General features: G+C 40.8%; 3 protein-coding genes and 1 long non-coding RNA gene across 11 annotated transcripts; 2 read left to right on the forward strand and 2 right to left on the reverse strand.

The window, feature by feature from the left end:
• Window positions 1–19,021: 19,021 nt before the first annotated feature.
• LOC116202621 lies at window positions 19,022–20,026 on the reverse strand. Its single transcript, XR_004156102.1, has 2 exons — window positions 19,653–20,026; window positions 19,022–19,577 (listed from the first exon to the last, which is right to left on the reverse strand). It is a non-coding gene; the product is annotated as an uncharacterized LOC116202621 (long non-coding RNA).
• On the forward strand, window positions 19,867–21,021 carry LOC116202620. Its single transcript, XM_031534219.1, has 2 exons — window positions 19,867–20,288; window positions 20,591–21,021. The coding sequence occupies exons 1-2, from the start codon at window positions 19,904–19,906 to the stop codon at window positions 20,623–20,625; spliced, it is 420 nt and encodes a 139-aa protein (XP_031390079.1). The 5' UTR covers window positions 19,867–19,903; the 3' UTR covers window positions 20,626–21,021.
• A 17,120-nt stretch (window positions 21,022–38,141) lies between these two features.
• LOC116202267 ((3S,6E)-nerolidol synthase 1-like) lies at window positions 38,142–44,982 on the reverse strand. 3 transcript variants are annotated; one of them, XM_031533750.1, is made up of 7 exons: window positions 44,679–44,982; window positions 43,906–44,173; window positions 41,274–41,703; window positions 40,759–40,977; window positions 40,347–40,479; window positions 39,485–39,733; window positions 38,142–38,620 (listed from the first exon to the last, which is right to left on the reverse strand). In XM_031533750.1, the coding sequence occupies exons 1-7, from the start codon at window positions 44,772–44,774 to the stop codon at window positions 38,333–38,335; spliced, it is 1,683 nt and encodes a 560-aa protein (XP_031389610.1). In that variant the 5' UTR covers window positions 44,775–44,982; the 3' UTR covers window positions 38,142–38,332. The 3 variants fall into 3 exon arrangements, with proteins under 3 accessions (XP_031389610.1, XP_031389611.1, XP_031389612.1); XM_031533751.1 differs by having other exon boundaries at window positions 38,215–38,620; window positions 44,739–44,982; XM_031533752.1 differs by lacking the exon at window positions 44,679–44,982 and adding an exon at window positions 44,247–44,594 and having other exon boundaries at window positions 38,215–38,620.
• Window positions 44,983–48,616: 3,634 nt separating this feature from the next.
• Window positions 48,617–52,968, forward strand: LOC116204934 (protein ALP1-like). 6 transcript variants are annotated; one of them, XM_031537315.1, is made up of 5 exons: window positions 48,617–48,974; window positions 50,159–50,453; window positions 50,594–51,991; window positions 52,078–52,303; window positions 52,411–52,968. In XM_031537315.1, the coding sequence occupies exons 3-5, from the start codon at window positions 51,491–51,493 to the stop codon at window positions 52,692–52,694; spliced, it is 1,011 nt and encodes a 336-aa protein (XP_031393175.1). In that variant the 5' UTR covers window positions 48,617–48,974; window positions 50,159–50,453; window positions 50,594–51,490; the 3' UTR covers window positions 52,695–52,968. The 6 variants fall into 6 exon arrangements, with proteins under 6 accessions (XP_031393175.1, XP_031393174.1, XP_031393173.1 ...); XM_031537314.1 differs by having other exon boundaries at window positions 48,619–48,974; window positions 50,141–50,486; XM_031537313.1 differs by having other exon boundaries at window positions 48,622–48,974; window positions 50,159–50,486.
• Window positions 52,969–69,140: the final 16,172 nt, after the last annotated feature.

The following is a 69,140-nucleotide window of genomic DNA, read 5'->3' on the forward strand; positions in this document are numbered from 1 at the left end:
ACACTTCAAATGACTTCCGAACGACAAAACAAGCATACCCCTCTTCAGAAGAGCATAGCCGGAGAAGGGTCTGATGGAATTACGGCAAACGAAGTTCATACCGCATTGCCCAGAAAACTCTAGCAGACATTCACAATTGGGCAAAACAAACAGCAAAACCCCTCGCGGTTTCCCGAGTAACCTCCGAAGAGCGGAAATGACCATTTTTAGTGGAAATCCATATCCGGAGGTCCTCTTTGGGGAAACTTAACTCCGAATGCTTACGTTACACAATGCTAGCCTTCTCAAGGCTCAATGTGGAATCGTCGGAATAAATCACACAACTCATCTAGATCTCTCAAACAGTGCTTTAGAGGTCTCAGATACACTTTTCAAGTCCTTGGAGGTTTGATCTCGACAAACAGAGATTACAGTAATCTCCGGAGTGCCCAAGCAACTCAGAAATCATCCTGAGAAATCCAGTTTCGACCTCCTAGGACGTCTCCGGCCCCACGTTAGCATTACCGGCTTAAGGGATAATTGTTCACGTTGTCAGACAATTTATGTCAAAATGACCAACGTGAGATGCGGACACAAGATATGCTGTCAGAAGCGGACAACTTCGCCCTGGTCACTTGCAATGAGCAAAACCGGATTCCGAGCCTCGCACACATCCGGGACATTTCTCCATGAAAAATGTCAATCTCGGGCTCATTAACTCCGTTTTCTCGCGTATATCGACAATTCGACGTTCAATTCGAACCACGAACTTCGAATGCGCGACCAATCGAGACCCGAACTTTGGCCCGAACTTACCTCGCGACCCGTGGGACCCACGGCCAACTCATTGCCGCCTCACCCATGCCCATTGCCCTCCATGTCTCTTGTCATCTTCTTCTTCAAGCCAAGAAGACAACTTGCATTTGTCTTCCTTTTGCAAAATATCTAAGTGTTTCAATTCAACACTCCAACTTCCCATCCAAGCCATCAATGCTCTTATCTCTTCTCCATTAATGCAATGGATGAGGATTGAGCTTGATATTTCCTTAAGAAATTCGGATTCCACTAATCCATGGCCCTAATTGCACTTTTCTTCACTAATCTTGCATTTAAGCTTTTCTATATATTGTCCAAATGTCATTAACTTAAGGGGACCTTAAAAACACTCTCTCTCTAGCATTTCTCACTCTTCAAAAGCTCTCAAACTCCATAGCAAACCGCAGCAAGCTTCAGCCATTTCCAGCAAGCAAAACCAAGCAAAACCGGGCAAAGTCTTAAGTCGGAATCCATCCCGGCTTGAATCCAAACTTTACCAAACTTCATATCCCACATGTTTTCGAGCCCCTCTATCCATTTCTGAACTTAGATTTTAAGTTTGAAGCCTCTAAGCCATAGAACCAGCCTTGAACAAAATCTGGACAGATTTGGTCCTTCTCGGGTAAAAAATGTCAAACCGGGTTTCAAGCCTTTCCAAGTCGGTTTGAGCTACCAAAACCCATCAAACACCTCCCCACACAACCCTAGGGTGTCAAGAAGTCAAGAAATCCAAGAAAAACCCGTCGGTTTAACCCCAGGAAGAAGAAACAGCCCGACTGCCCAGTCGGGTCGAAATTTCTGACTGTTTGTGCGGTTTTCTTGCAGATCGGGTCGATCCGAGACTCTTTTCGGAAAACGACCACCACAGCCACCTCCAGAGGTGAGTTAGCAGTCGGGAGCCGTTGGCCTTGCTCAAAAATTCCATCGGGAACCTCCGTAGCAACGTCCGACCCGACTGGTGCCAGACGGGTCCGAATTTCCAGACGTACTCTGTTTTCCGTGATCTTTGCAGGGCTGTACGGGTCGACCCGATAACTCTGGGACCAAACGACCACCGCAGTCACCTCCGGGGGTCAGTTAGGAGTCAGGAGCCACTGACCTTGCCTCAAAATTCCATCGGGAGCCTCCGTGGCGACGTCCGACCCGACTTGTGCCAGTCGGGTCTGTCCAATATTTCAGCCGGGTCTGTTTGATGCCATTCGGGTCTGTTCAACGGAAAACAGCTCAAAACCGACCCATCAACGGTCCAACCCGACTCTTGAAGATCCCATCCCGCATCTCGGGACTAGTTGGAGCTCTCGGGTGACCAGCGTCCGTCACCGAGCGTCACCGAGCGTAGCCAGCGCCCGTCACCGAGCGTCACCGAGCGCAACCCTCGAGCGTCACCAGCGTCCGTCACCGAGCGTCACCGAGCGCAACCCTCGGGCGTCACCGAGCGTAGCCAGCGCCCGTCACCGAGCGTCACCGAGCGCAACCCTCGAGCGTCACCAGCGTCCGTCACCGAGCGTCACCGAGCGCAACCCTCGGGCGTCACCAACGTCCGTCACCGAGCGTCACCAGCGCCACCCGCACCCATCACCAGCACACCCGGGCCCGTCACCCGCGCACGCCCGTGCTCGTCATCCAGCGCCACCCGCGCCCATCACCAGCACACCCGCGCCCGTCACCCGCGCACGCCCGTGCTCGTCATCCAGCGCCACCCGCGCCCATCACCAGCACACCCGCGCCCGTCACCCGCGCACGCCCGTGCTCGTCATCCAGCGCCACCCGCGCCCATCACCAGCACACCCGCGCCCGTCACCCGCGCACGCCCGTGCTCGTCATCCAGCGCCACCCGCGCCCTTCACCAGCACACCCGTGCCCGTCACCAGCGCACGCCCGCGCCCGTCACCCGCGCACGTCCTTGCCCAACACCAGCGCTTGTCAGTGCCCACCAATGCCCGTGCACGTCCACCCTTGCGCCCGAATACCCTTTTAAGGGTTCCACCGAGTCACCCGACTCTCAAACACTTCCCCGACTCTTTCCTCGTATTCCGAGGCTAGGTAAAACACTTCTGACTTAGAGGAGTTAGGACTTTTTATATTTTTGCATGGCTATGGAGTATTATGGTGTTTCATGCATGTTTCATTTGCAAGATTTAATTTTTATGCAATTTTATGTTATATTATGCACGTACACTATCTTAGGACTTGCTACCATGTCGGAAAGGGGCTTGGATCATCATAAAGAAGACTATCCCGACCCTATTATGGCACATTAAGTCTCAGCCAATTCTCTAAAGGAGAGGGTTGAGATTTAAATTGCTCTTTTCGGGTTAAGATCGGTCTCCTTAGCCTATTCAAGTTAATTTCCGAGTTTGTTTATCATTATTGCATGCATGAAGCCGGTGTTATGTTATCCTTTTCCTTAATTAACACGTTTGTGAATGTTTGTATGTTTGAATAAGCTAAACAAATCGTGATAACGCCGGCTTTTGTTAAAAAAGGGTGCTATTTATCACGGTTGATGTTTGAGCATGCGAGAAATAATTAAACCACGATTAGGAAATCATTCGTGACTCGGATAGAGCCATGAGAACCTTCGGCCACCCTTCACAAGATGAAGCCGAGGGCTTCTTGGCTTTCCTTGGGTCAAGAATGAGTTCCTTATCTCAAGTTTAATTTGTTGATCGGATGATGTGAAGTTTTACTTCAATGTCTTTACGATTCCCATTAAAATATCATGTAAAGACTCTTTCAAACGAAGCATGCATGGATTCGAGTATCGATGACTCATTCGGGTCCATTTGGTTATGAGGATAGTTTCGGTCATTAGACCAAATTATCCTCGATCCTTATGGAATCGTCTTGGTCGTCGAGTCGCGAATCGTTTTCACAATTAATGCATTCGGCACAACCCTTAAGCATTAATGCCACAAACTGGTTAATCGGGACGCTCACACGATTAAACTCACTTCACACTGATAAAGTTTACCCGAATTGGACATTAATTGATAACTCGCGTCGACGAGTCGTCAAAGGACGTTGGTGCCCTTTTCAAACTTATCAATTTCAAAACCCGAAACGCGCGGTCCGATGTAGCATGGACGTCTGGAAAGGGCTTCTGTGTCTCAACTTGAGTTTTTACCTGATTCTAGGTAACTCAGGTCAAGATACAGAAGATCTTTCTAGATCACTTCCGGGCAGATCGACCGGTTCTTTGGCTTTTTGGGTTCTTGCACAACCCTGGATGATCCAGGGAATCGGTCGACACCGGCTACAGGTCGAGGTGGCCCGCACTGCGATCTTTCCCCTTTTCTGAAAACAATTTTCAAATAGAGGGCAAAATTGTCTTTTCACAATCCAGCGACATCCTTAGGGTTAGCATAACAGAAACACTACAGTACGGGATAAGAACGGGCTACCTGTTCAGGTGCAGGTTCATCTGCATAGCCTTTTCCTATCTAACTGATGAGTTTCTGTTATCCTAACATAGACTCGGGTAACTAGAACAGTTGATCCTTGTCAGAAAACCTGTGAAATGCTGATTAACCTTTCACTCGACCTAACCAAACACTAGATAATGGTTAGGAGGAATTCTAGATTCCAAATCTAGAGTCAAAACACGAGTTTGGTTAATTCAGTGGTAATTCAGTGTCACAATACAGAACAACTGTAAAAGCGATTCACACACCTGAGATTTGACTCTCTTTGTCAAGTTCTCAAAACAAAGCCGAATGCTGAAACATTGGCATATGTTTGATTGTTTAGCATATGGCATTTGCTTGCAAAAACACCCTTGGGTTAATAATCTGTTAATTCACGTAAACACGACAATAACAAACACTTTGTCTGTTATTAACATGTTGCGTGTTATCTTTCCGCACCTGTTTGCCATGCGGGTCGAGCCTGATCCCTAGGCCGAATAATATTAGGGTTCAACGCCCTAATCATCGAGCACAGGGTTCAACACCCTAATCAACACTCACAGGGTCCAACGCCCTATTCAGTAAGAGCGTCCATTGAATTTCAGTTCTTCGGTCTTTTCCCTAAACTCACGGTGAGTTAGAGTGGAATAATAACCGAACGCAAAACGACTGGAATTCGACCCTTTTGTAATTTGTATTTATTGTTTTCGAGAGCATTGTAAGGATTTTATTTTGTACATTTATTCTGTAAGAATTCCAGTCGGTGAGCGAACGGTCCGAGAGTCGAATCAATCGAATCGGTCTAATGCTTGCCCAGACACAAGTAAATCCAAGATATCGCGGTTCTGGTTCACGCAGGGATTCAACCTCCATGGTTCGATGAACTGTAATGCAAGATTGTGAACCAATTCCCCGACATATAGATTTACTTTTCTCCCGGCTTCTCAACCGACATCGTTTGGTTCATCGAATATCCGGTGTCAAAACGTGCGAGCCGAGTGCAGCTTAATTCACGCGGTAAATAATAAAACATGCAAGCCTAGCAAACCAGAGTACCGAAAGGGCGTGCGGGATATAGGCCCGCACGTAACATGAACCCCCGAACACGGATTTTCCGGTTCCGCACAGATCAATGCCTTAACAACAAACTAGGTGTTCCATACCCCTAGACCCAGGGTAACTTATCCGCCCTCGACCTTCGGGTCGTAAAATGATAAGTGGCGACTCCTTCTCTCACGCGTGTCCGACGCGCGTCCCCGCGGGAAGGTGGACGTTCCGACCAAGCCGCGCGATCCAAAAGCGCGCGATGCGGGCCCCGACGAGAGTCAACATTCGGGTCCGTACAGGACCATTACCCATTAAATCCATAATACCTATAATATAAGATCACCACCACCGAATAATTTCACAAATGGGAGAAACGGGACGTGTCATTCGATTAATTAAATCACTCGGACCAAATAATTGGATAAATTGATTATTAATTCGTAAACGCATCGATGGTTCACGGAACGGCGGAAATGCCCTTTTCTTTAAAAGCTCACAATTTCAAAGCACCGAGAAGTGTAACACGAATAGAATTGTGTCTAGCGAGTACTCACGTACTATGACATGAGTCCGAGCCCAATTTGAGGCCGCTCGAGTCGAGACGCGCGAGTCCTTTTTAGACCTCTTCGTGTCACGCGATCTTTAATTTATATGTGAACCGCACACGTTTTACCGATCAAGGGCATAATTGTCATTCCGCGATCCACCGATATCCTAGGCATTAGGGAGTCGGAAACACCTCGATCTATGGACGGAAAAAGGCGATCCGTTCGGGTGCGAGTTTCATTCGCACGGCCCATTCCGTCCACTTTCGGTGTTTCCATCTCCCTATTGTAGATTCGGTGGCGACCATTTTATTTCTGTTTCAAAACATGAAAAACCGGATTAATCACGCATTCGGCTTAATCAAACATTAGTTAATGGATAGGCGGAATCCTAGATTCCAATCTTGAGTCAAAATACGGGTTTGGCTAATTCGGTAAAACTATAGTGACACATCACTGAATAAAGTTTTAAAACAAATCCACGCATGTAATCGGCCTAGAACCACATCCCAACCCATTTCTTTGTTTGCCTAGGTTAGACGCATTGTTTGCTAATCAATCCCGGTCAATAACTGATTAAATCACGTACATTTGGCCCAATATACAACTTGTCTGTATTTACCTATATTTGTCAGTTATTGTCTGTTTTTCATCAGTTGTATCAGTTTTCTTCTGTTTTCCATTTACTTTTGCTAATTTGTTGCGGTTCGAGTCCGAGCCTATAGGTTACGTGTTGCACGGGGCCCAACGCTCCAAATCACCGAACACGAGGTTCAACGCCTCCCAACTCACTGAGCGCGTACAACCCGAGCGCGGAATGGGATCTAGCCTCGAGTCACCATCACACTCCAAATGTGGCCTATGTGGAAGGCAATTTGGATTGATGTGTAAAACGAGTTTAGATATCACCCGGGAGCTCGATCGGTCCAACGGTTATAGTGGGAACTAATCGGTTCTCCTGCAAACCGTCGGTTCGATCGGACCCGACCTCCGGCTCTTTGAGCCCACGTTGCCTTAATTTATTTATCGGTCATTCAAAACACACGGTGAGCCGGAGCGGAATATTGGCCCAATGCAAACCGATCGGGATCCATTTACTTTATTCAGTTGTATTCTGAAATTATTCGAGTGTACATTGTGAGGATCTTATTTGTACATCTATTCATTCATTTGTAAGGATCCCCGATCGGCAAGTAAGAGGTCCGAGTGTTGAACCGGTCAAGTTGGTCTATTAATGCCTAGAGACGAGTAAGCCCGAATACTCACGGTTTCGGTTCACGCAGGGAGTCGACCGCCGTGGTTTGACAAACTGTAAACGTTAGGATAGTGAACCGATTTCTCGACGCACGAGCCTACTCATCTTTTGGGTTCTTGGCCCAACTTGATCAATTCATCGACTTTACGGTGTCAAAAACGGGTGAGTCAAGTGCAACTCTAAATCACGCGGTAAATAAACAAAACGGCAAGCCTAGCAAACTAGAGTACCGAAAGGGCGTGCGGGATATAGGCCCACACGTAATAGAACCCCCGAATTCGGAACTTCGGGTTCCGTATGACCATTGCCTTAGCATTTAGGTGTACCCCGTACCCCTAGACCCGGGCGACTTAACAGCCCTCGACCTACGGGTCGTAAACAGTAAGTGGCGACTCCTTCTCACGCGTGTCCGTCGCGCATCCCCACGGGAAGGTGGACACTCCCGAGCCGCGTTGCATAGGCTTTGCGCATGCGTGCCCCGACGAGATTAAATTGGGGTTCGCACAGGGTCCGTCCCCTTCGGGTACGTCCCGACTACTTTTCTGCTCAGGGGTCATCCCCTTCGGGTACGTCCCGATTACTTTCTTGCTCAGGGGTCATCCCCTTCGGGTACGTCTCGACTACTCTTCTGTTTAGGGGTCCGTCCCCTTCGGGTCCGTCCTGACTTTAAACTTCTGTTTAGGGGTCCGTCCCTTCAGGTTCATCCTGACTTTTACATTTCTGCATCAGGTATAATATCCCCACATATCCAAAGTAGGAGGGAGAAGACTGTTATCGGAAGTTCCATATCGATCATTGCTATTAAATTGGGGTACTTCTGAAGTCTTTGGCTGCATCCTCTACTCGAGCATGCAATCAAAGAGGGGCAAGCTCTCAGCACCCCATTTTGGCTCACCTTTCCAAACAATAATATTAGCAATGGTCCAAGCCACAACTTGAGCAGAATACAGAAAAACGACTTAACAGAGCAGAAATCACTATTCATCCTCATGTCGGCAAAATTGAGCAGAAGACATGCACATATGACAGAAGGACTCAAGGAGTCACCAAAGGGTAACAGAGTGGCTAGAGAGCTCAACAACATCCAAAACCGGCATTTCCAGTGTACCACATGGACAGTTCTATTTTCTGATAGTTCGCTCGACCGTCGGAAGATAGCCAACATTGGACTTCAAAAATCCACATTGATGCCAAACAGATAAAAAGTGTCTTCAAACGCATTTCGCAAATCATCTGCTTTATATAGAACAACTTTCTGTATATAGACAACTTTTCAGTGGAAGTCCAAAAATGCCGGTTTCTCGGAGAAAAGTTAATTCCAAATATCAGATGCGGCCATGCCCCACAATCATACAGATCACGAGCAGTGCTTCAGATTGCCTTTTGGAAGCCATACAGACACCTTGAATGACTTTCGAGCGACAAAACGGGCATACCCCTCTTCGGAAGAGCATAACTGGAGACTGGTCTAATGGAATTACGGCAAACGAAGTTCATACTACATTGCCCTGAAAACTCCAACGGACATTCGCAATTGGGCAAAACAGACAGCAAAACCCTTCTCGGTTTCCCGAGTAACCTCCGAGGAGCACAAAAGACCATTTTCAGTGGAAATCCATATCCGGAGGTCTTCTTTGGGGAAACTTGACGCCGGATGCTTACGTTACACAATGCTAGCCTTCTCAAGGCTCGATGTGGAGTCGTCGGAATGAATCACACAACTCATCTAGACCCCTCGAACAGTGCTTTAAGGGTCTCAGATGCACTTTTCATATCCTTAGAGGCCCAATTTCAGCAAACAGAGATCACAGTGATCTCCGAATAGCCCAAGATACTCAGAAAGCAATCTGAGAAATCCAGTTTCGGCCTCTTAGGACATCTCCGGCTCCATATTTGCATTTACCGGCTTAAGGGTCAGGTGCCCATGTAATTTGACAATTTATGTCAAAATGACCGACGTGGGATTCGGATACAAGATATGCTGTCAGAAGTGGGTAACCTCGCTCTGAATGCATAAAAAGAGCAAAACCGGCTTCCGAGCCTCATACAGAAATTATGCAATTTCTCACGGAAAATGCCAATCTCGGACTCATTAAATCCGTTTCCTCGCGTATATCGATAATTCGACGTTCAATTCAAACCACGAACTTCGAATGCGCGATCAATCGAGACCCGAGCCTTTTCCCGGTTTCTCCTCTTCGGTCGTGGAACCCACGGGCTACCCAAGATGAGTCACCTTTTGCTCTAGAAGCTTCTTCTTCTTCTTCAATGCAAGAAGCCAACTTGCCCTCTCTTATCCAAAATATCTTGAAGAGATTGAAGACAACATTCAACTTGTCATCAATGCTCATCAATGCTCATCAATGTCTTATCTCTTCTTCATTAATGCAATGGAAGAACTTGAGGCTTGATATTTTCTTAATCAAACCGAAATTTGCTAAGCATGGGGGTTAAGAGCACTTGCTTTTGCTAATTGTGTCATTAGCTTTGCCTATAAATGGCCCAAAAGTGATTAAGTTAATCACTTCTCCTCTTGCACACTCTCTCCAAGCATTCTCCCTCTAGAAAACCTTTCAAACTCTATAGCCAAGAATACCCAAGAACCAGCAAGCTTCGGCTTTGAAAAATCGAAAAGAAAACATCGAACAAAACCCGAAGTTCTTAAGTCGGAAGCCGATGTTCATCATCCCGACTTAACTTCAAAAATTCTCAAACTCCATTGACCATATGTTTTGGACCCATGGAGTTCATTGGTGAAATTGGTTTTTCCATTTGAAGTCTTTAAATTATTGTTTCAGGTCATTTAGTACATTTCGGGTGAAGAATCGTCACTCTAGGGTGAACAGTGCCAGCCGTGTGCCAGCCGCGAGCCTGCCTTGCGCCCGTGTCCCTCCCGTGCACTCCAGCCGCACGCCCTGTGCGCCTCCCTCCCCGAACGTGCATGCCCTTGCACCCGAGCACTCTTCCAAGCGTTCAACTGAGTCACCCGACTCTCGAACACTTCCCCGACTCTTTCCTCGTATCCCGAGGCTAGGTAAAACATTCTCGACTTAGAGAAGTTGTAACCTTTTACATTATTTGCATGGCTATGGAGTAATATGGCGTTTTATGCATGTTTAACTTGCAAGACTTAATTTTTATACAATTTCATGTTATATTATGCAGGTTCATCATCATATAACATGTTAGCATGTCGGGAAACGTTTGGATCGACCCTCGGAAGACCTTCCCGACCGGAAATAAGCAAAAGAGCTCTCGGGTTTGCCTCAAGAAGAGTTAACCGAGACTTGGCTTGCTTTCCTCGGGTTAAGAACGGCCTTCTTAGCCCGATCCAAGTTCGATTTCCGAGTTTTCTCGTGTTTTCTTACATGCATGAAGTCGGTATTGTTTTATCGATTCCTTAAATAACTTGTTTGTGCATGTTTGCATGTTCGAATGCGTTATTCAAATCATGGCAATACCGACTTTCGTTTAATCATGTCATTTATCATGTTTTTCGTTTAAGCATGCGAGAAATGATTCGAAACGAGACGGGAAAATCTCGTGGAACCTCATTCGGGCCATGGAACCTCTCGGCTATCTCCAAGGAGAAGTGACCGAGAGCCTCTTAGACTCGTACGGGTTGCATGAAGCTTCCTCTTCCCGTTTTGAGTCCGTTCTCGGCTTTCGTGTAATTTGCAATTTACATTATCGTCGCAATATCGCATGAAAATATCTTTTCAAAACAAAGCATGCATGGATTCGGGTATCGATGACTCATTCGGGTCCATTCGGTTACGAGGGTAGTTTCGGTCATTGAACCAAATATCCTCGATCCTTATGGAACCGTCTTGGTCGTCGAATCACGAATCGTTTTCACAATTAATGTATTCGGCATAACCTTAAGCATTAATTCCACGAACGAGTTAATCGGGACGTTCACACGGTTAACTCATTCAGTTTAAACAACTTTGCACGAAAAGAACATTAATTTGTAACTCGCGTCGACGAATTACAAAACGGTGTTAATACCCTTTTCAAAACCCTCATACTTCTAAATCCGTATTGCGTTGTTCTCCTTTTCTGAAAAACAAATTTTCAAATCAAGGGCAAAAACATCATTTTGTGATTTGCCGTCATCTTAGCATCGTTTAAGATGTCAGTTGGGTATTTTGTATCAAAATTACAATTACCTGACTAATCATTTCATTCGACTTAACCAAATGCTAGAAAATGGTTAGGTGGAACTCTAGGTTCCAAATCTAGAGTCAAAATACAAGTTGGGTTAATTCAGTGGTAATTCAGTGTCACAACACCAAATCACTGTAAAAGCAATCCACACACACGAAACATGACTACGGACACCTGACATGTCAGGTTCTCAAACTAAAGCCAAATGCTAAAACATTGGCACGCGTTTGTTTATCTAGGGTAGGATTTGCATGCCAAAATACCCCGGATTAATAAACTTACTAATCCACGTACATTCGGTGAATACAAACACATTATCTATTATTTACCTGCTGCTTGTTATCTTTCCGCATCTGTTTGCCATGCGGGTCGAGCCTGATCCCTAGGCCGAATAATATTAGGGTTCAACGCCCTAATCATCGATCATAGGGTTCAACGCCCTAACCATCACTCACATGGTCCAACGCCCTATTCAGTGAGAGCGTGCATTGAATTTTAGTTCTTTGGTGTTTCCTTAAACTCACGGTGAGTTAGAGTGGAATAATAACCGAATGCGAGTCGACTGGAATTCAGTCATTTGTAATTTATATTTATTGTTTTCGAGAGTATTGTAAGGACTTTTATTTTGTACATTCATTCTGTAAGAATTCCAGTCGGTGAGCGAACGGTCCGAGAGTCGAATTAATCGAATCGGTCTAATGCTTGCCCAGATACAAGTAAATCCAAGAACTCACGGTTCTGGTTCACGCAGGGATTCAACCCCCATGGTTCGATGAACTATAACGCAAGATTGTGAACCAACTCCCCGACATACGGGTTTACTTCTCTCTCGGCTTCTCAACCGACATCGTTTAATTCACCGAATCTCCGGTGTCAAAACGTGCGAGTCAAGTGCAACTTAATTCAAGTGGTAAATAATAAAACATGCAAGCCTAGCAAACCAAAGTACCGAAAGGGCGTGCGGGATATAGGCCCGCACGTAACATGAACCCCCGAACACGGATTTTCCGGTTCCACACAGATCAATGCCTTAACAACAAACTAGGTGTTCCATACCCCTAGACCCGGGTAACTTATCCGCCCTCGACCTTCGGATCGTAAAATAATAAGTGGCAACTCCTTCTCTCACGCGTGTCCGTCACGCGTCCCCACGGGAAGGTGGACACTCCCAAGCCGCGCGATCTAAAAGCGCGCATGCGGGCCCCGACGAGAGTCCACATTCGGGTCCATACAGACACTACATGATGAGATGCGTATTGGTAATGCACTAACGATAAAGTATTTCTTCATCGCATTTTATCCAAAAATCGGTCGTGTAGAAGACATTTAAAGAAATATATGTCTACATTAATAGTAACAAGGATTTAATAAAAATTGTGCAAAATCAATTTCCAAACACACCAAGTATTGATACTAATTTAAAATACAAATATAAAGTGCAGGTTATCGCCGTCTTATCTCTGCGCGCCATAACCGATTTGCGATACGGTCACGTACAACATTCATTTCTCTACTGCTCATGTCAACTTCAATTTGAGTTTCTGCTTATTCTTGTGGATTTCGAAGTTCTTCGTTCTCTACCCAAGCATTGTCGTACTTCTCGAATAACCTGTCGTGGTAATGATTGCACCTAATAAAATTATGCTACATAAAACAAGCAAGGGCAATTTGTCATTGCCTATGTGGTTTGAAATTTGGCATCAATTTTATTATGGCAAATCTCCTTTTCAAAATACCAAAACATTGTTCAATAACATTACGAACGAAAACGTGGCGATAATTGAATAGCTCTTTTTTCTGTTGCCGACAGATTATCCTCACTGAAATCATACCGTTCCTCCTTGTATGGAGTCAAATATCCCGAAATATTAGGAAAACCTGCATCGACAGTATAATATTTGTTCCGCAAATAACAAAGGGAAAATTACAGTTAAATATGTTAGGGCATAAAATTTTTTGGGAAATAGAACATTTATTAGCAAACACTCACCGCCACGAGGTGTTTGAAATAATTCCAATGTGGCAGCTTCGGAAAAAAAAATCTTAAATCATGTGTCGAACTCTCCCAACCCGTCATGACATATGTAAACGTCATATCATGAGAACAAGTGCCTGTACATTTTGTGTTATCTTTGTATTCCGATCGCGATAATCTACTCTTTCTCTTTAGGGACACATGCAGCCATCTGGGTTTCATCCATAGCTCTGATGCGATCGTGCAGGGGCAATGCAAAATTACGAAATTTATATAATCTTATGAAATGAATTATTATTGTATTGACTTATCAAAAAATGCCTTAAAAAAATCCCATTGTTGACAATTTTTAATTTCTGGCTGCACAATAATGTTTCTATGTCTTATATAAAACAGTGTTAAGGCTTGTATTCCTTGGAGAATGTTTTTGAATGATCGCGACACCATCTCATTGGAATGTTGGTACATTTCCGCTCCTACTGCATATCGCGTACTATGTGAAATAATCAATAAAAACATTTTGAGCATCTCTTCGACAGTGATACCATTCCTACTATCATTGATACCACATTGCCGTTGACGTGTGTCATAGAGGTTGCTAAATACGTACGGTACCATTCTGAAATTCTCGTAGCATCTAACATTATTCCCCAAAACTTCAAACATGTACTCTCTTCCTTTGAGTCGGGACTTTCTACACGGGATGTTCCGTCTAACCTGTTCTTCGGCTGCTATAACTTGCATTATCAAAAAGAAGAATGACCGTTGCCTTATTTTCATCTCATCATCATTAGAGCTTTAGTCATATCGCGAAGAAGTGCTATTCCTTGGCATATTGTCTTTCAACCGTGCGCTTATAACAGTGTGAGGAAGTTCATAAACATGTCGTTAACAATAAAACACAATAATTCACAAACATACAGAATAAAAAGTTGCCAGCACACATAAAACATAATCAAGTCGAGATATCCGAACACACATAACAAACATAGCAGTATGAGCAATGTCATAACTAAGGAAAAAAAAATAGAATATCGAAAAAGTTCAAGTAAACATAAAGTCGGATCCCAAGTTCATTCAAGAGTCGTCTACAAACTTTTGTAGCCATTCCCTTCATGCGTCTTCCACGTAGTACATGAAAAGCCTCCTCATTTTGTCTTCAAGGAGAGCTAAGCTGCCTGCTATATATCATTTAATCGAGATTTTCGATTTCAATTTATCTTACTCCACCATGGCTTCATCGATGTTATTCCACTCAGGCTTCTCAAGGCTTGAAATGGACTTACTTCTCTTTGACGACGGTGGGGTGATCTTAGACTTGGGTTTGAAACTGGCCTTGAATAAGTCCATGCACTCCTGCAGTTGTGAACTTGTCGATGAAGGCTTTTTGTCTTGGTCAAGGAGATGTGGAGAGCACCGGTAGTAGTTGAAGCACTGAAAAGCTCATTTAGCTTGAGGTAGTGCTTGCAGCCTTTGGTTCGGAATGTCTTGAAGGCCCTATTCTTCTGCACGATGAACAAAAAGTATCATTAAACGAGACACTTCATTAAATACGAAGCAACCATACAAAGAGAACGTATAAACAAAGGACATGCACATATATTAAAATGAAGCTGTAATATCATCGACATTTTATCTTGAAAGACTTGTCGTATTTGTCAACTGATATTATTATAAATTTCAAGTTCTCGCTCAAAAGACAAGAAAAATATTGATATGATGTTATGCAAAAGTCGTCAAATGAAGATTGTATCTTGATAAACATATCTCATACATGGGGACTCGCCTTGATAGTGTTGGTGTTTTCATCTCATCCGACTCTAGTATGGTTAAGTAACTCATTGAATTGCTTGTACATGGTCTTCAGCTTCGTCGCCTTGTCCTTTATCTTCTGGGAGCATAGTTGCTCATCAGGAAATTCCTTTTCCATCTCCACCTTCATCTCATCCCAATCCCTTTGCTTCCAAGAAGTGGTGTGTCTTCTTTTCAACTTGTCACGCATGATATGAATCAAGGGCAACTCCATCTGATCAATCCACTCGACGATATTCTCACCCTTAGGAGCCATGATGGATGTACTTGTGCAAGCATAACTTCCACACGTTAGCAGACAAAGAACACAAATAACACAACACAAACAAGTTGCACCAAAACGGAAGAACTTTGACAAGTACAAAATAAACAGATGGAAAGCTCATAAAGCCTCCTATTTGCAAGTACCCGCAACCATATCAATTTCAATTTTTTATGGAAAGCTCATAAAGTAGCTCACAAATGTACAATCAGTATAACTAACTACTCACATCTTCAATTTCAATTCTATCAAGCTCAATTTTTTGAAGGATCACAATCAGTATAACTAACCAGTCAAATGTACAAGTGAATCCATCTATTAGATTATTCATAGTATTATCGCAGAGAATGACTGGTACATAAAAAAACCTTCAATAAGTTAGTCATACTTCTCATCCTCTATAGGTGACCGATGTTCTTTCAATTACAAGGAGACTACTGTTACTTATCTACACAACATGAATTTTTGCTACTGAGGAGACTCCGTGAAGTGCTTGTTTTAACAAAGAGACATCGAATTAGTTGTGGGGTTACAGTTTGTTGGGCAAAGAAAACAAGGCTTAGGTGGAAGACTTTTCCGGGCATACGAGTTACTGCAATCAACTGTAGGCCATTCAATCAGACGAACTCATTGCAAGGCATATGCAACAAAAAGGATAAGCACAACTTCAATCAATAAAGACCAAACCCGCTCTTCAACTCTTAGTGACAGTAACGATAAGCTCAGTTAATTGAGGCACTTTAGAGATATAGAGTGGCCAAAGAAGAAAAAGCATCGACAACATTATGCAACCAAGAAGGAGAAGCCATGAAAATGAAATCGAGAGAGAGGGTAGAGGAAGCAATACTTCGACTGGAGATAGGTCTCGGAAATACATGTCGACCCGGTCTTAAAGACAATGATAAGCTTCGCAGACCTTTAGAGTTAGATCGCCGCTCTCGATCTGGAATCACAGTACTTCAGACTCCATAACTCAACATAGCATACATATAAAAAGAAAATGCATTTAAAGCAACATGAGAGATTTCATTTGGGACTTCTAATTGATTCTTGATCGTCAATTAGAATCATTGTACTAAGCCTCCTTTTTCAAGATCAATAATATATTTTTTATAGTTAGAGGTTTATGGCTATGCATGCTTCCTCAACGCTCATAATCTCGCAGAAAAACTACTCATCTATATAGATAGTAAATTGTTTATCCATTGATATCATATGTGGATTGTGAATTCATATGTGATTTTATTGTTCTCCTGAATGAAAAGATTTTGCAAAAATGAGATACTTTATAAAGAAGAATTCATCTTTATCTCGAAACTTGGGATAAAAATAAGGAATTTTTATGGAACTATGGTGACGTGGCCAAAGATAAGCTATAGATAACTCATATCTCAAACAAGACTAGATCCAATAGGGTCCCTGCTGGGGTCCCCATTGCTGCCACATCAGCAACGGAAACCCCAACGGGCATCAGCCCCCATTGGGACGGTCTTCGAAAGGGGGACGCATGGCCCAACCAATCAAGGGCCGCCAGGGGCCCATTGCTGCTGCTGCACCGCAACAACAACTTTGATTTATTTAGTTAATTTCTTTTAAACAGCTCTTCGCTTCACATGGGCGGGCCACGGGGCTTGAAGGCCACACGTGGCCTGCCCATATGCTTTCTTCCCCTTAAAAAATAATAATAATATAAGTTCGGGATTAAATTGGGGACCCAAATGGGGATCAATTATTGGAGAGCTGGTCTCCCGTTTTTCTCCGTTTCCTTCTGGTGATGTGTCACCTACGTGACGTTCGGTAGTTTACATTTGACGTAGTGGTCTAAAAATTTCCCAAAGAGAAACATTAATAGTGTCCGTGCAGTGTGATTCGATGATTGCAATTCGAAACGTCACGATCCAACTGTTGCATATACTATATCAGTGGGACAAAATGGTACTGTAAAAAGAACACGACACGCCTAAAAATATGTCGGAATATGCAAAAAATTTTATAGGAAGGAGAAACAGAGGAAATAACAAAACTAGTTAGATAACTATGGAATAATATTAATATGGCCACTTTTGGTTAAGATAATGTGTTTTTTTTTTCCCTTCTTGGGGTTACGAAGGGACAATAGATATATCATAAGAAAAATAGGGATTATGAGCCATATATTCCATGATTTTTACCCTTTTTCTAAATATATCTCATATTTTAAAAATTACCTAAAAGTATTATGAATTTAGCTTTTTTCTCAAATCTATCCCATGATTTAAATTTTTTCTCAAACCTAACCCGGATAATATGGCACAGTGGCAAGAATGGATTCACTTATGCTCCACGTCAGCAACATGGTTAAATGTTGACGGAAAAATTAACGTCATGATAGATTTAGAACCAAATATAAGCCATGGGCCTTTCTGGATATTTTTTAAACCATGGGATATATTTGAGAAACGGGTGATACTATGAGATATCTGGCATAATAATGGGGCACGACTACTTCTAGTGGTGGGAATCAAACTTAGATCTGGTGATCAATATGAATAGGGTTAATCATATAAAAAGACACGACCTTGAATTGAATTTTTAATTCTAGCATGACCTTTCAGAAATGGTATAAAAAGGTACGACATTTCGTTTTAGTCTCAAATCTAGTACGCCGTCAAATTTTTTGTCAATTGTAACGGTAGCCTCTGATTAGGCATTAACGATGCCACGTGTCGTAACATTATTCGATAAGTGGAAATATGTGGAATTAAATAAAAATATGTGGGGTCTACTTATCGCGCTAGATTTGAGACTAAAATAAAAGGTCGTTTAAGATTTTAAATTAAAACAAACGGTCGCGCCCTTTTGCACTATTTTCGAAAGGTCGTATTAGAATTGAGAATTCAAGCAAAAATCATGCTAGATTTAAGACTAAAACGAAAGGTCGTGTTTTTTTGTACAATTTCCAAAATGTCGTGCAAGAATTGAAAATTCGAGCAAAAGTCGTGCCTTTATACATGATTAATCCTTTTAAAAAATTAATCTCTCCTCTCCATACCTTATTTGCTCTTATTTGGACGTATTATCTGATGATTTTTACCCGATGCTCTTCCTAGGATTATACCCCATAGCAATACCGTAATTAATCTCTCCATACCTCTCCTCTTTTTTATGAACATGGTTTGTAAATGTCGTGCAAGTTCATATTTCTAGAACTGTCGACTAAATGCGAAGCTGGATTGGGATATTGATCCAAGAAAGTTGGCATATATATATATATATATACGGAGAGATCGAGAGTAGTATATACCTTATGAAATATATATATTTTTATAATAGATTGGTATATATATATATATATACGGGGAGATCGAGAGTAGTATATACCTTATGAAATATATATATTTTTCGATTATAACGAACTATGGAATTAGTACAATAAAATATAAATTTTAATACATAATAAAGAGGCACGAGTAGTCCCGTTGAGTATTATACATGAAATCTCTTGATTACGAGTAGTCCCGTTGAGTATTATACATGAAATCTCTTGATTACGAGGCGAGGGTTTGCGCCACTATAGTAGACTCTTTTTGAACATTCTGAAATATATTTACTTGCTTATGTCATTATTCATGCAAATTATTAATGAGGATTCAGATAGTTTAGGAAAGATTTTTGATGAGATCATGACAATTTCATCTTTCCAAGTACTCTTTATTCTAGATCATTATTTTCCATCTTTTGTACTATCTTTCCTTATTGAGTCTTTCTTCCTCGTACACGAAAAGGAAGAATGTATATATATGCGTATGGACTTGAACAGAAAGTGTGAGGAATAATACACAGATTGTGTTCTTTACTAGTTGTTCCTCTATCCTAGTTCGGCCTATTGTTGAACTTAATATGGCATCAGAGCCTTGAAGAAGGAGAGACAAGAGAATAGAGCCATGGCAGATAAGAAGCCATGGACGTGACTTCACCCTATTTTGTGAGTCACTCAGATAACCCGGGCACAGCTCTCGTCCCTGTGGTTCTCAATGGACAGAACTATCAGACCTGGGCGAAGGCCACGATTAGAGCACTCGAGGCTAAGAACAAGACCGGATTTATTGATGGATCTTTGAAGCAACCCAACCCGATGAGGCTAGAGTTCCAGTTGTGGAAGATCAACAACTCGATGATTTGTTCATGGATTTTCAATTCGCTCGATAAGAGTTTGCAAGGAGCAGTTGTGCATGCCAATGATGCCAAGATGATGTGGGATGAAATCAAGCAACAATTCGCACGAGGTAACGCTCCCAAGGTTCAGCAGATTAAAACAGGTATATGCAACCTGAAGCAGTTGGGACAACAGGTTATTGATTATTACTCAAAACTGAAATCACTCTAGGACGAACTGGAGGGATACCTCGAGACAGCAGAGTGTACTTGCGGTGCCTGCACCTGTGGAGCCGTAGACCAGATGGCTAGGAATAAGGAAGTCGAGAAACTTCATCAGTTTCTGATGGGTCTGGACTCCGAAATTTTTGCAACGGTAAGATCGCAAATCCTGAATATGGATCCTCTGCCTACACTGAACAGAGCCTTTGCGCAAGTTGCCGATGAGGAGTTGCGCTGGTCGATGACACAAGGAGGAAGAAGTGAACAACTGGAGTCTTTATGCAGGAGACGGGCGGCAAGGGAGAGGACCTAGGGTTCTTTGCGACTACTGTGGAAAGACGGGTCATAAAAGATCGGATTGTTGGAAGCTTCATGGATACCCTGCCGATCGTGATTTCAAAGGAAAAGGAAGAGGCTGGATCAAACAAGGGAATTCAACGAAGCAAATATTATGGGCAGAAAGCAGATGGCAACAAAAGTCAAAAGGCATATTTTTCTCCAGCCGAGACAGTTCAAGGGCAGACTCCAGGTAAGGCAGCTGGCAACCATGCTGTCACACATGCAATAGGAAGAAACATTACCATCACAGGGATTTCGGAGGACCAACTAAGTCAGCTGGCCACGATTTTTGGTGAACGTGCAGCTATGTCGGAGCAATTAGCCGGTAATGTTGTTTTACCGAATTGTTTGACAGAATGGGTATTAGACTCGGGTGCATCGATGCACATGACAGGGAAAATTGAATTGCTTTCGGACGTGGAGGACCTCACGCATACAATCTCGATCGGTATTCCGGATGGCAAATCCGTTTTTGCCACTAAAAATGGCAATGTCTATCTCAATGATTTCATGCTAAAGGACGTGTTATTTGTTCCTGGCCTTAACTGCAATTTGATATCGGTTGGGAAATTGGCAACGGACCAAGATTGTGTATTAACATTTTGTTCTCGATCTTGCAAATTACAGGACCAAGCCATGAGGAGAGTGATTGGATCGGGTGAGCTATGGAGGGGGGTATATTGGCTCAAGCATAAGCAACCTACATTAGCTCACATGGCCGTAAAGAAGACAGGTCATCTCTTGTGGCATAAGCGCTTGGGTCACCCGTCTAGTAAAGTCTTGCACTCTATTCCCGGTGTTTCAATAAAAACGGATGAAAAGTTTGTTTGTGATGCTTGTGCCCGTGCAAAGCTTTCACGTAATCCATTTCCTGAAAGCTTGAACTATGCTAAAGCATGTTTTGATTTAATTCATGGAGATGTTTGGGGCCCTTACCGTGTAGCCTCTATATCGGGTGCTCGATACTTTCTCACTTTGGTTGATGATCATAGTCGGTGGGTATGGGTTTATTTGATGAGTGATAAGACTGAAACTCATAAGTGGTTGGTTGGCTTCTATAATATGATAAAGAATCAGTTTGGGAAATCTATTAAGACATTTCGATCAGACAATGGTCGGGAGTTCACTTCTAAAGCTATGCGTGATTTTTATCATGCAAACGGAATAGTTCATCAAACGTCTTGTGTAGATACGCCACAACAAAATGGGCGTGTCGAAAGAAAACATCGACATTTTCTAGAGATGGCACGTTCTTTGCTTTTTGATGCACATCTACCAATTAAATTATGGGGAGAATGTGTACTTGCGGCAGCATATTTGATTAATTATACGCCTACGGCTGTGTTATCGGGAAAAGCTCCAGTTGAAGTCATTTTTCAAAAGTCATTAAGACTAGATCACCTTAGGGTATTCGGCTGCCTATGTTATGCTTCCAAGAGACCTAAGCCTACCGACAAATTTGAGAGTCGAGCACGTCGTTGTGTTTTTATGGGATACCAGTATGGCCAAAAGGGATGGAAGTTATATGATCTAGAGACAGAAGAAATCTTTGTTTCACGGGATGTGGTTTTTCATGAAGAAACATTCCCATTTAGCAAGGGTCGAAAATTTTCAATTGAATCAGGATTGAGTCCTGGACAATTAATTAGCCGGGGGGGAACCCATGGGAAAAATTAGGCTGAATGGAGAATACCAGCCCGGGCAGGTACCCAGTGTACGGACCCGAATGTGGACTCTCGTCGGGGCCCGCATGCGCGCTTTTGGATCGCGCGGCTTGGGAGTGTCCACCTTCCCGTGGGGACGCGTGACGGACACGCGTGAGAGAAGGAGTCGCCACTTATCATTTTACGATCCGAAGGTCGAGGGCGGATAAGTTACCCGGGTCTAGGGGTATGGAACACCTAGTTTGTTGTTAAGGCATTGATCTGTGCGGACCCGGAAAATCCGTGTTCGGGGGTTTATGTTACGTGCGGGCCTATATCCCGCACGCCCTTTCGGTACTCTGGTTTGCTAGGCTTGCATGTTTTTTTATTTACCGCTTGAATTAAGCTGCACTCAGCTCGCACGTTTTGACACCGGAAATTCGGTGAACTAAACGATGTCGGTTGAGAAGCCGAGAGAGAATTAAACCCTTATGTCGGGGAGTTGGTTCACAATCTTGCGTTATAGTTCATCTAACCATGGAGGTTGAATCCCTGCGTGAACCAAAACCGCGAGTTCTTGGGCTTACTTTCCTTTGGGCAAGCATTAAACCGATTCGATTAATTCGACTCTCGGACCGTTCGCTCACCGACTGGAATTCTTACAGAACAAAATGTACAAAATAAAAGTCCTTACAATGCTCTCGAAAACAATAAATACAAATTACAAATGGCCGAATTCCAGTCGACTCGCGTTCGGTTATTATTCCACTCTAACTCACCGTGAGTTTAGGGAAAAGACCGAAGAACTGAAATTCAATGGACGCGCTCACTGAATAGGGCGTTGGACCCTGTGAGTGTTGATTGGGCGTTGGACCCTGTGATCGATGATTAGGGTGTTGAACCCTAATATTATTCGGCCTAGGGATCAGGCTCGACTCGCATGGCAAACAGGTGCGGAAAGATAACACGCAACATGTTAATAACAGACAAGGTGTTTTGTATTCACCGAATGTATGTGGATTAACAAGTTTATTAATCCAAGGGTGTTTTTGCAAGCAAATGCCATATGCTAAGCAATCAAACACGTGCCAATGTTTTAGTATTATGCTTTTGTTGGAAATTTGGAAAAGAGAATCGAATCTCATGTGTGTGGATTGCTTTTATAGTGATTCGGTGTTGTGACACTGAATTACCACTGAATTGATCCAAACTTGTATTTTGACTCTAGATTTGGAACCTAGAGTTCCGCCTAACCATTTTCTAGGATTTGGTTAAGTTGAGTGAAATGATTAGTCCAATAATTGTATTTTGATACAGAATACCCAACTGACATCTTAAACTGCGCTAGGATGTCGGCAAATCACGAAATGATGTTCTTGCCCTTGATTTGAAAATTTGTTTTCAGAAAAAGAGAACAACATAATAAGGATTTGAAAGTATGAGGGTTTTGAAAAGGGCATTAACACCGTTTTGTAATTCGTCAACGCGAGTTACAAATTAATGTCCAATTCGTGCAAAGTTGTTTAAATTGAATGAATTAACCGTGTGAACGTCCCGATTAACCCGTTCGTGGAATTAATGCTTAAGGTTATTGCCGAATGCTTTAATTGTGAAAACGATTCGTGATTCGACGACCAACACGAATCCGTAAGAATCGAGGATATTTGGTCCAATGACCGAAACTACCCTCGTAACCGAATGGACCCGAATGAGTCATTGATACCCAAATCCATGCATGCTTTGTTTTGGAAAGACATTTTCATGCGATATTGCGACGATAATGTAAATTGCAAATTACACGAAAGCCGAGAACGGACTCAAAACGGGAAGAGGAAGCCTCATGCAATCCGTACGAGTCTAAGAGGCTCTCGGTCACTTCTCCTTGGAGATAACCGAGAGGTCCCATGGCCCGAATGGGGTTCCACGAGGTTTCCCCGTCTTGTTTTGAATCATTTCTCGCATGCTCAAACGACAAACACGATAAATGACACGATTAACTAAAGTCGGTATTGCCATGATTTGAATAACGCATTCGAACATACAAACATGCACAAACAAGTTATTTAAGGAATCGATAAAACAATACCGACTTCATGCATGTAAGAAAACACGAGAAGACTCGGGAATCGAACTTGGATCGGGCTAAGAAGGTCGTTCTTAACCCGAGGAAAGCAAGCCAAGTCTCGGTTACCTCTTCTTGAGGCAAACCCGAGAGCTCTTTTGGTTATTTCGGGTAGGGAAGGTCTTCCGAGGGTCGATCCAAACGTTTCCCGACATGCTAACATGTTAATCGAGGATAAACATGCATGATGTACTGTAAAAGTGCATAAACATGAAGTCTTGCAAGTGAACATGCTTTGTGCACCATATTACTCCATAGCCATGCAAATAATGTAAAAAGCCCTAACTCCTCTAAGTCAAGAGTGATTTACCTAGTCTCGGGATACGAGGAAAGAGTCGGGGAAGTGTTCGAGAGTCGGGTGACTCGGTAGAACGCTTGGAAGGATGCTCGGGTGCAAAGGATGCACGTTTGGGGAGCTAGGTGCACGGGGAGTGCGGCTGGAGTGCACGGGAGGCGCGCGGGGCGCGCGGGCAGGAGCACGGACATGCAGGCGTGCGCGCGGGGCGCGCGGCGTGCGCGGGTGCGCGGGCTGGAGCGCGGCTGTGCGCGTGGAGCGTGCGCGGGGGCGCGGGCTGGCGCACGGCTGGCACACGGCTGGCACTGTTCACCCGAGAGTGACGATTCTTCACCCGAAATGCACTAAATGACCTGAAACAATAATTTAAAGACTTCAAATGGAAAAACCAATTTCACCAATGAACTCCATGGGTCCAAAACATATGGTCCATGGAGTTTGAGAATTTTTGAAGTTAAGTCGGGATGATGAACACCGGCTTCCGACTTAAGAACTTCGGGTTTTGTTCGATGTTTTCTTTTCGGTTTTTCAAAGCTGAAGCTTGCTGGTTCTTGGGTGTTCTTGGCTATGGAGTTTGAGAGGTTTTCTAGAGGGAGAATGCTTGGAGAGAGTGTGTAAGAGAAGAAGTGATTATCTTAATCACTTTTGGGCCATTTATAGGCAAAACTAATGACACAATTAGTGAAACAAAGCATCATTAGTGGGCATGCTTAGGATGGACGGTTTGCTTAAGGAAATATCTAGCCCTATCCTCTTCCATTTGCATTAATGAAGAAGAGATCAAAGCATTAAATGGCATTGAAGAAGAGTTGGAGTGTTGTCTTCAAACTCTTTGGATATTTTGGCTAAGAATGCAAGTTGGCTTCTTGCACTGAAGAAGAAGAGGAAGCTTCTAGAGCAAAGGGGTGACTCATCTTGGGTAGTCCATGGGTCCCACGACAGAAGAGGAGAAACCGGGAAAAAGCTCGAGTCTCAATTGATCGCGCATTCGAAGTTCGTGGTTTGAATTGAACGTCGAATTACCGATATACGCGAGGAAACGGATTTAATGAGTCCGAGATTGACATTTTCCGTGAGGAATTGCCAAATATCTGTATGAGACTCGGAAGCCGATTTTTCTCCTTTTATGCATTCAGAGCGAGGTTATTCAGTTCTGACAACATATCTTGTATCTGTATCCCACGTCGATCATTTTGACACAAATTGTCAAATTACGTGGGCACTTGTCCCTTAAGCCGGTAAATGCAAATATGGAGCCGGAGATGTCCTAGGAGGCCGAAACTGGATTTCTCATATTGCTTTCTGAGTTTCTTGGGCGATCCGGAGATTACTGTGATCTCTGTTTGCTGAGATTGGGCCTCTAAGGATATGAAAAGTGCATCTGAGACCCTTAAAGCACTGCTCGAGGGGTCTAGATGAGTTGTGTGATTCATTCCGACGATTCCACATTGAGCCTTGAGAAGGCTAGCATTGTGTAAGGTAAGCATCCGGCGTCAAGTTTCCCCAAAGAGGACCTCCGGATATGGATTTTCACTGAAAATGGCCTTTTGTGCTCCTCGGAGGTTACTCGGGAAACCGTGAAGGGTTTTGCTGTCTGTTTTGCCCAATTGCGAATGTCCGCTGGAGTTTTCAGGGCAATGTAGTGTGAACTTCGTTTGCCGTAATTCCATCAGACCAGTCTCCGGTTACGCTCTTCCGAAGAAGGGTATGCCCGTTTTGTCGTTCGGAAGTCATTCAGAGTGTCTGTATGGCTTCTAAAAGACAATATGAAGCACTGCTCGTGCTCTGTATGATTGAGGGGCATGGCCGCATCTGATATTTGGAATTAACTTTTCTCCGAGAGACCAACATTTTTGGACTTCCACTGAAAAGTTGTCTGTATACAGAAAGTTGTTCTGTATAGAGCAGATGATTTGCAAAATGCCTTTGGGGACACTTTTCATCTGTTTGGCATTGGAGTGGATTTTTGGAGTCCAATATTGGCTATCTTCCGATGATCGAGCGAACTATCGGAAAATAGAACTGTTCGTGTGATACACTGAAAATGCCGGTTTTGGATATTGCTGAGCTCTCTAGTCACTCTATTACCCTTTGGTGACCCCTGGAGTCCTTCTGTCATATGCATGTGTCATTTGCTCGATTTTGCCGACTTGAGGATGAATAGTGATTTTCTGCTCTGTTAAGTCGTTTTTCTGTATTCTGCTCAAGTTGTGGCTTGGATCATTACTGATATCATCGTTTGGAAAGGTGAGCCAAAATGGGGTGCTAACACCCAGCACGTCAGACGAAAGAGATTCCGTGGCCTATCAAGGAAGTGATCAGGGTCCATCTGCATTTGACATGGATCTGAGCCCACCGTCCGCTTCAGGGGTAGAACAGAGTCCACTCTCAGCAAACTCAGATGAAAGCCAACAATCTCCGTTGATAAACACGGAGTGCTCGAGCAACTTCGAGCTAGAAGAAGCAGTTTGATCCTCACCGAAACCGATACGCAATCGTCGACCTCCGGCGTGGCAGAAGGACTATGACTACCGCCTTGCAGCGATCAAACCCCCTCCACCTACAGCTCACGCCGACTCCAAAATCCCCGCAGGTTCGTACTATGCTATTGAACAATATCTTGATTACTCTCGATTATCGAATGATTATCGATGCTACTTGTCGGTCCTTGATCGAGATTGTGAGCCCAGACACTATTTAGAAGCCGTGCGTTATCATCACCGGAGAGAAGCCATGAATGCAGAATTATATGCACTTGAACGCAATGGGACCTGGATAATTACTGATTTGCCGCTAGGAAAGAAAGCAATTGGTTGCAAGTGGGTATACAAAGTAAAACGGAAGGCTGATGGATCGATCGAACGCTATAAAGCTCGATTAGTTGCAAAAGGTTATACACAAATTGAAGGGCTGGATTTTGATGAGACTTTTGCTCCAGTGGCGAAGCTGGTGAGTTTTCGAGTATTGCTCACTATTGCCCTTTATAAAAACTGGGAATTATTTCAACTAGATGTGAATAATGCGTTTTTGCATGGTGATCTGGAAGAAGAAGTTTATATGACGTTGCCACCAGGATTAGTACCTGCAGGAAGTAATAAGGTATGTTGCCTTCAGAAGTCGTTGTATGGGTTACGGCAAGCGTCTCGCAATTGGTTTGCAAAGTTTTCAATTGCTCTAAAGTCTTATGGTTTCATTCAATCCTCGGCTGACTACTCATTATTTACTTTCAACAAAGACGGGATTATACTTGTCGTACTGGTTTACGTTGACGACTTGATTTTGACCGGTAATGATATTACTCATTGTGCCAAGTTCAAGTAGTATTTGGATGATTGCTTTAGCATCAAGGATTTGGGCAAGCTCAAATATTTCTTGGGGATTGAAGTGGCTCGACAACCTGACTGTTTATTTCTCTGCCAAAGGAAGTATACCCTCGATATTCTACAAGAAACTGGGATGCTTGGAGCAAGGCCAGCTGCCTTTCCAATGGAACAACATCTGAAACTTATCTCAGAATCGGGTGAAGATTTGTCAGATCCATCGCGTTACCGCAGGCTAGTCGGACGACTAATTTATCTCACAATCACCCGACCTAAATTGAGCTACCCAGTTCATATCCTTTCCCAATTTATGCAAAGGCCGAAACAAGCACATTGGGATTCAGCTCTTCGAGTTCTTCGCTATCTAAAACAAAGCCCAGGAAATGGTATCTTGCTGCGACGACCGTCTTCATTATCTATCACTGCCTATTGTGACTCCGATTGGGCAGCTTGCCCAATGACAAGACGCTCTCTTACAGGGTACTTTATCATGCTTGGTGGGTGTCCGATATCATGGAAAACTAAGAAGCAGAGTACTGTGGCTCGATCTTCGACAGAGGCAGAATATCGTTCCATGGCATCAACTACCGCAGAGTTATTATGGTTACGGTCTTTACTCTCTTCTATGGGAGTGACTCTTTCATCAGCTATGACGATGTACTGTGATAATATGGCTGCTCTACACATAGCCGTAAATCCAGTCTTTCACGAGCGGACAAAACACATAGAAATCGATTGCCATTTCATCAGGGAACATGTACAAACCAAGTCCATCATTACACGCCATGTTCCTTCCAAGTTTCAAGTTGCTGATATCTTCACAAAAGCTCTTGGTCGAGATCATTTTCAATTTCTACTTGGCAAGTTGGGCATTACTAGTATTCATGCTCCAACTTGAGGGGGAGTAATGAGGATTCAGATAGTTTAGGAAAGATTTTTAATGAGATCATGACAATTTCATCTTTGCAAGTACTCTTTATTCTAGATCATTCTTTTCCATCTTTTGTACTATCTTTCCTTATTGAGTCTTTCTTCGTCGTACCCGAAAAGGAAGAATGTATATATATGCGTATGGACTTGAACAGAAAGTGTGAGGAATAATACACAGATTGTGTTCTTTATCAGTTGTTCCTCTATCCTAGTTCGACCTATTGTCGAACTTAATAATTATGATTCATAATTTTCCAAGAAACTAATAATCTTGAAGCAAAAGTTCTGCTTGTTCCTTATCAAAAAACAAAATATCTGCTTGTTTCGATTGTAACATGATCCTATCATTCAATGCATACGGTCCGGATGATAAACGCAAGAATCCCTTTTGAGCTACTGAGTCGAACAATAATAAAATCAGAGTCAGACTTTTGGAGACGATTGAAGGAGTAGGGAGATCTCTAGGTACTTAAGCACCAAATAGGAGTATAAATTTTCTAAATTAGAAGTAAATATATGTAATTTCAGCGAAAATTATAGAATAATTTTCAAATTTTATTGAGCGCCAAGATATTAGGGGATACTGGCCTCTTAATCCTCTCAGTAAATCCCTGACTGCACTGCCTTGAAATGAACCAACGAGGACTTTGGGCAGGTAGTATAAAAACCCATGAGCGATGTTTAGTGGGCAATGAACACAGTGGCCTTGAGAAAAATGTGTGCCACTGTGTCCAATGCATTATTTTCTTTTTCTAACTCTAAATTTAAATAAATTCGTCCATCTACAGTTTACATCGCATGATTCTTCAAACAGTGGACAAGGTATAAAGATTTATCGATAATGTAAACCTAGTAAACAGAAATAAATTAAATTCTTATAACTGAATCTTTTTTAACCTGTCATAATTCGTAATATCTCGTGATAAGATACAGTAACGTCGCAGCATATGAGTGAATGTGTTACATATCTGATGTTTTTGTCTTGTTAATATTGCATATAAGAATCAGCTGCATAGTCACGTATATCTTCCCTTGTATGGCCAAACGGGAAGTTTCATACAAGCTCATTAGCCCGACCCAAGCACGTCATTCACTGCTTCGGGTCAAACACGGGTCTACCATTGTTGTCTTCTGTGCGATAGAAGCCCTCATATTATCTGTACAATCAAAGGACAATGAAAGGAATTGGTGCAATTATAATGGCATAAAACGAACGTCAACCCCATATGACGAACCATTGAACCACAAAAGGGCTGACATGGCAAGGCCATTCAACCATATGGTTCGAGGGTAAAATTTTGCAGTGTAATAAATTGTACTCTTGTCCGAAGAGAGGGGTTTCATTGCAGTAGTAATTTGTGATACCTAGAAGTTCTATTGGTTTACTTCCCACAAACTGTTTGATTTATTGAATAATAAAAAAATAAACCACATTGTATTTAATAAGGTTGACTTTTTTTCAGTGAACATTTTTTCCGTGAATTTTTTTTTGAGTAAATAAGCAATTTGGTCCTTGACTTTGCACGATTGCGTCAATTTCGTCCCTAACTTATTTTTTGTATCAATTTGGTCCTTTACTTTGTCAAGTTACATCAAGTTGGTCCTTGTTACATCGATTAAGTCCCTCAAGAATCAAAACTGCATCAATATGGTCCCCAAGAAACATTGTCCCATCAGATGGGTTCCCTGTTATATCAAATAGGTCCCTCAACGTTGGTTGGCTACTGTCTGGTTGACGGTGACTGACATCCGTTACGTAGAAGAAGCCGAACTGATGTAACGGAGAAACGAACTGATGTTCCATCTTACGGCATTGTGATTAGGTTATATCAATCTGGTATCTGACTTAACATTCTCTCTCTTACTTTTTGTCAGTCTATCTTTTCAAGCTTTTCTCATCTCTCCCATTTCCCGTTCATTTCACACTCCTTTGTTTCTTTCCATTCCTCTTCGTCTCCTTATCTCAGAAGCCATTTTTCTCTTTCTCCACCTACATTGTGTGAAGCGTGAAAGAAGCGAGGTGTGAGAGCACTATGGATGACGATCGGACTGACAGTAACTTTGTTTGCATACCTAGGTAAATCTCTCTAAATCTCCAAAATCATATTGTGGTTCCACGTGATGAAAAAGGTGATCTTTTTATGGGTTTCGACCATTGATGATATCACTGTGGTTGCATGTTTGGATAGAGATCTATCTTTGACTTTCTATAATCCCACTGTAGTAGTCTAATGAAAAAGATGAGCTTTTTTTTTTTGGGTTTCCATCATGATCATACCTCTGTCTCTATGTGGTTGTCTTTTTTTTTTAGTTGAAATCCATCGTATGTTGTTGGCTTTGTTAGAAAGGTAAAATTTTGGGGTTTTTGTTGATTCTTGTAGTTTGCACTTGTAGAAGACAGTTGATGTACATCTTTATCATGGAGGAAGATTTGTAAGGAGTCCCAGTGAGAGTTATGAGGGTGGTGAGATATTCACTTTCACAAATATAGACATAAACACCCTAACTGCTGTTAAGATTTTCAAATTGTTGCCTAAGAATTATGGGAGTACACCTATAGCCTGCCATTATAGTGACCCCACATTTAGGAACTTTGATTTTGGATAAACTCATTCCTAATAGACCATGATGCCAGATATCTCATTACTGTCTTACAAGATCAGAGTGAGTTGCACTTGTACTAAGAGCATGACCATGTAAATAACCCAATACAACTCACTAAAGAGGAGATTAGGGAGTTGGAGAAAATTGAAGTTGAAATGAGGAAACGTGAAGCTGCAAAGAAGAGTGAACTGGAAGAACTTCAGAGGAGGGAACTGGAAGCTGGACAAGCAAGGGAAAAAGAATCTATTGAAGGGATGGTCAATCAATGCTTTGGTAATTAGCCACCTAAAGTTATGGAGTGGGATGAGGAGAATGATGACATTCATCCTCAACAATCCACTGGAATAGGAGCTAGTACTGTGTACTATGGAAATGCAAGTGAACTAAGGGTTAAAAAGAAATCACTTGCTTTGAAAACAAAGAAGAAGAAGGATAAAGGAATTAGAAGAAGTGTGCTGACAAGAAGAAGAAGAGTAATGATAAGAAGAAGAATAAGACTACTGAAGAGAATGAGTTTAAAAAGAGAAGGCTAAATTACAAGAGTAAGGATAAATTCAAGGTTATACCACATGCTGAATGGGCTCAGATGAAGCTGTAGCAAGCTACTGAGGCTGCTCATTATGTTGATGATCATGATGTAGGACCTACATTTTTTGAAGCTCCACCAACAAATGCTTTGCTGCTGCTCCAAGTTAGGAAGAAGAAGAGAAGTTATCTGATGGATATGACAGTTCAAAATTGGAGTCATTGGTTGACGATGATGAAGAAAACCAAGACACCATTCTTGCTTTTAATGTAGATGCGATGGAAATAAATATTAGAATGGAGTTTGAGAGCCTCGTTGTTTTCAAAGATGCTATCAAAGAGTACAACATTGGCTTGGGGAGAGAGATGACTTTAAGAAGAATGACAAGATGAGAGTGAGAGTTTACAGTGTTGACAAAAATGAGGGAGATGAAAATAAGTGTCCTTGGAAGATTTATTGTGGTTTGAATAAGAAAAATAAGATCTTTATAGTGATTCTATATCACAGTGAGCACACCTATGCAAGAAGGATTGATAACAAGTTAGCAAATAGAGTGGGTTGCAAAGAAGTTAACCCTAAGGCTGAGGAGCCAACCAAATATGAGTGCAAACAAGTATTCGATTACTTCATTCACACCTATGGAGTAAAGTTTCATGATGCAAAGGTTTTTAGAGCCACCAATTTGGCTAGAAAAAGTGTGAAGGTGAAGAGAAAGAGCAATGTGCTAAGTTGAGAAACTATGCAAATGAGCTGTTGAAATCCAATTCAGGATCCACTGTACTCTTGCAAGTCCTACCTGAGAGTCATGAGTTAGGCTTTATGTTTGATTAGATGCATGTAAAAGAGGGTTCTTGGAAGGGTTCAGGCCTTTGATTGGATTAGATGATTGTTTCCTCAAGGGTTATTATGGGAGACAACTATTAGCTGCAATTAGCCAAGATGGCAACAATTCCTTCTTTGTCATTGCATATGCAAAGATAGTTGGAAATATTTCTTGGACAACCTGATAGTAGATGTGGGTGAGCCCATAGAAAAGAAGTACACTTTCATATCATATATGCAGAATGTTAGTTTAATCTTACCATGTCCTTACTTTGCTTGTTTTGGTTTGTTTTATTCTTATTGCAAATGTAGGTGCACTAACAAGTAGTTCTTGCAACCATGTCACCTATGTAGGGGTTGGATTCAGTCATGCATGAAGTGCGTGAAGGTACACTACACGGATTATGTTATAGGCATATATGGGCTAACATAATCAAGAACTTGAGACTTCCAGGCTTGAAAAAAGCCTTCTCGAAGATGTGCGAAGGCAACAACCTTTGCAAGGTTCACTCAATGCATGGCTCAAGTGAGGCTTATGAATCCAACAGCTGCAGACTAGCTTGGGAACATAGAAGCTCATCGATGGAGCATGCATGACTTTAACACCACCTACAAGAATGATGCGCTCACAAGTAACATGTGTAAACAGTTCAAAAAAATGTTGAAGTGAATGGGCAAACCTATAATAACACTAGTTGAAGGGGTGAGAGAATATATCACAAAGAAGATGGTGAAAGAGTAGATCTTATATGCCAGGCACAAAGGATTCTTATGCCCCAAGGCTCAGGCAAGATTGCATTAATATAGAGAAAGCTGTCGAGGTTGGGTTCCATTATGGTGTGGAGATCCTCATACGTGCTATTTGAGGTAACATGACCCCCATTCTCTAAATGTGTAGTTGACTTGAGAAACCACACATATTATTGTCGATTGTGGGACTTAATAGGGGTACCTTGCAAGCATGTCATTGCTGTGGTGCAATACAACAATCAAAGACGTAAGAAACATATGAATTTTATGTACAGGAAAGAGATCACTCAGAGAGCTTATGCTTCTTTTATAAATCCTATAGTTGGCCAAGACTACTAGGAGAAGACTCATTTTGACCCTATTAAGCTTCCACAAATTAGGAAACCACCAGGTAAGCCTAGTAAGAAGAGGAAGATAGCCCTCAAGAGCAGGTAAATCCTAAGAAGTTGAAGATGAGGTTGAATTTCCCTAAATGTTCCAAATGTGGATAGACTGGGCACACAGAAAGAAGATGCCCTAGACAGCCATCACCGATTGAAAGTACTTTTGGTGTAGGATCATCAAAAAGTATGAACAAATGGACATCACTAATGACTTTACTCCACCTCAGCCATCAAAGCCCTCTTAGACATCACAATCATTTGAAGCACAATCATCACAAGTACTTTTCCTTTCTTTGAGTAGAATTCATAATATGTATGTCCAAGTGAAAAATAATGGATTCTCTTTTATTAATTTGTTGTATGCACAGATTCCTAAGATGCCTACCCTTACCCCCTCCCTTCTCAGTCAGACTCCCTTCTTACACTCCAATGACAGCAGAAACCATGGGAGCTGCCAGTTCTAGAACAGGTGCAAGATTTGCAGTTTATTTCTATCCAATGGGGACCTTCTCATCCTCACCCTCCTCAGTGAATTGAACTTGGAAGAAGTTGACTATGATACTTTTTGTGCACTTGATTAATGGCATATCAAGTTACTTTAGTTATATTAGGTTGAATGTGTAAATTTTTGGGTTACATTTAGGTTCGAGTTATCTATGTAAGCAGAAGATAACAATATATGTGATGGTGGACAACTCTCTGGTAGCATACATGTTACACAGTCAAAGTAATTTGTACTTTCTTTTGTAAAGGTACTATGGCAAAGTAATGTGCACTGTCTTTATGAATCTTTAAGAACTTGTTAATATATCTATGTTGGTAATGCTAAGTTATTTTGCAAAGTTGAAAGTAATGCAATTGCCACACATAGCTCTGTTATGCCTAAAAACAACAAAATGATCAATTTGATGTAACGTTTCCTCAATATTGTCACCTACAGAACATGCTCCTTATGGTCTAAACTGATGTAACGTCCAATTTATTAGAAAAAGAAGAATGACCAATTTGATGTAACATTTTCACAAAACTGATGTAACAATAATCCCTTATTCAACGGCGTGACCACTTACAGTTAACCTAATGCCATTGAGGACCTAAATGATGTCAGTAAGGACCAATTTGATATAACTTGATGACCTATTTGATGCAAAATGCTAAAGTGAGGGACACAACTGGTTTAACAAGGACGACATTGATGTGATTTTGATTCCTAAGTGACCTAATAGATGTAACAAGGATCAATTTGATACAACTTGACAAAGTCAATGACCAAATTGATGTAAAAAATAAGTCATTGACGAAATTAATGCAACCGTACAAAGTCATAGACCAAATTACCTATTTACTCTTTTATTTCGGTGAATTTAATAAGGTTGACTTTAATAGATTAAATGGTATCCGAGTGTATGTTTTATGCGTCACGCATTCATTTAAGGTTGTTTAGTTAAGTTTCACACTATGGGCTTTCAAAACCATTACAGTCCATGCATGACGGGTAGTATTGAGTAACAAAATAATAAATTACACCGTATTTAATAAGATTAACCTTATTAAATTAGACAATTTTGATATCTCAAAATCTCACACACTATCTATCTTATACTAGTTAATTAGGACGAGGAACCTCCTTAATAACAAATAGAAAAAATCTAATGCACATGTGGTCCTTAAGATAGAAAATAACTGGACAACTTCATCTAAAGAGTGTGAAGATGATTGTCCCGAGAACTAATATTGTTAATATTTGCACAAGCGACGTCAAATTATTGGCTTAAACTAATGTCGACTTGACAACTTCGTCAAATTTTGGCATCTCAAAGTATCACACACTATCTATCTTATACTAGTTATTTAGGACCACGAACCTCCTCAATAACAAACAGAAAAAACCTAACGCACATGTGGTCCTTAAGATAGAAAATAACTTGACAACTTCATCCAAAGAGTGTGAAGATGACTGCCACGAGAACTAATGTCGTTAATATTTGCACAAGCGACGTCAAATTATTGGTTCATATATACGAATATGACCATCATGACGCTATATATTTTCGGACTGTAGGAGGTGTTCCTGACATTTGTAATTTCGTGGGCTAATTATGAATGCTAATTAATGAAAAATCATCGGGCTCTTTAGCCACACCGGCCGTATAACCTCTCAAAAGAAGACTCGAGGGGCTAGGAGGGCGATCCAGCCAAGAGACGGTACAAGTTTCCACTATTTATCACCTAAAGTCCAATGTATGACCACTCCGGAGATCCTTTCCATACTTCTAAACCAAGATTCGGGTGGGCAATTATCGTGTTGAACGAGAGGGGACCCAAGTCGAATCTTAATGGTAAAAGACACAAGGACAAATTTATGAGGGGTGGATAGGGGTTACCCTGTGAAATTGGAATGATTACAAAACTATCATAAGGAGATAAGAGGGTGTCATGCTGTAATAACCCATTTTTAAATTTGATTTTTATCCAAGAGACTATTCATATCCATATATTTCGTCCTCCTAAACCCAATTAGGAAAACAAAAACAAAATCATTCCAATAACATGCCAAATTCGTTAGAAATCTATTTACCATTTATTTTCCTTCCGGACAATACAAATAAAGATGGGGTTGCCATTGAAATAAGGCCCAGTAAGTCACAATCAGTCCATCGAACCTCGGAATAAAAACACGAGGTTGACAGCCGTATGTACAAGTTCGAACTAGTGGTATAAGAAAAGCATGTCGAGATGTCCACATTCCATATTAATTGCCCCCAATTCAAAAGTTGAACGGCCAGATTGACTTTTGTACAGTTTTCTTATTCACATAGTGTTGCCGGTGAGCCGTAATTGAATAACTAACAAAAAAAAAAAAGGCTAGAGAGACGGTTCTTGGTCTCACTATTTAATATTATGTCTGATTTTACCTTTATAGAAGTTATTTCAGCCAATAAAAACAGAAAAAGAAGGATAAAATTTACCATTTATGCACACTTTCTTCCTCCTCTAGCTCACTAAAAATACAATTTCTTCCCGAAACCTATCTCTTATTATAAGAAACTGCTTCTGCTGTTTGATTCTTCATTTTTTCTTTCTTTTTCAGTTTGTTAAATCTATTTTTATAATCTTCTATTATTATTGTTGTTGTTATTGTTATTATTTTTTTGGCTGAATAATAATAATTATTATCGTTGTTGTTACTTATTTTCACATTCTATTGCTAACTTTTTCTACATTGTATCTTAGTATGGATTCTAATCATCCATTTGATATAATTAGTGTTCTGACTTTTCTAATATAAAATAAAATACATAGAAGTTATCTATTACAATTTTTTAGAGTTCTATATTAAAAAAAATGTAATATGCTTTTTTAAGTAATATCATTTTGTTCATGAATTTTGGTATTATAACTCACTTTGAATTATCCTTAATTTGTTATTAGACAATAACATTTGAACTGTTTCAAATTAAGAATATATCAATTAACGAATATTTCCTCTCTAGCCAAAATTGTGTATGGCACGGGCAAATAACTAGTATAACTAGCATATTCTAAGTGATTCAATACCACCGGTTTGCAAATTATTAAGTCTTCGCTTGATTATATTTGCAGTCCTTCCCTCATTGTAGTCAATTATCTGATATATTATTTCCAATCTCTTCAAATGATCTTCCTCTTTATAATTATCAGTGTGTAACGCGAGTGCTCATCTAGTTGTATTTTTCCCTTTATCTATAATCTATAGTACTAGAAAATGAGAAGGAAAACTTCGTTTAACTTTTAATTTTTCATAAATGGCCATTACGAAATAATGAAATAAATTAAGAGCCGCCTATCATTAAAAAAAAATTAAGAGCCATTAAATGAGAGAAAGTTGGAAGTAAATTGTAATTTCAAACATTTCATTAACCACCACTTCCACCACTCTCCCAATAATCTCTTCTCTCTCTTCCTCACCGTTCCCTCACCCTCTCCACTCCTGCCTAAATTGAATTCATCATCCTTCCTTTTGTTTATACTTTTTTGAAATCAAAATTCTTAATTTGCAAAATCCTTTTAAACTTTTGGGCGAAACTCTATCCAATATTTGTAATAAATAATTATACTTGGTTAGAAATGTATAATTATGAAACATAAATTCTCAAAATATCGCGCGTAGTGCGGGTATATGTCTATTACAATTTTAACTAAAATTCCATCAAATAAATTTTTTTTTCCATTACAAAGAAGGTCAACGGCTTATTGTAATGAAAGAGAAATCCTAAACAACTTATAAAGTGATAGGAGTAGTCCCACTAGGTATCAAACCTACGACATCTAGGTCAATAAGTGAGGGCGTGCGCCACTACACTAAATACTCTTTTGATACCATTAAATGATATATTTATTAATAACAATTGCTCAATTTCATTTTGCACGAAGAAATGGATGTACAAAGGGGAGACGAGTGAGGTGAGAACTGAGTAAAAAAAGAGAAAATGTGAGAAAGCGAGTGAGAGATTAGTAGGTAGTTTTTGTATTTCTGTGAGTAACTTTATCATTTTAGTCCAAAAATAATGGCTTTAATGAGCTATCTAGCATGGGTAATATGAGAAATGAAAAGTGAGACCAAAAGGAGGTTTCTCTCTCCTATTATATATTGATACGGATGAGGAAAAAAAAAGAAAATGTGAGAAAGCGAGTGAGAGATTAGTAGGTAGTTTTTGTATTTCTGTGAGTAACTTTATCATTTTAGTCCAAAAATAATGGCTTTAATGAGCTATCTAGCATGGGTAATATGAGAAATGAAAAGTGAGACCAAAAGGAGGTTTCTCTCTCCTATTATATATTGATACGGATGATAAAGATACACACGATTCTTATACTGATACATATGTAATTATTGATTTATTTATTAATATAAGCCTGCGACCCAAACGGAACTATAAAATGCACTTCTGTGAAAATGTCTGTTCTCTCAAAGTGCAATGAGTCTTATTTCTCTCAAACTGAACCGTTAAGTAGTAGTGACTTCATGTGCTCCTGGATTATCGGGAGGCAATGGTTCTCATCGTAATCGTACATTAGAGGGACCATTCGGGCCGTGTTCAGTGACCCCTTGGCTAGGGAAGGAGAGAATGGTTGGGGAGAGAGGCATTCTCTGTTTAGATTCTTCCATGCGTTGGAGATCATCGCCTTCACATGGTTTCTTGCCCCCTCAAGTGAGCAACTAGGGTTTTCTTTCATGTAGTAGTCCACATACGACCCGTCGTGCCCTTCTTGGTTCTCATCCTGCCATATAAATTCAACATAGAAATCTTTGTAAGTGACTAATTTACACAAAGAAGGCGGCCAAGCAAGAAACTAAAGATCTTTTACACATGGATAGGTCATGAGTACTCAGGAGTACACAGTATTCAGTACGTTAGTTGTGTGCGTACAACTGATTAATGTCGGTCAAGAAATTATGAAGTTACACTCTTTTTTACTGTTACCGGGAATAGAAAGGAAGGAAAAATAATTAAGTACAAGAAGACTAGCTCATTAATAAGAGGGTGATTCAGAATCTCGTGATCGATTTTATAGGTATGAGAAAGACTAAATTACATTGAACTTCTTAACAACGCAAGAGGTATTACAATTACGTTTTTAACTGTTGGGGTGCTAACTACAGATTTGATTTTTTAACTCTGCGGAAAAAGAGACCATGAAGAAAAAGAAAAAGAAAAAGAAACCATTATCTTTTGGACACATAGCACATTGATCATATCACGCAAACTTCGGGGAAAAAAAAAACCCAAAAATGTGCTACAGCCGGTTGTCTTTGTGCTCCTATTTCACTTAGTTCGTGAAATTATATCAGTTAAATGGTAGTAAATCAATGAGTCTTAATCACTCAATTAATTAATATAACTATTCTTAAGTAAAATAATTTTATTAATTCTTTCTCAATCATTTAAAATTTTGTCCTGCTCCCAACTTTTTGATGCATTTAGTTTTATTCAATTTTATCTTTTTCTGCATGTCCTTGTCCCACGACACAGGTAAATGTTTATTCATGAGTACATCCGTCTGCTTCGTAAGAGACAGAAGGAGACAGATGCACATTATTGTACCAAGAAATTTCCAATCAGACATTGCTTTATGTGAATATACCTTGGCACTTCCAAGGTCGTCCCAAAGACGCAGAATCTTCGCTGTGGAGGATGACATTTCCCGGAAGCTCTTCATTGTGTCCGTACTTTGTCTATCCGTATCTTCACAAAGGAGTGCAAATAAGTGAACCATCACCAAGGGCACGCCGGTGCTAACTATTGCATTCTTCAAGTACTCATCGGCTGGAGGAGAGTGGGAGGAAGTGAACCATCTTGCTTCCACAAGGAATGCATCACAAAGGCTCGCCCACTGCGCAGTAATTAATCAAATGTGCATGTCCATATATCAGTTAACAAAATTAGACTAAGGTGCGCAGAGAATGATTATACTTTTTTTTTTGCTGAATTAAAAGGCTAGGTCGGGTTATTAGCCCGCTGTGACTGTCTCAACTAAGGGAACCTAGCCGTCACGGAATATTTCTTTCGCCATAACTCGCTGAGACTTTAGTCCAACTTAGTCACCGCAGCCCCACCAACACACTAGTGAATTAAGTCCAAGACCTACTGGATCAAGTATTATGAGCCGGCCACCGCCATCCCATAATACACCCATATAGTGGCGAGCTCTACGTTCTCAGTGAAGTTCGAACTCGTGATGTTCAAGTGGAGCGCTTGATGTTTAACCATTAGACCACCGTGCTAGTGGTGAGAATAATTATACTTAAAGAAACAGTTTTATGAACGTGAAACGAGAAAGGTCCGAATAGTCAAAATTTTGGTTAAGATGTAATAATGAATATACGAGCAGTGATCATATTTTATACCAAGTACACGGCTTTAGAGAAGTGGATCTTTTTCACAATACAGTCTTGCAAAATATTGATATATACAAACTGATAAAATTAATTAGCTAAAATACTCACTGATTTCCTGAGTAAATCTGTTGGATTCCAACCGTGCTTTGTATAGACTCTGAAGCTGATTTCATTCGTACATTTATCTAAAGCCCTGAAGCATGTCTTCATGTAATTGGGTAGTTCTTCGGCACATTCCCATCTGAGTAGGTGCATTATAAATATCGGAAACTTGGTTAAAATTCTTCGAATTAAGAATCATGATTGAAGGGGAAAAAGTACAGTATAAAACGATCAATTAACTAACCTATTATGCTAGAAATTATCATCACCAAATCTTGAAAAATCTGTTAGACAACTTTTTATGAACAACTATTCTATGTCTCCTTACTTAGAGTCCCTAGCCAAAATCCCCAAACGCAGAGAATGTTTTTTTTTTTTTAGTGATGATACAAATTGTAGTACTGTGTTGTATAATCACCTGTCAATGGCTTCTGCGAAGAGAGTAAGTTCATCGAGGGTTCCATGTACATCGAAGATGTCATCAATGATGTAGACCATGGCGATTGGCTTCGTGAGATCCACTCTCTCTTTTGACAATTTCGGCTCTGGTAGAACCACCATCGGCCACATGTACCATTTCATTGGCTGGTCTCTTGCAAACTTTAACTCGTTCGATAACCCTAGATCTCTCCACCACCTGCATATGTCCATCCACATAAATAATAATGAAGCTAAATTTAGTGTAAATGGATAGCACGTGCGTATGCGTTGCAAGTAGTCCATGAAATCATGAGTTTAAAATATATTAATATGGGGTGTGATTATAATAGCTAGTCCTTAGCTTTTTTTATATTTGCCTGTCCCTTATTGGAAAACAAAGGCACGAAATCATGAGCTGGTTTCATATTTGCCTGTCCCTTGGTGGAGCACAAAGGCCAACCTTATAGCAAAGGAAAATTAATATGGCCTACCCAAGAGTTGCTAGATATTTACTTGGATACTTGTCGGATCTCGGTGCGATTGATGGACGCAATCAAGTCCCTGTCCAAAATGGCCAGCTCCCTAAATGCTCTGGTCCACTCATAGTGATAGTGCCCTTTGAGATAAACCTCGAAGCTCTTGGAAGTGAACCTTGGCAAGCTCTTATGTATGGGATTTGACAATGTGTTCCTCACAAGCTCTCCTAATAGTTTAGAGCTCACGCCGTTGATATCATTGTCACCAACATTTAGAAATTTATCTGCTGAACCACTTAGGGCTTTTCTAGCGAATTCCGCCGCCTCGCTGAGTATATCTTCCCCTTGCATGCCCAAATGGGAAGCTTCATACAAGCTCATTAGCCCGAAAACGTCTTTGCCGAGCATCGGATCGAAAACACATCCAACATTGTTGTCTTCTTTGCTCTTGAAGCCCTTAAAGATATCTGCGTATATAATGAATGGCATCATGCAGGAAAACGAATTTTACTGTAACTGATGGAGTAAGGCTGTGAACGGCAAGAAAGGAGCCTCGTCCACCTTACTCATATGCAATCATTTGACCTTATCCGATAAGGCCAACATATAGAGCGACCCATAGATCCATATGGAAAAAATTATTTCACGAGGATACACTGCTAAAACACCCGCTATCACCGAGGGAAACACCACTCGGCAATCCCTCGGTGAAAGTGACTACCGTACGCAGAATGGCACAGGGAGCAGGGAACCGTGCGCCCCCCCACCCCATAAATCCCATTAATCTTTGCTCCTAGCGGTATTCGAACTAGGCTCTTCGGCTCCACGCTCCCAAGCCTTACGACTCCAGCTGTTTGACATTTGTCTCATCATTACACATTTTATTACATTTGCTATTAACCTACAATTATCATTTACTAATTAATGAAATGAAATTCATTTACTTTCTTCCATTTTATTTATATTTTTTATTGTTATATATATTTGAGCTCTCTCCAAATGAAAATCACATATTATGTAATAATACAATAATATTGTGAAAATTAAGTATCTTCACTTGCATTATGCATGGTGTTGATATAACTTTTCTTTTTAAACTTTTCATGTACGATATTAAAATGATAAGTAACTATAAAATATATCTATTTATGATCCGCGCTCAAAATGAATATAATTTTAATTTAATTTCAATATGGAGATCATTATTTATTAATTAGGAGATGAAATTAGCGTGTCCATTACCTACACCTAATTATATTTATTTACTTATATCTATATATTTTCAAAAACTCAAATTTTAAATATTCAAATTTAATTAATTTCATATTTTATATCTCTATAATATTATCTTCAAGAAATATATTTTATATTTTATATATATTTCTACAGTTACTATTGTAAAACAAATATTAATTTTCTCAATTAAATTTTTATTAAAATTATTTTAATATATTTTTATTTTACCGAGGGAAGCATCCCTCGGTAATTTTTTTTATAATTAATGCTGTTTTTTAAAGGGGTATTTACCTAAAATGGTCCATGGTTTGCCCGTTTTGTCAAATCTATCCTATGTTTTTTTTGTCAAATTTATTCCATGGTTTACTTTTTGCATTAAATCTATCCCGGCGTTATTTTTTCCGTCGACATCTAACCATGCTGACGTGGCGCCTACGTGGCAAGTGTGGCCCACTATCTCTCCACGTGCCATGTCAGCACGGCCGTTAGATGTTGACGGAAAAAATAACACCGGGATAGATTTGATAAAAAAAAGCATATGATAGATTTGACAAAACGAACAAATCATGGGCCATTTTAGGTAAAAATCCCTTTTTAAAATTAATAAATTTTATATTTTATAGAGGGAAAATTCCCTCAAGAAATTTTTTTTGTATTTTTTATTTTCATCGAGAAAAAGTCCCTCAGTAATTCTCTCTGTAAATTTATCGAGGGAATTTTACCGAGGGACATTTTCCCTCGGTAAATCCCTTAGTAGTGCCGGGTATTTAACAGTGATAACTGATATAATGTGATTAGACCAATTATATTAATTGAACCACATGACAATCACTTCAAAAGCAGTGAATTAGAAGAAAACATCATTTTTTTTATCCTTTTGGGTAAGGAGAAAGCATCATTTTTAGAAATACTCAATCATTAGGAAATAAATAAAAGCTTAATGATAGATCTTCAATTTGAATAACAATTTCAATATGATGCAGCGTTCATCACCAGCAAAATGTTCGGACTTCAGTTGAATATGGAAGTATACCGGGATATGAACAAATCTCCTAAGAGTAATCCAATGTTTATCCGCGTATACTAAAAAGGCACACACATACCAACTCAAGGCGTGGAGTCAAGTGTTCAGTATTTGTTCTCATTAAATAAAGTTTTGGGATCTACTTTTATGAATGGAAAAAATTCATGATTCGGAAAACTTACTTCTTAGTAGTAACCTATTTCGAGTTGGATTAGTCAGGGTTTATTGGATTTCGGGATTTCAGAATGTACGTAAAAAAAAAAAAAAGGGCAATAAAATGGTTGCCATTAAGGATACACATATGGTAACCATTTAAGTATGATACACGAGATATATATGTATACATATATATGTAAATCAACCTGAAGATGGTAATGATTTCCAGAACTGCATGTCCTAAATTACGAACCTGCAGGCAGGTAATAGCCTTCTTGCCGTAGAAGTCGAAAACGAAGTGCGACCTCATAAAGACTGTCTCTGCTGGGGTGGCCATCAAAACTGGAGATCAAATGTTGTTCGTGCAGAATGCTCTTTATCTCCTCTTCAAAGGGGTAGGCAATGCCAAGGCGTTGGAGAGCATCCACCATAACTAGACTTTCTAAAGATCCCTTCTCCACTTTTTCGATTAAATGCCTCACTTCCTTCAGCCTCCTCTTGTGTAAACCTTCGGAACCACCCTGCACAAGCATCATTAATACACTATTAAGAAACCGATCGATCGATGCCACAAACTGGCTTATAAGACTTAACCCGAAATGGAGACAGAACAGCTAGCTGAGTCAAAAAGTTGGGCTTGACGGTTGAAGCAAATAGGGGAGAGGCAGGTAGTATGCATTTACGCTATGTACCAGCTTCATTGCAACAAACAATATTTATGTGATCGATACACATCATGACTTGGCATTAACTAGTAAATCATGTGAGTAGGGGCGGAGCCAGTTAATTGGTAGGGCCTCCCCAGAACTTTGGATTTTTTTAAAATTTTGCCTCAAAACTATGTAAAATTAGTATTCCCCCGAAAAAAAATATTTATGTATTATTTATATCAAGTAACATTTTTGTTCCCTCTGGACTGCTCCGTCCCTGCATGTGAGAGGTCATCACCATGTAAAACGAATATGTTTTTTTTATCATCTGATGTCAATGATGAAGCATGAATGGGTAATCAACCCGGTACTTAACCTTGAAATTGTTGAGTCCGTTTGGAAGATGATAGGATTCCAAAGGGGAAGAAAGCAGGACCTGATAAGGGGCAGCCATCCATTTATCATGGTCCATCGTTCGAGATATAATGTTTTGGAAATTCGACCTTGTGATCAGTCGTAAAAATCTCTATGGGATAAATATGCTGTTGGGGACGAGCAAACTCAGCTGGGGACAAAGCTATATGGACATAAAGAAAACCTATTAACTAGGATTGTTGTCCAAGGTATGAGAAGAACAAGAACATGAACATGTAGAAACAGAGAAAGCAGTTATAGCTCGCTACGATTACGGAGCGCATAGTCCTATTTATAGGACACGTTTGGAGCTGAAACTGGCGTTTCCCCTATCCGAGAAGTACGTGCACCGTGTTTTGCACGTGAGGGAATTCAAACGAAGAAAACATAGTTTTTCAATTAATGAACGCATAATAGTAACATGTGGTTCCAAATTGGTCCGTAATTTATCTTTTCCGTGTTTAGGGGCGAATCAATCATCCATCTTTTGTCTTGTTCGGAGCCGTCGTCCATTTCAATGAAATCTTTTGTCTTCAATAATTCGAGTTCTTTCAACCCGTTTGGTTCGCAGGTTAGGAATTGCAAATCCGCGTAAAGTCAGTTGGATTTGATTTTAGAATTGAATTTTGATTTTAATTGATTTGTAATACTTGAATTGTTGAATAATAAAAAAAAGTCTGAAAAAGTAATTAATAGTTGAAAAAAAGTAATGATTGTATTGTTGAATGATGAAAAATTAATGAATATTTAAGAGAATTTAATATTAAAATTTGAATTGAATAGTTAAGAAAATTGAAAAAAAAAGTAATAATTATATTATTATTTTTATTGTGTAGTGAGTAAAATTAAAATTATAGTTAAAAATTTAAAAATAAATTGCAAAATCAATTAATTTGGATGCATTTTTTTGGTCCGGAATCACAAATCCGAATCCGGCCCAAATCCCCCAACATCCTGATTTGGAAAACCGGGCCTCAAAGTCGGATTTCTCATTCCGGTTTGTCCTTTTGACGAACTACCATAAATGCCCCTCATTTCTCTTCTAATTTTTAAAAATTGCCACTCGATTCAAGCTCCCCTCCCAGCTTCCTTCGCCATTGCCACCGCTGGATCTTTATCTCCGGTAGGTTTTCTGGCAGGTACCTAGCTGACTAAGGCATACCCATGGCCAAATTTTGCAACTCCGGCGAGATATCAACAAAATAATAAAATGAAAAGGAAACACAGGTGGCGCGAACTCTGGGGCCACACGAATACTGGGCAGCACGAGGCTAAGGCTTGAAACCGCTGAACAGAGGGCTCGTGAAAGAGAGAGGCATCTCTCTCGCATCTTTCAGTTGGTTTATGGCCAAAAATAGGCAGGACAAGAGGAGATACTAGCAGACATGAAGACTCGAGGAGAGGAGGGTCGGACGGAGGCATACCCATGGCTCACAAGAGAAATTTCTCTCTCGCCAATGGCTCGATTGCCCAACCTAGGGGTGAGACCTGTGCAGCACTCGCTAGACCCAAGGCTTCCTAGCTCTGGGCTGGTCGAGCCACAGGCTCGATGGAGCTAATCATTTTCAGTGAGCTGTGGGTTGGGTCGGATCTTAAAATATATATATATATATATATTATAATAATAATAATAATAATAATAATAATAATAATAATATTTATTTAATTTTATATTCAAGAACAATTTACTCTTTCGAAATTCAATATTATCCAATTCCTCGTCTATTCCGAAATTCAACTAAACCAAAACATCAAACCATAATCTGAATTCAAATCCCCTCTCATTCAAATTCCCCCCTTATTCTAATCCCCTCAATTCTTGTCCCTCCAACTAAACACACTATTTTATGTTTTTGTCGGTAACTCTTTTGACTTTTTATCATCTAAAATTATATTGTACAACTAAATAAATTCAGTTTTGCTTGGGCAATACCATGACTTGTGAATTGAAACGGGCAATTCAATTAATAATTGAGAGTAACACTTTTGACGCGAATATTTTTGCGTATATTATTAAAGCAAAGATCATAAATATAATTAGTAGGTTTTAAGCAATTGCTCATGATATAAAAATTTGCATTTTAGAGCGTGATCTTTGGGGGTCTATCATAGATATACATAAGGGATAAGGATAAATTTTTCATGAGATGTTTTTATTTTCTATCAAAAATATATATACGATTAATGATGAACTTTAAAAATATGAAATGTTTGCATATTATAAATTGATGAAAAATAAATTAACAACGAAATTAATTTTCATAGTTGGGTCATCTCATGTTGATAAAGGGAGATAAAATATTACTTGTAATTTCAAAAAGTACGTGCTTAATTAATATAATTTCTTAGAAAGATACAATATAGACGAAGAAAGACGATGTCTATGAATGGAAATTTGTAACGAAAAATAAAATACATAATATATGTATAACTCTTTAGAAAAAGGTAAAATAGGTAGAGAGAACATAGTAAAATGTATTATGACAAATCTTATAGTGATTAGGACAAATGAGAAAAACTTGTATATTATATGGGCGAAAAATGTAATTATATTTTTAAGGAATAACTGGTCTAATAATAATAATCAGGTCACTTGATCCGGCCGATCAATTGAGTTACACTACTACCTTGTCGGGTCATGTTGAAGAAATACTAGACAAAAGAAGGAAATTAAGGGAGAAAAAAAAAGGAGACAAAAAAGGTTCAGTGCTTACAAACTAATGTCGTAGTTTGTATATCTAGTACTTCTAATACTAAATTTCTTCTGATTTTTCCAGATAAAAGTTAGATAAGAGTATTTCTTTGGTAATGGTCCGACTATAACGATCGCATTATTGGGCATAATGCGTCGACCGTTTTACGTGGTACCTTAATCAGGTTGAATTTGAAAACAATAAAAGGGCTTAATGCGTCGACCTAACGATTAGATCATTGATGTAACGCATAGACTGAATTACATGGAACCTTATTGGGTCGGATTTGAAAACACTAAAAGGACGTAACACGTCGACCGAATTATATGAAACTTTATTTTAGAAACACTAAAAGAGCGTAATGCGCCAATCTAATTTTCAGACTGTTTAGCATAACATGTTAATGGAATTACGTGGTACCGTAACGTGTCGATCGGATTGCGTGACACTTTGTTTGGATCATATTTGAAAACACTAAAAATATTAGGGGAAATTTAAGAAATTAAAAATAAGGAAATGAAAAAACAAATTGAAAAAGGAAGTGGCTGCGGATGGGAAAACCCCACCCACTCGCCACCTCCTGCCGACGGACCCATATTGGCTAAATAGTGTTACTGAGGTTTAATTTTGCTCTTTCCGCTTGAATGTTGTGATTGCATTTTGTACATAATGTTTCCTGTATAGGCGGGCAGTATTTCAAACAATTGTATAATGTGAATAAAATAGAAAAAATTGACCAGAAAATGTTAAGTGGAGAAAATCTAGTATTCTATAGGGGTGTGCACGGATACCGGGTATAACCGGAACCGGTCGGAATCTACCCTAACGGGTAGGGTCCGGGTATCTCGTATTGAAAATAGGATAGGGTCCGGGTATTAAAATACGAAACTGGTGAATATTAGTTCTGGTTTCGATTCTTGGCTACAGGGTACCCAGAATCGGAACAGGAACCGGTATCCGGAACTGGAATATACTTACTTATTAAAAAAAAAAAGGAGGGTAAAGTTGAACTCTCAAATCTCAGACTCAACGCTGTTCCTCTTTCACTGTTCGTAAACCTAACAATGCGTTTGTTTTCGGAGTTAAAGTCACGAATTTGTGATTGTGATTGTGATTGTAGAAGAAGACAAAAATTTTATTTGACCGTTTGTGGGGTCCACCATTCTGTATCTACCCTTCCCCCACCACACCCCAGGCCGTGCAAAGGCCCTGTTCGTTGTTTGACTGAAAGTTCACAAGGACGGCCCCTACCCAACGTCTGCATAATAGACACCTCACTCCTCCCCAAATTTCTTCCTTCTGCGAAGAAAAGCCGTGAAACTTTACCCCAAATTTCTTCCTTCTGCGATCTACAGCCGTGATCTACAAAGCGAATTTGTCGGTGAGAGGCGAACAGGCTATATCCTCTACCCCCAGTTGAACGGCCAGTGATCCGCCCTGCAAAAGTCAGTCGAATTTTGTCGGGATCAGTGGACAGGCGTCGAAATATCGTCGGGCCCCTACTAGTGGGTGTTACGGTATAAGAGGCATCTTCGTCGGACACCAATTCCATATCGAACCGACAGGTAATTTCTTCCTCCAATTTGAAGTTCCATTCTGTGATTTTGGAAATTTAATTCCCGGGTTGAGGATAGTTGTTACCGAGCCATGCTGTTGGTCGAACTTGCTGATCCCTTTTTGGTCGATTTCGGTTTGATTGATTTCTGTGAGGTGGAATCTGTTGTTGCTGTTGGCCAATTTGTCGATTCACGCTACTTACAATTGGACTAGTGATCTGTTTTGCTGCGTTATGTTTGTCTGAAAGCATGCTCGTTGCATTTGTTTGGTTGCCCTAGGCACATGCAGCACAGATGCTCGATGAAATGTCTGTGAAGGATGTGCTCGAAATAGCATTACAATTGTGTGAGCTCTTGCTGATGATTCGTGTGTGTATTTAGTTGTTATTCAAACTAAGAAAGTATGCTTGAATATCCATCCATCCATCCTTAATAATATAGCTGGATGTTGACAGACTTGAGAGCAGAATCGGGGAGATGATAGAGAATGAATTGAAACACATGCATGCATGCCTGCCTAAGCTAAGCCATGACTTAATGATCCTGTCATCATCCGATGGCAGTTGACGTGGATGACATTCATTTCGTTTTCCACCCTGTGATTGCATGCGGACTAGTAAGGGAAGCCGAAGCCCCTAGAAATGAAATTTCGTGCTTCTCTTTGCTTCTTCTTCGTTTCTTTTTTTTTCTTTTTTGATCTTCCTCTTTGCTGTGAGACAGCGGAAGCTTCTCTAAACCTCCTTCCCTTCCAAACTGCAGCCAGAACTAAGAACTGAAAGGAAGGAAAAAAAACAGAAAAGTAGTAAAAGGAAAAACACTCATAGCAGCTTGGGAATTAACAGAGTTTCCTATCTTGCCACGAATGCTGCAGCTATTTCTGTCAATTTTTCTGGGAAAAGAGAAAGGTGTCTTCCTCTGGTCGGTGTGTTGACTGAAATAATCGAGTATGAATGTTCATAACTGATTCTGTATTTGATTATCTTATGATCCAAGAATGTTTATCTTAGCACCTGAATCCACTTCTGTAGTTCTGTACGTCGAATTTGGACATATTCTCTGCGGTTTGAACTGAAGATGTTGCCTTGCCTGCATATTATTATGTCTGTTTTTGTGCTGAATATTGAACAAGTGCACACAAACATTGTTGTTTGTCATATTTTTTTACATGCATGTAGTATAAATTGTTGTTATAGTTCTTTCAAAGACATGGCCCCCAAGGGTGAAGGCGTAGTTGAGTGGACTGAAGCGCTGGAGAACGCTTTCATTACCATCTTGCTGGAGAAGTTCACAAGGACGCATACAACATATTGGAAAGCCAGGGACTGGGAACAAATGACTAAGGAGCTGGAAGAGCAATTTCCAGGCACTAGTCTCGACGCCAACAAGTTGCGGCAAAAACTACGCAGACTGAGAATCCAATACACGCAGTTCACCGAGCTGATTGCGCACACTGGAGTCGGCTGGGATGAGACAACCAATACCGTAAAGGTAAATGCTGATGTCTGGGATAAGTTTATTAAGGTATAGTAACACTAACCTTTACTTCTAACACATTTTTCAGTTTGTAATTTTCCAGATAAAGTAGTTCTTTGTTTTATATTTGTTGCGTTTTTTTTTTGAAAATGCAGAAGAACAGCGGCTTCAAGACTTTTCAGAACAGAGGTTGCAAGCATTACACATCATTAAAAGAGTTGTTCAGGTCTAAGACAGCAACAGGTGCATTACGAATTTCATCCACCGACCCACCAAAGAGCCCAGAAACATATGCACGCATGGATGAGGAGTTCCTACAAGCCGCGTCAAGCCGTGGGAAAGAACCGATCAATCTTGAAGAGGGATCCGGCGATAGTGATGACCCCGTTCATGAGGTTACCGAACCAGTAGTTACTGGGTCCCGTCGTCGTGTGCGCAAAAGGAGTTCGACCACCGGGTCGCGGTTGCAGGAGTGCCTTGACATGTTGAAGTGCAATATCAGCAATAGGGACAAGGACATACATTGTACCCCTCCTGAAACGAAGAAAAGCAAATCCGTGACGAGCCCCGACAAACCAGCGAAGGGCAGCATCGAGGAGGCGATGGATGTGCTCAATAAAATGCGTCCATCCATGTCCATAAAAGAGTATCTCGTTGCTAGTGATCGACTTTCAAGGGAGGAGCACACACGGCGTATGTTCATGTGCCTTCTCGATGATACAAGGTTGCCATGGGTTTGTAGCCTGCTTGACCCTTGAACGGCCACGGTCCATCGTCTAATGCGATATATATGTTTATAACTAAGAGTTTATTTGTTATGTCATCTACCAAACCTTTGTTTTATATTTGTTGCGTGTGCTATTACTTTGCTTGAACTATGTGTTTGTTTTATGTGACTCTTGTGACATGCAATTACGATATTTGTGATATGCACTTGCATTTGTTTTACATTTTAATCTTGATTCCTTTGACCATATCATTTCAATTCTATGCTTTTGGTAATCTGCCAATTTTTTTGTCGATATAGTTCGCTAAGCTAAAGGGAACACACAATGTCAAGACACGGGAATTCACGACGAAATGATAACCAATCAAGCGATGCCCAACTTATGGGGATTTATCTAGCGCTGGAGATTGCGGCGGCCGAAGAAGATGTCCCGCGCAACATTCCTTGTCGAACCTCACGTCTACAAGGCAGATATTACATAGAGAAAGTTCTTGGCAATGACACAAGGTGTTACGAGAATTTCAGGATGAACCCTCACATATTTCATAACCTGTGCGATACGCTAAGAGCAAACTGTGGAATCAGAAATAGCAGGAATGGTATGACCGTCGAGGAGATGGTCGGCATGTTCTTATTGGTAGTTGCACATAGTACTCGGTTGGCCGTGGTTGCAGAACGATTTCAACATTCTAAGGAGACGGTGTCACGAGTCATCAAGGTAATAGCTCATGGAATTCATTCGTTGTCACCAACGTATATAAGACGGAGGAACGTTGCTGTGCAGCCGAAAATTCAGAGTTGCCGAAAATGGTACCCATTCTTTCAGGTATGTGTCGTACATGTGATAAATTGAAATACCACTAATTTTTGTGCTTTATAATGTAATTCGTAGTCTTTTCATTATTATTGTAGAATTGCATTGGAGCAATCGATGGGACCCATGTGTCTGCTTGTGTGCCATCATCGGTGAGAGGCGCGTATCGCTATCGGAATAACGAGATTACGCAAAATGTACTCGCCGCTTGTTCGCATGACATGATGTTCACTTATGTCGTCACTGGATGGGAGGGTTCTGCTCATGACTCTCGAATTCTGTCTGATGCCGCTACATTGGAATTATTCCCTGCACCATATGGCGGTAAGTTCTTCATGCTCATATCGTATGTTCCCTTGTCAATCGTGTTATGTATTTTCATAAATACATTCTACTTCTGTTATATTTTAGATTTACATTTGTGCTTGCAGAACAATATTATGTAGTCGATGCGGGATTCCCTAATATTCCCGGGTATTTGGCTCCTTACAAAGGCCAAAGGTATCACCGCAGTGATTATAATGACGACACGCCACCAACGACGGAGAAAGAATTATTTAATCAACGTCACGCATCCGTTCGTAATGTTATCGAACGGTGTTTTGGGGTGCTGAAGAACAGATTTGCAATACTGCGGACAATGTCAAATTACGGCCCGCTTCGCCAAGGACAAATTACTCTTGCATGCTTCGTGTTCACAATTTCATTCGGCTAAATAATTATCACGAAAGATTATTTGAAGAGTATGGAAATGCATGGGAATATTACGATGAATTCCGAAATCCTCCTCATGTAACTGGGGATCGGATTGATGTAGACATGAGAAGTAGGGAAATGGATGCATTACGTAATCGTATTGCAAATGCAATATGAAATGCGGAAACAAGAGGAAACCGGTAATATTGGAATGAATGGACGATATAGATAATTATTTGTAATGGGATTGTATGTTTAATAATATATGGGGCCCACCAGTTTGACTTTTGAAATGTGTGTTTTGTTGTGTAGTATTTTGAGTTAAAGTTAAAGTTAAAATCTTAAACCACGACTCTGAAAACAAACGGAGCAAAAATCTCCAGGCTCCAGCTGCTCTCTCTGCTCTTGAGTCTCGACTCCGACTCTCCGAGGGCTCCCGAGTCCAGTCCCCTCCGTCTCCTACTCTCCTTGAAGCTCTCTTTCCCGGTGAGCTTTTGCTTTTTCCTTCTCTTCTGTGACTGTCGGTGACCAGCTCCAGCTAGGCCTTCATCTCCAAACTCCACCTCGGCACCTCGGGTCCTCGGCGAGCACGAGCTGCTGCTTCTCCGTCTCCACTTCGGCAGCTTAGGTCCTCGACGAGCACGACAGACCACAAAGCAGCTTCGGTATATTCTCACGATTAGCGTCCACTGATCTGCTGTTGACGTTGAGGCCTCTCCGTCTGAAGCGAGGTTTCAGTGGCAATAGAAGGCTGTTGTATCTGTGATAGAGGCAGGTGGCCTTAATTGGTTAGTAGGTAAGGACCGTAAGGTAGGGAATTTGAGTTTCCTCCCGTAATAACTCTTCATATTTTAAAGTATTTTGAGAATTTTCCTTGTAGGTCATTCAGGATATGTGATCATTGCAGTACAATCATTTTATGGCTTGCTGGAAAGCGAATTATTTACTATGAATCTTTTTTGAGCCGTTTGTTACCATTTATGTTTGGTTTAGATGACTATGGACATTATTGCAAAATTTGCTAGAATCTCATTGTGATATAAATTTTGCAATTTCTACTGTATTTTTTCAACTTATAGTGGTCTACATTGTTTGTGACTATGGATTTTGTTCTTTCAATTTCTTGGTTATTGGGAAAACATATAAACTTCGATCAGTGTAACATGACTTACATTATGTAGTACTATACTCTCCATATAGTCGAGCTACATTTTGATAATAAGCAATCTTTAAAAATTGGAAATATCGGTTTGGTGGAAAAAAGAAAACTCGTCATGGATTTATTTCATTGATAAACGGCTAATCTAATATCATACATTTCATAAAATTCAATGGCCTTTGTATCCTTTTTCTTGGACTCAGTGATAACTCTTTACTCAATGAGTCATTGTTTGATGGAGAACCATTTCTCTGTGTTCCAGAGCTTTTGCGTGTAATCAGAAGATTGAGTATGAAAGAACAGTGGTCAGATATGAATCTTCAGCATCTGACCCTGAGAACTCTACAGGCAGCATTATCTGGGAATCCACGCGGTCAGAATCATTTCAAAAGCATAGGTGGACTTGAGGTTCTGCTGGATGGACTAGGTCTTCCATCAAATAATACGCTAAAACTGGACAGTACCTCAGATATTAATGAGAACATGTATCTCTCTGTCATCCATGTACATGATATTCTTAAATTAAATCATCCTGTCTTATATGTGCAATTATTTTCTAGCATAGCACTTAGAATTTGGATTATGTGGAAATGGCCCCTTTTTTTTTTTTTGGGAAATGTTAGCACAAACAGAACCGATTCTAGGTATTCTCGGAACTGGGAAAAAAAATTTTATAGGTTCCATCGGGTACCCGGAACCTATAGTATAATACAGGTTCCGGCTAGGTTTCGGTTCCAGGATTCAACAGGGTAGAGTCCGATTCCAAAATCTTGAAACCTGTTTCTTATAGGGTAGGGTCCGGGTATCGTGAAAAAAATAAGGTATCCAGAACCGATCACCTCTAGTATTCTACATGGTTACGATTCGAGGAGACCATTCACTCCGGTGTTCTACTTTCTTCTGACAAAAGAAAAGAACCTATTATACTCGTCAATTTTTTATTCATTCGATAACATGGGAATGAACTTGGTCCTTTTAATTTTCATCTTTTAATTTGTTTCATTCTCCATCGGCTATATATATATAGGATGAGTATTGACTCTATATTGACGTGTATAGAGTCATGAGAAAATTTCATGTGCCTTAAATGTATATATCTTCTTCTTCTTTTTCATGTTTTGCCCTATATCATACCTTTTTTTTTTCTTTTACTTTTTGGTAGCTAAAAGAGGTCGGAGACGACCGGCATAGCAACCCTCTCAAGCAGGGGCAGAGCCAAGATTTTTATCCAGGGGGCAAACTTATACTTTTGGGGCAAACTTTAAAAAATTCAAAGTTCGAGGAGGGCAAAGTACTAATTTTATATTAAAAAACTCATACTTTTGGGACAAAATTTAAAATTTTCAAAGTTCAGGGGGGCAATCGCCCCCCTGCTCCTTCATTGGCTCTGCCCCTGCTCACAAGACATAACCTTGTTGGGCTGAATCACGCCGCGGAATGTCCGATTGAGCTATAGTTACACCAGGACCAGATGACCTAGGCTCGTCACTGCAATCCCAATGAGATATCAATGGAGCACCATCCATCTACAAATTTATAGTCGAAATACTATTACCGCGAGTGAGTTCGAAAACAAATAGGGGAACATTCATATTTGATTGTAATGCAAAACTCAGGCTCAAATATATATGAGGTACTTGCTTAATCACTTGTTTTCAAAGAATAGCTAATTCATTAACACTCAAACTTACAAGTCCTTACTGTTCAATGTTGAAAACATAAGCGAGCAAATGTATGGGTCTCACAGATCATCTATTTGCACACTTTCTGAGGAGAATTTATATTAGGAGTAGCAAATTTTTCGATCATAAGAGATATGCATGAGCCATATATGTTGAAATATAAATCCTAAATATCTAATAAAATGGCATGAGTAGTCCCGCTTGGTATCGAACATGAGATCTTTTGGTCACCAGGTAATAGATGCGCCAATGCGTTATAGCCTCTCTTGACTAGGACTAGCGAATTTGATAATTATTTGCTACGGTGAGACACGAAGCACAGTCCTGTTTATAGGACAATAGCTTAGAACCTGAAAGCTGAAACTAACGTGTTCCATGCTTTGTATTGAAATGACGCATTCATATTGACGACGTGAGGCTCTGAATTCGGTCCTTTCCCATTTCGTTTTTCGTTTGAATTTGGTCCTCTCTTGATTAAGAGTACCGATTATAATTATTGGCTACGGTGAAACACGAAGCACAATCCTGTTTATTGGATACGTTTGGACCTGAAAGCTGAAACTGACTTGCTCCATGCTTTGCACGTTTTTGGATTGAAATAATGCAATCCATATTGAAAATGTGAGCTCTGATTTTTGGTCCTTTCCCCTTTCATTTTTCGTTTGAATTTTGTCCTCTCTTGATTAAGAATAGCGAATCTGATAATTATTTGCTATGACGAGACACGAAGGACAATCCTGTTTATTGGACAATACGTTTGGACCCGAACGCCGAAACTGACGTGTTCCATGCTTTGTCCCCTTTTGGATTGAAATAATGCATCCCCATTGATAGTATGAGGCTCTGAATTGGGTCCTTCCCCCTTTCTTTTTTCGTTTGAATTTGGTCCTCTCCTTTTTCATTTTTTGTTCTTTTCTTGGTTCCCAGAAATATATTCTTGCTAAACTCAAGGACCGCACCGAGCTATGATCATATATTATGCAGATTACAAGTGAAATTAAATCGTGCTCCTATCAATTTAAGAGGGCTTCATGTATGGCTGGCCGGACTTATAATCTTATAGAACAATGGTGTCAGGAGAAAAAAATATGTCGTTAGAGAAAGTTGGACCTGTTTTTTTTTTTATTATAAAGGAGATTTATGAAACTGAATATAAATTCTTGTTTTCACTACACAGACCGTCCTTTCTCTACACCAGCTACTTTTAAATTCACTTGCTATTTCACATGTAATTGTACTATCAAAAAGTAAATATATTATTAATATTTTTCGGAAACAGATTTGGGATCCTCAAAAAATTGTAAGCAGTTTCGTTTAACTTGTCGGCCTTTAATAGTAAGATTTCACATGATTTTCTTCCATGTTTGTCCATATTTAGTATCAAGTTCCTAGCCAGAGTCGTCTCCAATTTGAGAAAATTTTGTATATAACAGAAGTATCATATGATAATGTCACAAATTAATAAAAATTTGTCGTTTCGAATTTTTAATTTTTAGTACATAAACAAAAATAAATATATATATATATTGTTAACAAATGGAGCATTATACTCTTCAGCTCTTTTAACTATTCCAGCAGTAGTAACTGTATTTTGAACTGACTATATCTTAAGAAATTTAAATTTAATTAATTAGTTCTCATCTGTTCATTATCTAAAAAATCATGTGAAATCAATTTATTTGAATCCCATAAGCTCATGAAAATAAGATGTATATAACCAGTACGGGTTGGTTTAAATAGATGATCCAATGCTTATTCTTCATAAGTAAGATCTCGAGTTTCAATCTTATATAGTTGAGAGAGCCTTACCCCTATCCGACCTGTCTCGAACAAGATTAGTAGGTGTTATTGAGCTTTCGGATGTCAGCGGAAGCCCCATTGGTCGTCTGTGCTTCATAACTGGATGGTGCCGTTCATTGTTAGTCGCGGAGATGCCTCGCAAATCCCAATGGAGTAATACGTGATTAAATTAGAGATCTCTGGGCAGCTAATAATCAACTTTGGCTTGATAAAAAATTTCTAGATCGGGCTAATTTCTAATTAATAAACTTCAATATGGCGTAATATAATAGAATCCTGAATCTAATAATTACTAATTTTCTATATATTTTTTTGATTATAAGAGAAGTAAATGGGCTAATACAAAGTCTTCTATATATTTTCGGTCATGGACATTTTTTAAGGAGGAAAGTTACTCCACTAACTCCTTCTCCAGAATATCACTAATAGATGATATATTAACCGAAGCTTTGTGGATGATTCTATGCCAATCTTGAAGCATTATCTCCAAATATGACATCATCGAGTCATGGTAGTGACCTCATTGATGAGCTCGTTGACGGTCACACTGGAGAACGTTAACAAGATTTACATGGCGTTTGTTTATGGTGTTTTTTTGTAACTTACAAATTTGAAAACACTACAGGACAAATTAGTGAACCCAACATTACTTTGTTAGAAGGAAAATGGTGTCTATGGCAGTTGGCCGTTGTCCCTTTCCCAGTGGAAAGCAATAGTGTCGTTCTTGGCGGACATGCGAACGATATAGGGAGAAAAAAGAATATGAGAGAACATTGAGGACAGTTGACGAGCATCCGGACAGTGAAGAGCATTCGATTAATACATACGGAGCACGTGCGCTCGATTTCTTCTTAAACAGGTAAATTAATACTACATTACACCAAATCGTATAATACATGATGGGAATATATTAAACGACAATACACATCAATAATTCCCTTCCCAATTGTCCCATAGCATTCGCCAGATTTCATTGCGCTGTCGGTTCATTGGACGAGTATTATCGTTAGCTTGTATTACTTGTATTACACCACATCGTATTATCGTTAGATTTCATCATTCCCCCTCTTTCACAGCCGAGTACCAAGTGCTATGGTAGACAATCATAAGGAACATGCCTACTGCCTCCTGGGAGTGGAGTCAAAGTCCTCGTCCATTGCATATGCCTGTGATTCCTCATCCGACGACATACGGTAAATGTTTGGAATACCTACACGATTTTCAAACACAGAATACGCAAATTGTTGTAAAACGAAAGCACGATAGTAAACACAAACATAGGCATAATAATACATCAGTCCACAAATACCATCGTCAGGCAACAGAAGCAAAGACAAATAGAAAAAAACACAAATAAAGTACGTTCAGTCATCGGTAACGTAGTCGCATAAAACCATCAGAGCACCCCAGACTAATAGCATAAAACCGTCAGAGCACCCCAGACCACTTCATTTCCCAGCATCCTCGTTCAGCCAGAGATGCCTAACGCTATGAGGCATCATGATAAAACACTCACGAACATGAGGGTCCTTGAAAGATTCATTGCCACGAGCCACTCTCTATCTGCAACAGCTCCCTCTTCTTTCATCGGATTCAGTATTTCCAGGCAGGCCTGATTGCTAAATGGATCGACCTTGGCAGGGCTGGTCACTGACTTGTTCTGCTTGGAGCTCGGCTCTGACGGATCGGTCTCCCAATGTTTTCTTAGGCTTTTATTGATAATGTCAACGATCTTCTCCATCCTGTCTTTCTTCGGTTTACGAAGTTTACAGGCTTGAAGGTGGGCTCCACATGCATGTCGGGGGGGGGGGGGGGGGGGGGGGGGGGGGGGGGGGGGGGGGGTGCTTGAAGAGTCTGTCCCTTCCTCCAAATTCATCGGTGCGTGGCTGCTGCCGAATTGACCAATGCGCACGCGTTGTTCGATCCTACTCTCCTTGGAGGATGTGGGCGGCAAATCAATCGACGCACGTCTAAAAGCACCTGTCGCGGTGGTCTTCCCAAATATCTCAGCAAGCAAATCGCAGTGGGGCATGCAATTTATCACTAAAATGCAAGGCCTTTAACGCATGCATGGCAACACCAATAAGGAGAACAAAGGCAGTAACATTACCAACAAGCCAAAAGAGTAGTATATAACAGATACGTAATAGTCCGACAAGTCATAGCAAACATGAACAAAGCACCAACAAGCAGAACAGATGATAATCGGCCATTGCAGAAGAGTAGGCTAACGAGATAGGAGAAGGACAGAGCAAGTCATACTAGCAGCAGGCTACAACCCCAAGCATGGAAAAGGAACAACAGAATTATGGTCTTCAGGAGAGGGCATAATGGAGGTGTAAGTGGGTTTTCCCAAATGCACCAAAAATCCGAACACATGAGGGACAATTAGCGAACAGAACAGAGCGCTTCCATGAAAATCAGTCAATACACCTTCCAAATAGCATTACAGAAGGCCGGGCAAGTTGACTGACCGTCAATGACGGAACCCTAATGCCTCACGGTATGGTTTCCCTTAGATCCCTACCCAACTGCTCCAAAGACCGCAGTTGCAGTGGCCTCCGTACCCTAGGCACCTCCGACCCTCTTCAATCTGCAAACAATAGTGGCTATTTACAATCGAGGAGGAGGTGGAAGTTGTTTATTATGGAAAGATTTATTTCCCTTTGTAATTTATGTACATATCCATGTATACCATACTTAGTCACCCCAAGTTTACCCGTAGATATTATTTTCATTTTATTTACTAGACCTGGATGTACACATACCAGTCGAATGAATGAAAATAAGACAAGTTCTTCTGCTCAATCCTGAATCTTGACATGGTATCAGAGCAGTGGTCTTGAGGCCAGCCGTCTCATCTTCTTGCCGGCCAAGAATAGCCAAGCCTCATCTGCCAGTTATTCTTACTGAGCGTCACCTTTCAATTTCTGAATTTGTCCTACATATTTCTTCTTCTTCCACGATTCTTTTCTGAGTCACCACCATGACGAAATCCACAAACCACGGCACTTCGGGTGGAAGCATGCCGCTCGTTTATGTTTTATCTCCCTCTGATGGTCCTGGCACACAGCTTATTTCCTGCAAACTCAACGGCAAGAATTACAATACTTGGTCTCAAGCAATGCAGACGACACTTCAAGCTAAGAATAAACTTAGCTTTATCAAAGGCAAGGCGACACAACCAACAAAAGGAGAACCTTACCATGAGCAGTGAGTAACTTGTAATTCGATGCTACTCTTGTGGATTTTCAATCACCTGGATGAAGAGCTATAGAATTCTATAGCAGGGTCAAAGAATGCGAAGACCCTATGGGACGACCTTAAAGAACGTTTTTCCTAGGGTAATGAGGTGAAAATTCATGAACTCAAGACTGATATTTGCCTACTCATACAAGACAAGAGGTCGGTTTCAGAGTATAATTCAAAATTAAAAAGTCTTTGGGATAAATTGGATTTGTACCTCGATTTGTCGGTTTGCACATGTAATGCTGGAATTCAACTCACGGCTTACAAGGAGAAGAAGAAAGTGCATCAATTTCTCATCAGGCATAACCCAGAATTCTCGACCATTCATTTGCAAATCTTGAGCATGACCCGTTGCCATACGCGAACAGAGCCCATTCCATGGCTACCCATGATGAAGTGCAACGTCTGATCACACACAGCAAGGAAACAAGTTCTGAAGTAATAGGTTTCACGGCGAAAGTTGTTCATGATTTCGGGCGAAATGGCCATCATCGGGCCACATGCTATCAGTTTCATTGATATCCAGGTCCCGATTAGTGGAATCAAAGGAATTCGAAGGGGACCTCTTCAGGAAACTCTCGGCCAGGCGGGAGGAACCCATCCTCGTCTTCTTCGATTTTGCAGCTGCAACAGAGAGGAGGTGGAGCCGAGTTCTCTAATTCAGGAGGCCTGAGTAATGGATATTCGGGCGGCCCATCTCAACGCTCAGCCCAACTCAACCATGGGCAATGGAGGCCTAGTCATTCGGACCAGCAATCCTTCACTCAAGGCCCAACGAACTACACAGCGGCCGTGGCCCATGCAAACTCCCCAGCAAACTTCAGTAAGCTGGCCCATCTTTTTGAGGCCCAATTGCAGCAGCTCATGTCAATGATATCTCGTGATGATGGTGAGGTTAATCGACTAAGTGGTGAGAATTTTGTGCCTATCACTTCAAATCTTGATTGGATTATTGATTTGGGAGTGTCACAACACATGACTAGTAGTCTAGATAATCTTTTTGATATTACTCCTATTGATAATGGTCCAATTATTCATGTTCCAAATGAAACAACAAAAGCTAACTTTATAGGCAAAGTCTCATTCGGAGTCAATATGGTCCTTCATAATATTCTTTACGTGTCGGATTTCAATTGTAATCTATTGTCTGTGGCTCAATTATTTCAAGAACTAAATTGTAGTGTACACTACATTTATAGTCTATGCTTGATTCAGGATTGCACCTCGGGGAGTACAATTGGAGTAGGACTTCACGGAGGGGTTTGGCTTTTACGACAAGTATCCTCATCTTTTTAGAGACTACAGGCAATGAAAGCAGACGATGAAGATATTTGGCACAAGCAGTTGGGACATCCTTCTTCTTGTATTCAGTTTGAGAATGATTTTATTTCCCTGCATCGTTCAGTCAATAATTCACTCTATAACGTATGTTGTCGAGCAAAACAAACACGCTCCAGTTTTACCAGTAGTTCAAATAAAGCCTCTTTTCCATTTCAATTAGTTCATTGCGACATATGGGGACCTTATAAGGTCTCATCTATTTCTGGTGCTCAGTATTTTTTATCAATTGTGGATGACTACAGCCGAGCTGTATGGGTTTATCTTTTACGAAATAAGTCGGAGGCACAAGGTTTTTTGATTAGTTTCTGTAAGCTGGTCAGGAATCAATCTGATCGAACAGTGAAAATGGTGAGAAGTGACAATGAGTCGGAATTCATGAGTTGGGTCGTTCAAGACTATTTTTTTGACAACCGCATCATTCACTAAACTTCGTGCAATGATACTCTTCAACAAAATGGACGAGTTAAGCACAAACATCGTCACATTCTCAATGTAGCCTGGGCACTGATGTTCCAAGCTTCACTTCCGATAGATTTTTGGGGAGAATGTGTTTTTGCTGCGACACACCTCATTAATTTCACGCATTCGAATATTTTATCAGGCAAGACACCATTTGAACTCCTTTTACTATGTTCTGCACATCACAACCCTCATCTCAAGGATAAATTTGGGCCATGTTCAAGAAGATGCATTTTTATTGGGTACCCATTTGGAAAGAAGGGATGGAATTCGGGATTTATGACTTGGAGAAATGTGAGGCTTTTGTTTCTTGGGATTTTAAATTCAGTGAGACCGATTTTCCTTTCAGCAATTCGGCTTCGTCCAGTTCAGTCAGTTTGGGCATCTGATTTTGGGATAATTCGGGCCCATGGGAAGTTCAGGGGGAGTTCAGCCCAAAAGAGTTTCAAGGGGAATTCAGCCCAATTGAGCCTAGATCAGAACACCATTTGCCTAGTCCATCTGCACCCAGATCCGCCGAGCCCATTTTCGCCAAGCCAAATTCAACTAAGCCCACTAACGACAGTAGGCTTCGTTTGGTCCAAAATAATTCCTATGAGCCCAGTCCGCCCAACTCTGTTGTGCCTGCTGATTGATCCGGCCCAGTTTCTTTTGCTGATCTGACATCTTCTTCCTCTACCAGTCCAACGACTATATCCGACCCGGTATCTTCTTTAGCAAACACTATAGCTCGTTCAAAGGCTTCGCGAAATATTCACAAACCGAGTTGGCTTAATGATTTTGTCTCTCATACTGCTCGTTGTTTTGATTCTCCCCTACACCCCCCTCCCCATCATATCACCCATTCCATCATACTCTTCAAGTACATCTCATCCTCTCGAGCATTATCTTAATTATTCTGATATTAATGTCACCCAATTGTCGTTCATTGCTGCCATTGACTCTAAAACAGAGCCAAGGACTTACTCTCAAGCTGCCAAGGATCACAAATGGCGCCTCGTCATGGCTGACAAAATTCATGCTCTTGAGGAGAATAGCACCTGGACCATTCAATCACTCCCTCCCAAGAAGAAACTCATCGGTTGTAAGTGGGTTTTTAAGATTAAACAACGTGCAGATGGCATTGTGGAACTTTACAAAGCTCGGCTCGTGGCCAAAGGTTTCACTCAAGTTGAAGGCGTCGATTTTCATGAGACTTTTGCGCCATTAGCAAAATTGGTCACGGTACATTATTTATTGACCATTGCTATTGCTAAACAATGGGAGATGCATCAGCTTGATGTAAATAACGTCTTTCTTCATGGGGATTTGGATGAGGAGGTTTACAGGTCGCTTCCTCCTGATTTTTGTTCCGCTCATCCTAATTAGGGACGGGTTTGCAAAAGTCTTTATATGGCCTTCGTCAAGCCTCTAGCAACTAGTATTCCAAATTTGCCACAGCTCTCATCCAATATGAATTTCAACAGTCCAAGGCTGATCATTCTCTATTCACCTTCTCTCATGGTGGCATATTTCTTGCGGTTCTAATCTATGTGAATGATATGATTCTTGTGGCTAATGATTCTATCTCATGCACCAATTTAAAGAATTATCTTCACTAGTGCTTCCGCATTAATGATCTTGGTGCCTTATCCTATTTCTTGGGCATAGAGATTATTCGTAGTAGTTCCGGTCTCTTTCTCAATCAACGGAAATACACTCTGGATATTCTTACTAAGGCTGGTATGCTAGGTTTTCGACCTGCTTATTTCCATATAGAGCAACAACACCAATTGTCTACGGATAGTGGCGATCTCATTCCTGATCCGTGACAGTACCGCCGTCTCGTTAGTCACCTTCTGTATCTCACCATCACTAGGCCGGAGCTTAGTTATCCCATTCATATTCTCTCACAATTCTTTCAAGATCCTCGCCAGGGACACTGGGATGCAACTCTGCGAGTGCTCCGTTATCTCAAGCAATCCCTTGGACAAGGAACTTTTTCTCTGTCCAACCTCTCTGTCTTTAACGGCCTACTGTGATGCGGATTGGGCTAGTTGTCCAATAACTCGACGATCTTTGAGTGGATATTTCATCACTTTAGGCAGAAGTCCTATCTCTTGGAAGACAAAAAGCAAACAACGGTCTCCAAGTCATCTGCCGAATCTGAATACGGAGCCATGGCCGCGACCATTAGTGAGCTCTTATGGCTCCGCCCTCTCCTCAACTCTCTTGGTGTTTATCATGCAGGTCCGATGCATCTTTTCTGTGATAATCAAGCGGCTCTTCACATCGCCTCTAATCCAGTCTTCTATGAGCGCACCAAGCATATTGAAATAGATTGTCATTTCATTAGGCAATATATGTGCTCTGGAGCTATAGAAACATCCCACGTGTCTACGCGCTTTTAACTGGCAGACATATTTACTAAGGCACTTGGGCGTGTGTGCGCACTTGAATTTCATCTCGTCGGGGCACGCGTGCGTGCGCCTATGCAACGCGGCTTGGGAGTGTCCATCTTCCCGGGGACGCGCGACGGACGTACGTGAGAAGGAGTCGCCACTTGCCATTTTACGACCCGAAGGTCGAGGGCCGGCAAGTTACCCAGGTCTATGGGTATGGGGTACACCTAATTGCTAAGGCATATGGTCTGCGAAACCCGAGGTTCCGAAATTCAGGGGTTCTGTTACATGCGAGCCTATATCTCGCACGCCCTATCGGTACTCAAGCTTGTCTAGGCTTGCCATTTTAATTTAATTACCGCTTAATTAAGTTTCGCTCATCTTACACGTTTTGACACCGTAAATTCGAAGAAACACTCCAACCGTCCACTCTCTAACCGGGATTCTCACATGAATAAATGTACAACATAAACCCTTACATTGTTCTCTCGAATAAATAAAATACAAATTACAACAACTGAATCCCGGTCAGTTCGCGTTCGGTTATTATTCCACTCTTACTCACCGTGTGGTTTGAAAAGACTGGATTTGAAATTAAGATGCGTGCTCAGTGTTGGGGGTTGGATCTCGTGATCTACGATTGGGGCGTTGGACCCCGTATGGATCGTATCCTAAAAGATCGAACTCGATCCGCATAACAAACAAGTGCAATAATGTAACAAGCGGGCACAAATAAACAAACAATGGGGTTTTGTTATAGCCGAATTTACGTGAATTAACCGATTATTAACGGGGTATCTTGACATGCAAATTCTACCCTAAAGCAGACAAAGTGGGTACAGGGTGTGAATCGATCAAAGATCGCTTTCGGGGGGGTATTTCGCATTTGGCATTATTTTCCGAAGACTTGATGTACGTGACGTCTATTGTCAAGTCTTGTGTTTGTGGGTTGCTTTTAGGATTGTTCTATATTGTGACACTACAGTTGTTACAAGTTATTACCGAACATGGATACCACTCGTAAGTCCTAGAACCTAGTGCCTATCCCGCTATTGCCCGTTTTTGTCTTAACCAAGTACACAATTAGTCCAATATTTGTATTTTGAGCCAATCCACTCGAACTAACTACCCGAGACTATGTTAGAATGACAAAAACTCATCCGTCGAATAAAGCGGGCTACGCAGATGAACGTGCACCTAGATAGGTAGCCCATCCCTACCCTGATACCGTAGTGTTTCTCTTATTTTAACCCTAGGGGTGTCGCTAAGTTGCAAAGAGACGATTTTGCCCTTGAGGTGAAGATTATTTTCGAAAAAGTGAGATTACACGGTGCAGGCCACCTCGACCTGTGACCGGCGCTAACTGATCCCCTGGACCTTCCAGGGTTGTCAAGAACCCTAAAAAAACTAAAGGTTTGGTTAATCTATTCGGAAGTGATCTAAGAAGAACTTCCACGCCTCGACCTGAGTTTCCTGAAATCAGGTGAGGCCTCGAGTCAATACGCGTAAGTCCTTACTAGACGTCCATGTCACATTGAGCCACATATCTCAGATTTTATAAAATTTGCAAGTTTTGAGAAGGGCACCAACGCATGTTTGCAACCTATCGACGCGTGTTACCAGTTTATTACTAATTCGTGCAAAGTTTATTAGGGTCAAGTGAGTTAATTAATCGCATGAACGTCCCAATTACCCCGTTAGTGGAATTATTGATAAAATTAATTAATGTTTTGCCAAATGCTCTAAATATGCGGGTTTCAGACTGTCGAGCTGATCATTGATGGACCGTCCGATGCGAATCATAGTTCCCGACCACCTTGGGGATTTAAAAATTAATTTTAGGTTGAGTTTGCATGATTAAACCGATTCGTGTGAGGTTTCGATTAAAGCGAGAAAATAAAGCAGTTGAAACACGGATCAACTACACATTATCACGTCAAGCACGACAAACATACATATTTTACACAATCGGTGCCGCCATGATCATGATAAACACATACAAACATACACAAACAAAATATTAACGGAATCGATAAAACGACACCGACTCATGGAAGCGAAAAATCATGCAAAGAGCACGTATTCTCATGTTGTATACATATAATTACAGAAACAAAATATTTAAACAGGGTACATACGTTGTCGGTCGGGGATCCAAGTATGAAAGGGTTGAATATTTTTTGAAAATGCCCAGGGACTGCTTTGAACGATTTTGAAAGACCAGGGACTGATTTGAAAATTCGGATAAAGTTTCGGGGACTGGTTTGAAAATACTAGAAAAATGGGGGACTGTGTAAAAATTGCTGAAAATGTCCCAAGACTTGTTTGAAATGAATTTGAGCATTCGGGCTGATCTGAAAAGCGAAAAATAGCCCCAGGACTAAACTAAAACAACTTAAAAAGTTCCTTGGGATATTTGAAAAATTCTGGAAAATTAAAGGACTGATTGGAAAATGATAAAATGACTGGGACTTGGCTGAAAAGAATTTTAAAATTCGGGGCAGATTTGAAAAGTCGAAAAATGGTCCCGAGACTAAACTGAAACAACTTGAAAAGTTTCTTGGAGTGGTTGGAAAATTTCGAAAAATTCAAGGACTGATTGGAAAAATAGTAAAAATGGCTGGGACTTAATGAAATGGATTTTAAAATTCGGGACAGATCTGAAAAAATAAAAATTCATCCTTAAGACTGAAGTGAGACAAAACAGAAAATTCGTAAAATCAAGTTTGGGACAAATCCGATCACCCACGCAACCCAATAACGTTCATTTCACGGCATATTCATCAAATCAAACATTAATATTCAAGAATGGAGTCCTAAACATGTCACTAAGTCGAGAATTTACGTAGTTCGGGAAGTTGAGGGGCGGTTCTGTAAAATAAAAAGAATAAAAAAATAGAAAATTTTGCTGGGGAGTTGGGCCGCTGAGGGAGGATTGGGTCGAGTGGGTTGCTGGGCCGAGTTGGGTCGAATGGGCCAGACTGGGCCGAATGGACCGCTGGGCTTTTGGACGCGGCTAGGCTAGGCCGAACGTTAACGGGCTGCCGCTGCTGGACTGGGCCGGGATGTTGCTGGACCGGGCCGCCGCTGTTGGACTAGGCTACTGGGCGGCGAGTTGGGCTGCTGGGCGGCACGCCTATTCAACCCGAAAATAAAGAAATCGACCTGGTTAGAATGAGAGGGAAAAACCGAGGAGAAAGGACATGGTTCGGGGACGATGGTGACTGGTCACGACGATTTCCGACTTCGGGGAGTTTCGCCGGTCTGTTGGGGAGGCTCTCGTGACTTGGGGATCGGGTCCGCCTGCATGGAGGAGGAAGTCGAAACGAGGAATCGGGTCCAGGATCCGATTCTATTCGAGATCCGAACCGAAGGAGGCGAATGATTTTTTTCGGAGTCGGAGCTGGGGGGTACCGCGAGCTGAGGGTCCAAGGGAGGGTATTCGAGCTACGGGTTTCCCGTTCTTCGAAAATCGAGAGAGAGAGAGCGTGTGAGCTCCCGAAAAACCGAGGTCCGAGAGAGAGAGATCATCCCTGAGAATGAGCGTCCAATCCTGAGAGTGTATGGGCTGAGATTTTTTTTCGAGTTCCGGCCGTTCAAGATTCGAGCTCAGGGTTTCTTTTTTCGGAGAGAATCGGTGAGCTCCGAGATTTCTTTTTTTTTTGTTCGCGTTCGTGAGTTCTCGGCCGAAATCGTGAGCTGCGGGTTTTTGTTCCGAAAAATCAAGAGAGAGAGAGAGAGAGAGAGAGAGAGAGACGGCGTGCACGGTTCCGTTCGCGTGTGCAGAGGAAGATGTTGGCGTGTGCAGAGGAGGCGGCAGGCTCGGGTCCGGATCACAGCAGGCTCGGCGGTGAGGGCGGCAGGGGAGCAGGAGAAGAGAAAAGAAAAAAGAAAAAAGAAAAAAGAAAAGAGAAAAGAAAAAGGGGAGGAAGAAGAACGGGGACGTGGGGGAAAGGGTGAACGGACTTCTGACCGTTCGACCCCCCCTTTTTTTCTTTTTGAATTCGACGCGCGTACAAATTGAAAATTCCGTCTTCTTGATCGGACGTTGGAAAAATAATTCGAGACCGTCATCGTGCTCAGAAAAATTCGTTGATCGATATTATGCTATAAAATTATTTTCAATCTCAAATTTTGTCCCGAATTTTGAAAATTGACGTCGATGTACGCAAAATTCGAAAACGTCCCAAATAATATTATTTTTGAAAAATCATAAAATTGGTGTTAAATTAGGAAAATTTCATATTTCCGCGAAGTCGTGAATACTTGAGTAATTAATTGGAAATACTTCCCTCATAGGTGGCAAAATGACGATTTTCCCCCTCTGAAGCCGGTGGACCAAAATTGGGTGCTGACAGCTTGCCCCTCTTTGGTTGAGTGCTCGGATAGAGGGT

This window comes from Punica granatum, chromosome 4 (genome assembly GCF_007655135.1).
Source record: "Punica granatum isolate Tunisia-2019 chromosome 4, ASM765513v2, whole genome shotgun sequence".
Lineage (NCBI taxonomy): Eukaryota > Viridiplantae > Streptophyta > Magnoliopsida > Myrtales > Lythraceae > Punica > Punica granatum.

Coding starts and splice junctions, on each gene's coding strand:
- LOC116202620 (XM_031534219.1), top strand. CDS start 19,904: ATGCAGGAGACGGGCGGCAAGGGAGAGGACCTAGGGTTCTTTGCGACT. Junction 20,289..20,590: donor TATGTCGGAGCAATTAGCCG/GTAATGTTGTTT, acceptor TGCAAATTACAG/GACCAAGCCATGAGGAGAGT.
- LOC116204934 (XM_031537315.1), top strand. CDS start 51,491: ATGTCAAGACACGGGAATTCACGACGAAATGATAACCAATCAAGCGAT. Junction 51,992..52,077: donor AATGGTACCCATTCTTTCAG/GTATGTGTCGTA, acceptor TTATTATTGTAG/AATTGCATTGGAGCAATCGA. Junction 52,304..52,410: donor ATTCCCTGCACCATATGGCG/GTAAGTTCTTCA, acceptor TTGTGCTTGCAG/AACAATATTATGTAGTCGAT.
- LOC116202267 (XM_031533750.1), bottom strand. CDS start 44,774: ATGGACCATGATAAATGGATGGCTGCCCCTTATCAGGTCCTGCTTTCT. Junction 41,704..43,905: donor AGGCTATTACCTGCCTGCAG/GTTCGTAATTTA, acceptor TTATATACGCAG/ATATCTTTAAGGGCTTCAAG. Junction 39,734..40,346: donor CAGATTTACTCAGGAAATCA/GTGAGTATTTTA, acceptor ATTACTGCGCAG/TGGGCGAGCCTTTGTGATGC.